The 72,089-nt window shown below is 42.7% G+C and overlaps 1 protein-coding gene, 2 long non-coding RNA genes and 2 pseudogenes across 5 annotated transcripts; 1 reads left to right on the top strand and 4 right to left on the bottom strand.

Moving 5' to 3' along the window:
• Window positions 1-16,559: 16,559 nt before the first annotated feature.
• LOC130203104 (5S ribosomal RNA) lies at window positions 16,560-16,678 on the bottom strand (annotated as a pseudogene).
• An 18,082-nt stretch (window positions 16,679-34,760) lies between these two features.
• LOC130203044 (gap junction alpha-10 protein-like) lies at window positions 34,761-44,624 on the top strand (annotated as a pseudogene).
• LOC130202320 (uncharacterized) lies at window positions 35,580-37,939 on the bottom strand. Of its 2 annotated transcripts, XR_008833327.1 has the most exons (5): window positions 37,638-37,903; window positions 37,472-37,558; window positions 37,199-37,235; window positions 36,895-37,054; window positions 35,580-36,774 (listed from the first exon to the last, which is right to left on the bottom strand). It is a non-coding gene; the product is annotated as an uncharacterized LOC130202320 (long non-coding RNA). The 2 variants fall into 2 exon arrangements; XR_008833328.1 differs by lacking the exons at window positions 37,472-37,558; window positions 37,638-37,903 and adding an exon at window positions 37,915-37,939.
• Window positions 37,967-39,318, bottom strand: LOC130202321 (uncharacterized). Of its 2 annotated transcripts, XR_008833330.1 has the most exons (4): window positions 39,095-39,318; window positions 38,422-38,612; window positions 38,135-38,241; window positions 37,967-37,985 (listed from the first exon to the last, which is right to left on the bottom strand). It is a non-coding gene; the product is annotated as an uncharacterized LOC130202321 (long non-coding RNA). The 2 variants fall into 2 exon arrangements; XR_008833329.1 differs by lacking the exon at window positions 37,967-37,985 and having other exon boundaries at window positions 38,077-38,241.
• A 6,458-nt stretch (window positions 44,625-51,082) lies between the features above and the next one.
• Window positions 51,083-70,165, bottom strand: LOC130202312 (transcription regulator protein BACH2-like). Its single transcript, XM_056427767.1, has 4 exons — window positions 69,899-70,165; window positions 62,030-63,436; window positions 52,186-52,392; window positions 51,083-51,484 (listed from the first exon to the last, which is right to left on the bottom strand). The coding sequence occupies exons 1-4, from the start codon at window positions 70,163-70,165 to the stop codon at window positions 51,083-51,085; spliced, it is 2,283 nt and encodes a 760-aa protein (XP_056283742.1).
• Between the last annotated feature and the right edge of the window lie 1,924 nt (window positions 70,166-72,089).

The raw sequence follows: 72,089 nt of genomic DNA, 5'->3' as shown, positions 1-72,089 counted from the left end.
TGCCTCAAAGCTGTATGTTCTTGTTATATGCGCTTAAACTGATTTCCAGCCTGCACAGAGACTAAAAGTGGATTTTCCTAAAGAAGACAGATTCTCTTGATTTTCCACCATATTATGTGTCTCAGGACACAGGAATTACAAGTTTCATGATATTTTCATGAATACCTGATGCTTTCATCACTTTACTGCCTCAAAGCTGTATGTTCTTGTTTTATGCGCTTAAACTGATTTCCAGCCTGCACAGAGACTAAAAGTGGATTTTCCTAAAGAAGACAGATTCTCTTGATTTTCCACCATATGTGTCTCAGGACACAGGAATTACAAGTTTCATGATATTTTCATGAATACCTGATGATGCTTTCATCACTTTACTGCCTCAAAGCTGTATGTTCTTGTTTTATGCGCTTAAACTGATTTCCAGCCTGCACAGAGACTAAAAGTGGATTTTCCTAAAGAAGACAGATTCTCTTGATTTTCCACCATATTATGTGTCTCAGGACACAGGAATTACAAGTTTCATGATATTTTCATGAATACCTGATGCTTTCATCACTTTACTGCCTCAAAGCTGTATGTTCTTGTTTTATGCGCTTAAACTGATTTCCAGCCTGCACAGAGACTAAAAGTGGATTTTCCTAAAGAAGACAGATTCTCTTGATTTTCCACCATATTATGTGTCTCAGGACACAGGAATTACAAGTTTCATGATATTTTCATGAATACCTGATGCTTTCATCACTTTACTGCCTCAAAGCTGTATGTTCTTGTTATATGCGCTTAAACTGATTTCCAGCCTGCACAGAGACTAAAAGTGGATTTTCCTAAAGAAGACAGATTCTCTTGATTTTCCACCATATTATGTGTCTCAGGACACAGGAATTACAAGTTTCATGATATTTTCATGAATACCTGATGCTTTCATCACTTTACTGCCTCAAAGCTGTATGTTCTTGTTTTTATGCGCTTAAACTGATTTCCAGCCTGCACAGAGACTAAAAGTGGATTTTCCTAAAGAAGACAGATTCTCTTGATTTTCCACCATATTATGTGTCTCAGGACACAGGAATTACAAGTTTCATGATATTTTCATGAATACCTGATGCTTTCATCACTTTACTGCCTCAAAGCTGTATGTTCTTGTTTTTATGCGCTTAAACTGATTTCCAGCCTGCACAGAGACTAAAAGTGGATTTTCCTAAAGAAGACAGATTCTCTTGATTTTCCACCATATTATGTGTCTCAGGACACAGGAATTACAAGTTTCATGATATTTTCATGAATACCTGATGCTTTCATCACTTTACTGCCTCAAAGCTGTATGTTCTTGTTTTTATGCGCTTAAACTGATTTCCAGCCTGCACAGAGACTAAAAGTGGATTTTCCTAAAGAAGACAGATTCTCTTGATTTTCCACCATATTATGTGTCTCAGGACACAGGAATTACAAGTTTCATGATATTTTCATGAATACCTGATGCTTTCATCACTTTACTGCCTCAAAGCTGTATGTTCTTGTTATATGCGCTTAAACTGATTTCCAGCCTGCACAGAGACTAAAAGTGGATTTTCCTAAAGAAGACAGATTCTCTTGATTTTCCACCATATTATGTGTCTCAGGACACAGGAATTACAAGTTTCATGATATTTTCATGAATACCTGATGCTTTCATCACTTTACTGCCTCAAAGCTGTATGTTCTTGTTATATGCGCTTAAACTTATTTCAGCCACAGAGAGAAAAAAAAAATTTTTTTAAAAAAAGAGAGATTCTCTTTTTTTTTCCCATATTATGTGTCTCAGGACACAGGAATTACAAGTTTCATGATATTTTCATGAATACCTGATGCTTTCATCACTTTACTGCCTCAAAGCTGTATGTTCTTGTTATATGCGCTTAAACTGATTTCCAGCCTGCACAGAGACTAAAAGTGGATTTTCCTAAAGAAGACAGATTCTCTTGATTTTCCACCATATTATGTGTCTCAGGACACAGGAATTACAAGTTTCATGATATTTTCATGAATACCTGATGCTTTCATCACTTTACTGCCTCAAAGCTGTATGTTCTTGTTTTTATGCGCTTAAACTGATTTCCAGCCTGCACAGAGACTAAAAGTGGATTTTCCTAAAGAAGACAGATTCTCTTGATTTTCCACCATATTATGTGTCTCAGGACACAGGAATTACAAGTTTCATGATATTTTCATGAATACCTGATGCTTTCATCACTTTACTGCCTCAAAGCTGTATGTTCTTGTTTTTATGCGCTTAAACTGATTTCCAGCCTGCACAGAGACTAAAAGTGGATTTTCCTAAAGAAGACAGATTCTCTTGATTTTCCACCATATTATGTGTCTCAGGACACAGGAATTACAAGTTTCATGATATTTTCATGAATACCTGATGCTTTCATCACTTTACTGCCTCAAAGCTGTATGTTCTTGTTTTTATGCGCTTAAACTGATTTCCAGCCTGCACAGAGACTAAAAGTGGATTTTCCTAAAGAAGACAGATTCTCTTGATTTTCCACCATATTATGTGTCTCAGGACACAGGAATTACAAGTTTCATGATATTTTCATGAATACCTGATGCTTTCATCACTTTACTGCCTCAAAGCTGTATGTTCTTGTTATATGCGCTTAAACTGATTTCCAGCCTGCACAGAGACTAAAAGTGGATTTTCCTAAAGAAGACAGATTCTCTTGATTTTCCACCATATTATGTGTCTCAGGACACAGGAATTACAAGTTTCATGATATTTTCATGAATACCTGATGCTTTCATCACTTTACTGCCTCAAAGCTGTATGTTCTTGTTTTTATGCGCTTAAACTGATTTCCAGCCTGCACAGAGACTAAAAGTGGATTTTCCTAAAGAAGACAGATTCTCTTGATTTTCCACCATATTATGTGTCTCAGGACACAGGAATTACAAGTTTCATGATATTTTCATGAATACCTGATGCTTTCATCACTTTACTGCCTCAAAGCTGTATGTTCTTGTTTTTATGCGCTTAAACTGATTTCCAGCCTGCACAGACTAAAAGTGGATTTTCCAAAAGAAGACAGATTCTCTTGATTTTCCACCATATTATGTGTCTCAGGACACAGGAATTACAAGTTTCATGATATTTTCATGAATACCTGATGCTTTTATCATTTGGTGCTTCTCAAGCAAACCCTGGGTCTCTCCGGAGAGAAAGACCCTCCTCAAGGAGAAGAAGAGGTTATTTAGATCTGGTAACAAGGAGAATTTGAGGACTGTGCAGAGGGAGCTCAATGATGAAGATCAAGGAGGGGTAAGATATCTACAGGGCGAAGATGGAGGACCAGCTGGAGCAGAATGATATCAGCGGTGTCTGGAAAGGCCTCCAGGCGATGTCTGGGTTCAAGGGGCCCAACCTCACCAACCGTCCACAGTATGTGAGGATACGGGGGTGTAAGTCAGACCAGGTCTCCTGCAGCAGAGGGGCTCCACAAGGAACCGTTCTGGCTCCATTCCTCTTCATCATCTACATTTTGGATTTCAAGCACAACTCTGAACACGTGTATCTGCAAAAGTTCTCTGACGACTCTGCAATCGTCGGCCTCATCTCTGCCGACGATGACAGGGAAGTACAGAGAACTAAACCAGGACTTTTTGAAATGATGCCAGCACCGTCTCCACATCAACTCCCGTAAAACCAAGGAGCCTTCTTTGTATCTCGTGGTCTTTTACTTTGGAAATGTACACTGTCCTATTGCTGCTGTGGGGCGGGCTTCTCGAGCATCAGCAGCAGCAGCATCCAGTGCAGCATCAGTGCCCAGCGACCCATACAACATCAGGAACAATGCTGTGACAGGCCAGACAGGAAATTTTTGGAGAGCTGATGAGTGCATGCAGACATGTAAGGATTCACACTGAGGGCACCAGAATACTGGAGGACTTCAACGACCGTCCCACTGAGCTCTCATTCAGCCAGGAGAGGAACAACCAGCATGCCATGGAGGTGAGTGGACTGATGGGTGGGATGAGGAACTGCCCAGTGGTCGGGTTGGACTGGAACTGTCAATTAGGCGGACATACAACAAACCCTGCTTTTCCGTGAGCCTTAAACCTCAGTAATAAACAGGTTTTAGTAGCTGGTGACATCGCTAAAAACAACATGAATGTAGTGAGAGATTATCAACAAAATGTCAGGTGTTCTGGGGGATCCCGAGGCATTCCCAGGCCAGTTGGGAGTTATAAACCCTCCAGCGTGTCCTGGATCTTCCCCGGGGTCTCCTCCTGTGCCTGGAAAACCTCTAAAGGGGCATCCAAATTAGATGCCCGAACCAGCTCAGCTGACTCCTTTCGACACAAAGGAGTAGTGGCTGGAATTCAAGCTCCCTCCTGATGTACGAGCTCCTTACTTTATCTATAAGGCTAAGCCTGACCACCCTACGGAGGAAACTGGCCGCATGTATCCGCAACCTCGTTCTTTCGGTCACGACCCAGAGTTTGTGACCATAGGTGGAGGGTTGGAATGTAGACCGACAAGTAAATTGAGAGCTTTGCGTTTCAGCTCAGTCTTCTTCACCAAGACAGTCCGGTGCAGCACCTGTTGTACTGCTGTAGCCACACCGATCCGCCTGTCAATCACCCGCTCCATCTTACCCTCACTCGTGAACAAGAACCCGAGATACTTGGAACATGAAAGGTTGAGAAGGTCGTGGGCAGATATAGTATATTACTCTTCAAACCGATCGGGGAGAAAAAAGGGGAGTATCCATACTCATACACAGACAAATTAATTTCACACAAACACTAGTACATAAAGACACAGAGGGGTTATATATCTTGGTTAATGGATAAATTGATGGCACAGAAGTATTCCAACGAAGAAAAGCGTAATCAGTGGACGAGACATATATACTGTACTCCCAGATCCAGTGCTTCGCTCTTTCTCTCTTCACCTCTGAGCTGTGAACATTATGTGGTAGCCTATGGTGCCTAAGTGTATAGGTAGCATGGGGGTGTGGGTTTATTGTGTTGGCCTTGGAAACCCTGACGCCTTTTTGCTTCTTCAACCTGGATAAAATAATTTCCAAATTTATCTAGCAAGAAAAATCATCCCAGAATTAGACTTAAAACATTTCAATCAGGAGAGACAGGTATTTAGAGTTTAACAATCGTGCAAAGTCTTTTTGGCGATTTGACTCCATCCTGAAGTAGGATAAACCAGGGGAAGAGATGCTGATATCTGCGCACGCAGAATCCCCCCACGGAGTACAGACACTAGTAGTGGTGTCGAAGAAGCGTTGCCGTAATGCCGATTGGAGGAGCCTGGGGTGGAGGAGGGTCGCAATGACGCGAGCTGAAACGACAACTGACAGCGGCAGAGAACACAATTTTAAAGTGTTACCAACGACGCTGTGATAGGCTTACCCAACTGGGCTGCCTCTAAATGGTTGGTTCATTCATTGGGCCTGCCCCCAATCAGCTAATGGAGTAATCGCTGCAAGACTGAGACTGCTTGTGAATGAACCAGCTGTACCGAATGTCTTCCTGTCTGAACTTTCGCTGAGCTACATTACAGCTATCTAAATTAAATGGAGGCCTTAAACTCCCAAACTTCAAATATTACTCATGGGCTGCACAAATGAAACCTCTGATAGTGCGGATTCAAAATGGCACATACACTCGCTGGCTTAATATTGACAAAAACGTATGTCCAGAGTCCTTAAAAATCTTGCCTTTTTTAGATGAGCTCATAAAAAAAGTGGCCGAGTGGACTAAGATTACTCTTAAAATCTGGAACAAAATACAGACAGCTTTTGGGCTTCCAAAGTGGATTTCATTATTAACAAGCATCGGATCTAACAGTCTAGGCTTCACCTGCACCAGCTATTTAATAATCAATAATAATAATAATAATTAATGCTGGAAGCAGCGTCGAACGGGTCCTCGCTCACCCGCGCCGGTCGGGGGAGCCGGCGCCGAGGAGCCGGCGCCGAGGACCCGGGCGCGCCGGTCGGACTCGACTCGGGCCGTGACTTGTAACGAGCGCGACAAGTTTGGGGCGGATTCGACAGTCCAGTTCAGCCACTAGGTGGCGCTTTAACTACGTGAACATATTCATGCGTCATGTGTCCCTACGTGAAGTATAGACCACGTCATGGAAGAGAGAGGAGAGAGAGAGAGAGAGAGAGAGAGAGAGAGAGAGAGAGAGAGAAGAGAGAGAGAGAAGAGAGAGAAAAAGAGAGAGAGGAGCGAGAGAGAAGAGAGAGAGAGAAAAAGAGAGAGAGAGAGAGAGTTCTTATTCCATTCTAAATAACGGGCTTGTCTAGGATTTGCGTGGCCAGACTGAAAAAAAAATCATAATGCCTCTCTGGTATTGTTCAGAGGGCCGGGCCAAATGTGGAGGCGGGCCTTAGTTTGAGGACCACTGCTCTTGGCTGTCTATCAATATAGCTCATTTTGAAAATGACGTAAGAGGGCAATACGGATCCGTATCAGACCAGCGAGGAGGGCAGTAGAGAGAGGGAGAGAGAGGAGAGAGGAGAGAGAAGAGAGAGGAGACAGAGAGAAGAGAAGGAAAAAGAGAGAGAGAGGAGAGAAAAAGAGATTTTTTTTTTGATTTTTGAAAAACACTTTATTTCACATTTTCTCAGCTTTTACATAGCTTCTTAAAAATGAAGTGCTTTAAAAAATTAGGTTGTTTAAAATTAAAATAAAAAAATTAAAATAAAAAACACCACAACCAAAAAACAAAACATTAAAAACAAATAAAACATGTTTTACCTCATAAAAAGTGGTGCAAACTTCAGCTCCTCTTCCACCACAGAGCAAACAATACCTTTAAAACACCAGCGTTGTTTAAAAGCATCCAGGTCTCCAATGTGTTTATAAAATCTGAACTCCAGCTAGAGTCTGGCTCTGATGTTGCAGAGCCACACTGCCCTGGCTTCCTGCCCCTCTCTGTTTTCCACCCGGACTTCCTGGTTAAATATATGGCCATTTTGGTCACGGATAAAAAATTAAGGAGCTGCCATTTTTCTTTTCCGTCTTTTGTAGGCAGCTCCATGATAAAAACCTTCTGTAAAAGCCACATTAAAAGACTAAAACCAATGTTAAAAGACAAGAAACTCAAAAGTCTCTTACACTCATTAAAAACATGGTAAATAGTCTCCCGGAGGTCACAGAAGGCACTGGCTCAGGACAGCGGATTAATGACTGAAATAAAAGCGTTGGACGCGACAGCACTGTGTAAAATCCGCCACTGGAGGTCAGCGGTCCTTTTCTTCAGGGAGGCTTGTATAGGACCCCCACTGCGGGCCAGGGCCTCCATGCCCAAGTCTCTGACCACACAGTGGGCGGTCTGTTGCACAGTCTGGACCTGTTGATACTCTTCACGAGGTTAAAATACAAAGTCTTCTTGTCTGCTTTGTTCAGTGTGCAGTTTTCTGGGTGGCTCGTTCTTAGCAGGGGCGGTGAGTCCCCTAGCCCCGGGCTGAGGAGATGTTTGGGAAGGGTCTGCAGGGTCCGGCTCTGCTCTCTGCTGGCTGTAGTCGTTGAGGAGGCCCAACCCGGGTCAGCTCCTGCCTCCACAGCTCCAGGAGCCTCCTCGCCACCCGGTCGGAATGCATCCCCAGCAGGCAGCCCAGGGCCGGGGTCGCTCAGCCGGCCCCACTGCATCCACCAACTGCTGCAGGCAAAGAGTCTTTGTTCGCAGCAGCCTGCTAGTCCAGGGGTGACGCTGCTGCTAATGTCCAGTTTTGCATTATAAATTAATGGTTCTCTCAACAACCAGAACAGAGAGTCAGACTGTGGACACCTTTCGTGCTTAAAAAGGGCCCACGACTTAAAAACACCCTGATAAAAAGGAGGCAGCCCACTTAACTTTAAAATGCTGGAGTCTATTAAAAACAGAGCAGTATCCAGCCCCAGGTTGTCAGCACGTCTGAGGATGCAGCTGGCCACGTCTCGCCACACTAAAAACCCCGGACTCGTTAAAAACTTCTGAACAAACTGTAATCTAAAAGTGGCTGTCTGGCTGGCCAGGTTGACAAGGCCCTGTCCCCCCTCCTCTCTGGCTAAAAACAGCACCCCCTGTGGCACCCAGTGTAGACCCTCCCAAAAGAAATCCACCATCTTCTTTTGTATGTTGGCTAAGAAGCCAGAGGGAGGGTCTAAAACGGTCAACCTGTGCCACAGTTGGGATGCAATAAGATTGTTTAAAACCAGTACTCTACCCTTAAAAGACATCTGGGGGAGCAGCCACTTCCATTTGAAAGTTTCCTCTATCTTCTCTGTGACGCCTCCCAGTTCTTCTGGACCATGCTCGGTTTCCCCAGGTATATTCCTAAATATTTAAAACCGTCCGCCTTCCATATGAGTTTTGTGGAAGAACCGGAGGCCGCCACGCCACTCCCCACAGCGAGGGCTTCGCTTTCTTCCAGTTCACCCTCGCTGATGATGCCATGCTAAAATCATGTACTATTTGATTTAAAAGGTTTACATCTTTTTGGCTTTTAATAAAAACAACGACGTCATCGGCATACGCCGATAAAATCATTCTTCCATTAAAACCAGGTAAAACTAAACCATGTAGGCTAGAGCGTATTTTAATGAGGAGGGGCTCGAGGGAGAGTGCGAGAGCATCCCGGACAGAGCACAGCCCTGCCGGACCCTCTACTCACTCTAAAAGGAGCACACAGCCTGCCGCTTATCTTCAGCACACTCTCAACATTACTGTACAACACCTGATCTTAGCTATGAAGCCAGCGCTGAACCCAAACTTCCCCAGAACTTTCCAGAGGAAGCCGTGTTCAACGCGGTCAAAAGCCTTTTCCTGATCTAGAGAAATCAGACCAGTATCCATACCCAATGAGCTGGAGACCTCCAAAACGTCCCGAATGAGGTGGGCGTTGTCCACCATGGACCTGCCGGGCACACAGTAGGTCTGGTCCCATAGCTCCCCTCAGCCTGGAGGCGAGGACCCTGGACAGAAGCTTGTAATCCACACACAGCAGAGACAGGGCGCCAGTTACCGATGTCCTGCGGGTTTCCTTTTGGCAGTAGCGTTAGTACTGCCCTCCGCAGGACATCGGCATGGAACCAGAGGCCAGACTCGTTGAAGGCGTCTAGGATGTCCCTCCGAGGACATCCCAGTATTTCTTGTAAAATTCAGCGGGAGGCCGTCGATGCAGGCGCGCCTCCCTGCATTCCCTGCAGGGCAGCTTTCAGCTCTTGGGGGTTATGGGTCTGTCGAGCTCCTCATTAGTCTCCTCGAGACCTGAGGCAGCTCCCACAGAGCCCTCCGTCGACTCTCCCTCCTCCCTATACTCAGTGGCATAAAGGGAGGAGTAAACCCCACCGCCGCTTCCGGATCTGGCTTTGGCTCCACAACCGCTGCCCTGCTTCCGCCAGCAGTGAGTGGATCACCGCCCTGCCCACTCCTCTTCTCCAGGCCGAAGAAGAAGCTAGAGGGAGTGTCCATCTCCGCGATGGTCTGGAATCGGGACCTGACCAGTGCGCCTTGTACTTTAACGTCGAACAGGTCGGCGAGAGCCGCCTTTTTACTTTTGAGGACTTCAATATGTCCTCGATCTCCCGTGGACTCGCTTAAACTTTCTAGGTCCACTATCTCAGTCTCCAGGTCCTTCATAGATCTGGTGACGTCTCTAGTGACGTTGAAAGTGTGCTGCTGACAAAGGAGCTTAATTTCGACCTTACCACGGTCCCACCACTGCCTAAGATTATTAAACTCACTCTTCCTCAGCCTAAAAATGCCCCAAAAATAAAACAACACCTCCCTAAAATTCCTATCGAAAGTTAAAACTGTATTAAAATGCCAATATGCTCGGGCCGCGACTTGTAACGAGCGCGACACGTTTGGGGCGGATTCGACAAAGTCCAGTTTCGCCACTAGGTGGCGCTTTAACTACATGAACATATTCATGCATCATGTGTCCCTATAAACAAAAACTCACGAAATCCGTGATTTAAAAGCCTCGTCCAGCTGTTTACTGACGTTAGTTATGTTAGAGTAGAGAGAGAGAGAGAGAGAGAGAGAGAGAGAGAGAAAAGAAAGAGAGGAGAGAGAGAGGAGAGAGAAAAAGAGAGAGAGAGAGAGAGAGTTCTTATTCCATTCTAAATAACGGGCTAGTCTAGGATTTGCGTGGCCAGACTGAAAAAAAAATCATAATGCCTCTCTGGTATTGTTCAGAGGGCCGGGCCAAATGTGGAGGCGGGCCTTAGTTTGAGGACCACTGCTCTTGGCTGTCTATCAATATAGCTCATTTTGAAAATGACGTAAGAGGGCAATACGGATCCGTATCAGACCAGCGAGGAGGGCAGTAGAGAGAGAAGAGAGAGGAGAGAGAAGAGAGAGGAGACAGAGAGAGGAGACAGAGAGAAGAGAGAGGAGAGAGAGAGAAGAGAAGGAAAAAGAGAGAGAGGAGAGAAAAGAGAGAGAGAGAGTTCTTATTCCATTCTAAATAACGGGCTAGTCAAACAAATTTGGGGCAGACTGAAGTAAGTCCAGTTGAGCCACTAGGTGGCGCTTTAACTACGTGAACATATTCATGCGTCGTGTGTCCCTACGTGAAGTAGAGATCACGTCATGTAAATTCAATGTTAAAAAAAAAAGTGATGAAAAAAACCTGCCTAGTCTTGGAATCGAACACGCATCTCCAGGTGTCCAGACCAACACTTATCATGGTGAGCTATGAGCCAGCTGGTTTACAGGCAGCCGTAGGAGCTCACATTATTTTGGGCAGAAAAATTTGGTTATTTTACTTCTCAATAGGTGATCAATAGGTGTTCCTGGAAGAAATGTGCTTGTTTCTTCATGTGAATGTGTTCAGGCCTTGACTGGCATCACACATGATTTTTCTGGGAAGTATTGGATGAGATTAAGCAATAGTTTTTAACATAAAGAAATCACAGAAAGTAAAAAATTATTGGCAGTAAAATCACGTAAATTTCCTACCGACGAAAAGTCCGTTTTTTTTCACAGTGTTCATTATTCAAGTCTTGAGATTCTATAAAACTGATTTTTAGCCGATTCTGTTGGCGTTTTGTGGGAGAAATAATCGATGGGGAAAAAGTGGAAAAGGGCCAATTCAAGCAAAAAACGCCAAAAAACGCCAAAAACGGCCAACTTTGGTGAATTATTGTAGCGCCCCCTACGGTTCAAATTGCACAAAATTTGCTGTGAATGTTCCAGGCTCCATTCTGCACATATCCTGAAAGTCTGTTATTTTTTCCCCCAATAGTGTTGAAGTTATGAGCATTACAAAACAGGACACGCCCCTAAAATGTTCGTTGGGCCATAGATCCTTACCACAATGATATATTTGAAAAAGATGATAGATCTTAGATGATATAGCTTCCATAATCATTATCTCCAATGGGTTTGGTATGAATTGGTCCCCGCATGTCGGAGCAAACGCCTCTGATGTGTTTTGAACAAAATAAAATATGGCGGAAAATTTAAGTAGGCGGAGCTTAGGGTTCTGAGAGGCTTTTTTGTAGAGCAGGTCCAAGTGGACTTGGAAAAAAATAAAGCTAGTCATTTGAACATACTGGGTGAGGGGCGTCGCCGATCAATTTTTTAGGTGGCGCTAGAGAGCAAGCCGAATTTCATTGTTCATCTGGTCTATTTTCACCAAGCCTGACAAGCTTGCCAAATTTGGTGAGTTTTGGGATATGATACATACCCCCAATATGCGCCCAATGTTCAAAAATAAAAAAGTGGAATAAGAATAATAATACCCCTAAAAATTACAATAGGTTCCTCTCGGTCAGACTCTGTCGCCGGACCCCCCTAAGTCAGACTTCGCCTGTCGCTGGACCCTAATAATTCCCCTAACAATAACAATAGGTTCCTCTCGGTCAGACTTCGTCTGTCGCTCGGACCCTAATAATAATACCCCTAACAATTTCAATAGGTTCCTCTCGGTCAGACTTCGTCTGTCGCTCGGACCCTAATAATAAGAACCCTAACAATTTCAATAGGTTCCTCTCGGTCAGACTTCGTCTGTCGCTCGGACCCTAATAATAAGAACCCTAACAATTTCAATAGGGTCCTCTCGGACAGACTTCGTCTGTCGCTCGGACCCTAATAATAAGAACCCTAACAATTTCAATAGGGTCCTCTAACGGACGGGGCATTACTAAATAGCATGCGCCGGCCCGTGCACTTCCTTGAGTCTCCATTCAACTGCTGAGCCTTGAGGCGACTGCGGGGAGATTCATGAGTATATTCATTGACCTAACAATTTCAATAGGGTCCTCTCGGACAGACTTCGTCTGTCGCTCGGACCCTAATAAGAACTCTAACAATTTCAATAGGGTCCTCTCGGACAGACTTCGTCTGTCGCTCGGACCCTAATAATAAGAACCCTAACAATTTCAATAGGGTCCTCTCGGACAGACTTCGTCTGTCGCTCGGACCCTAATAAGAACTCTAACAATTTCAATAGGGTCCTCTCGGACAGACTACGTCTGTCGCTCGGACCCTAATAATACCCCTAACAATTTCAATAGGGTCCTCTCGGACAGACTACGTCTGTCGCTCGGACCCTAATAATATCTGACATTCGAGCAGCTGAAAAAAGATTTTGATCTTCCCAAAACTCTATTCTCTCTAATTCACTCTAATTCTAAAGATAACTACAATTGAGAATTTTAAGACAGCAGCTCCACTGTAAGATGGTGTAGGCTGAAATAATTAATAACACCAGTCACCAGGATATCAATGATTTTGCAAAACCACTGGGTTTTAAGATTGTTTGTTCAATTTGGATTAATTTGAACCAAAATGTGTTCAGCATCGATACAATGTAAAACTGTGTCCTATTTGCTTTCCAGAAACCAGAATATTGGATAAGGGGCACATTCATGATTTATTATACATACTCAAACAAACAAACAAACAATACATATTATATTAACTAATAGCTTCTTCTGAGAAATTATTTAACCCAGTGGTGAAAGTCTGGTAATATCAGTGATTTGGTCAAACTAGTGCAATTGTAAACCTATGCTGTGACACATTATCACACACATAATCAGAGTCATCATAGTAGTCAAGTAGTTCACACATTTAATCTTTATGAGGAATTACATACCAATATACACATGAACAAAATGTTGACGAGTTCGATACAGTACAATTAAAAGAAAATGTAAAAAATTAATGTGGAAAAACATTCCATACTGAATCTACATGGACTGTCTGTTAAGAAAACGGAAGCTTTAGGAAACCTGTAATGCATAAAAGCTAACAATATTTGATTACTAAACCCTTGAATCTGATTACTAAACCCTTGAATCTCACTCCAAGTTATCTACAGATTAGCCACAACTCGGATTGTCTTAAAACATTACAGTGAGTCTCACCAAAACAGCATCAACATCCGTTTTAGGCAGGTCCTCATTTCCATAGAAGTGAGGACCAATACCTCATCCTTTGAAACTAGAAATAAATAGATGTACACTACCGTTCAAAAGTTTGGGGTCACTTAGAAATGTCTATATTTTTCAAAGAAAAGCACTGTTTTTTCAATAAAGCTAACATTAATCAAAAGTACACAACTATACATTGTTAATGTGGTAAATGACTATTCTAGGTGGAAACGTCTGGTTTCTAATGAAATATCTCCCTAGGTGTATAGAGGCCCATTTCCATCAACTATCACTTGAGTGTACATTGTGTTTGCTAATCACCTTAGAAGACTAATATCTGATTAGAAAACCCTTGTGCAATTATGTTAGCACAGCTGAAAACAGTTATGCTGGTGATATAAGCTATACAACTGGCCTTCCTTTGAGCTTGAAGTTTGAAGAACAAAATTAATACTTCAAATTTTAATCATTATTTCTAACCTTGTCAATGTCTTGACTATATTTTCGATTCAATTTTCAATTCATTTGAGAAATAAAAGTGAGTTTTCATGGAAGACAGGAAATTGTCTGGATGACCCCAAACTTTTGAACGGTAGTGTATATTAGTGTCAAGCATGTTTTAAGTTAAAAAAAGATCCAACAACTGGTGCCATCTTTCTGGCCCGGCTGCCACTTGATGTTAACCGTCCTTTCCAAGTCTGTTCCAGCGCATTTTGAAATACTGTCAGCAGGATGAAAGGAAAATAATTTTGGTTTACATTTGCACTTACACTATAGCTTTACTATTGTAGTGTGCACAACATTATATATTTCCCATAATCTAATAATAATATTACCCAAATCTGTGGCCAGCCTTTCTGGTGCCCTCAACTTCATTAGACCCTTGCAGAGGATCAACCACAATAATTAACAATGAGGGGAGGCAGAGTCACGACAGTAATTCACAGGTCTCTCCACAACTTATACTTATTTTCATATTCATATTCACATTCAGAATAAAGCCTTTTTTAGTGCAGATACATGAAAACGTAGTGCTGTTTTTCAAATGAATTCAAATGCTACAGCATGTACACAATGCATATGCATTTTTATACAAATATCAGGATCGTAAATGTGTCATTGTCTCTACATGTATTAATAAACATTACATTAACTTTTAGTAAAACTTGTATTTAACATTAATGTAGATGTAGTTGTATTTACTTGATTGTAGGTTCTTTAAAGCAATTGTAAGATTGATAACCTTAAAATACACAAAACATTGAGCCATACATAAATGCTGTGAAGGCACTTAGTGCCATATGAGCAGCTCAGGGACGTACGAGAGTTGAGGCAGCGACGAGTCGAGCCTCACCTCTGATTACGCAATCCATCACAAACTGGGTTGAGACATGCAATTGGCCCGTGCGGGTTGCCGTATCTCTGCATGTCGCCAATATAATGTTTGCAGATATGTTTATTTGCCCTGATTTTCCACAGTCTGGCTAAGGTCTTTAACCATTACATTTTAATGTTTGTAAGTGACATATTTAGTTTTGCTGATGGGAAATAAAACCGCAGCGAAAAGGCGCATGGTGAGGCAGATAATCCTCTGCCGCCCTGAAGGGGGCGCTCGTGAGCCAACGGGTACTTGCTGCTTCTTCTACGCTGAGGCGCCAGGCGAGTCAAGTCCGTTTGTTTTTGTATTTTGCTACACCAGACTGCCAACATGGAAGAGGTTTATATATCTGAGCTTAAAAATGTCTCAAAATTGGACTTTCAGTCAAAAGTGGACGTGATTAACACAGGTAGACCAACGCCGGAGCTAAAAGGTTAACTTGTTCTTACCTTTACGTATCTGTAATATGTACCGTGTGCGCGTGTGTGTTGTGTGAAGAATGCTGATGAGACACGAAATAACGAGTAGCCAATTGAATAAGCTACCCTTTTGGGTTTATATATTTGTAAATCTGACACTAAAGGAGTCAGTGCCTCACCAACCATGAACCTCACCGCACGTCACTGGAGCAGCTGCATACTCGCCACAAACTTCAACGGCATATTTTTCGTTTGGACAAATCCACTAGCTCCATCATAATCATCAAATGTGAGATGACAACATGCGTAAAAGTGGAAAAATGACCAATTTTGCTAAAAAACTCGAAAATTGAATGCATTATGTATTTTCCTCCAACAGAACAACCACAAAATCTAAAGCTGCTTTTTCAAATAGATTTTTTTTTTTACTTGATATTAAGAAATATAATAATACTAGAATGAATGACAAGAAGGAGGAATCTGAAGTCTGCTGACAAGACCCTTGCGTCTCTCGTGCCATAGAAAAGTATACCCATTGTATGTGATTCATGAGGTATAGTTGGCCAGCATTATCCAATACAATTTGTGTGTAATGATTCCTTCTGTACACATGGCATCTATTGCACCTGTCCATCCTGGAGAGGGATCCTCCACTGATGCTCTCCTGAAGGTTTCTTCCCCTTTTTCCCATGAAAGGGTTGTTTGGGAGTTTTTCCTGATCCGATGTGAGGTTCTGGGACAGGAATGTCTATAGGTACAGATTGTAAAGCACTCTAAGGTAAATTTGTAATTTGTGAGAATGGGCTATACAAATAAACTGAATTGAATTTAATTTAATTGAGGATGGCTCTAATGTAACATTTAATTACCTTTTGGAAAATGTATTTGGAAAATTTCTATCCAAAAATTGAAGTTAATGAAGTGGTTTAAATGAAGTAATATTTACTTCATGCAAGACTTTGATAGGTTTGTCAGACATCACAATCAGACCCTTTGGTCTATTGAATATTGTGGCCATAGAACAGGGATGCCAGGGTGAAATTGGACAGGGGGCCAGATTTTTTTCAAGTGAGATCTCAGGGGTCCGGAATACACTTTCGGACTGAAAAGGCCAAACACTGACTCAACACATGGATAGGTAGGCTATTTGAAATTATTCATGAAGGCCTACACATCATTAAGAAATTGCATTGGCACCAAAATTGCCTCACAATGAGGCCTACAATTACATAGCCTAAAGCAGGAGACAGTTACCCTCTAGAAACGTAACATTTTCCTATCCATGCAAGTAGCCTACATATATAAATTAGAAATGCACCAAAAAAGCCACAGGCTTCATTTAGTTACTAAATGTGGCTAGAAGTGGCTTTTTTGAAAGAGTGGGGAAAAGCTTACAGCACCAGGTATTCCCAGGCGGTCTCCCATCCAAGTACTGACCAGGCCCGACCCTGCTTAGCGACCGTGATCACACGAGGTCGGGCGTGTTCAGGGTGTTATGGCCGTAAGCAAAAAGTGAGTCTTCAAATGAGCCTTTTAAAGAATCGGAGACCCGATCTCCTTCTCTTTTTCTTTTTTACTCCATAAAATCCCTGTTAGGTTGACCACATTAACGGCTGTTTTACAACTCTTATTGGATTCTTAGCACTAATCTACACCTGTAAGTACGTCGACCTTACTTTTCATCACTTTGGGCAAAGACCTAAACCTTCCCGATCTCCCCTCCCCCCGTCGAAGAGAAAACACCTGGAAGCACTTTGCACCTTGCCCCCCATCCCCCGAAAAAGAAAAACACGGTAGTTGGGGATGTACCATCTACTAAATGAAGCCTGTGGCTTTTTTGAAAGAGTGGGAAAAAGCTTACTGCACCTGGTATTCCCAGGCGGTCTCCCATCCAAGTACTGACCAGGCCCGACCCTGCTTAGCTTCCAAGATCAGACGAGATCGGGCATGTTTTTCTTTCTTCTTTTTATTGAACTTTTTATACAAAAAGAAACACAAAATATATTTTTACACCATAAATTATTTACACAGTTGTATTTATGATATATACAGGAAAAAAAACAAAATACGTTCAAATATATATTTGCGAATGCTTTCAAATGCTTACATTTCTATAGCTCTGTAAACAGGGAAACAACACAAACATCTGGCCTTGAGAGAAAGGACACAACGGGTCAATAAATCTCACCTCACAGAACCTTAATCCTCCCGTTCCTCTTTAAACACAGCACAATCTCTCACGTGAATCAAAAAGAAAACACAATTCCATTTCCCTCATCTACCCAGAACAGTTTGTTTTCTTCACTTATAAAGTTCTCCATTAGATCCTTCTTATAAGCATACAGTGTCGTCCAATGTGCTTTTATGCTGTTTGCAAACAGCCTTTTGAGGTCCATAGTTTTGTTCTCAAACAGGGCATAGTTCCTCCTTATCAGGACTGCCTGTCTGGCAAAAGCCAGGCATGTATTGGGGAGGCCGGCCTCCTGGCCTACCATCCTTTTTGGTAATCCAAAGCACCAAGTCCAGTCCCACAAAACTCCTGTCATATCTTTTACTCCACATCCAACTGTTACCAGATCTTTGATATAAGCTCTGAAGACTCTGAGTGCGGAGCAGGACAGTATAAGGTGCTCGAAATCCTCTTCTTCCTTGCCACAAACGGCACACATTCGATTGAATTTGTCTTTGTGTATTTGGTGCAGTACAATGCTGGTGAATATTCTCCTGTGCCTTATTTTGAAATCGGAGTTGAAAATACCAGGGGGGATGAATTTGAATTCAATATTGGACCATATTCTGTTCAGTTGGTGACCAGGGAAAACCTTTGCCCATGATTTTTCAGCTGCTGGTTTACTTATCTCTTTTTTTATCAATATACTATAGAATATTTTTGTCTGTATTTGTTCTATGCTTTTGAGTTTGTCGTCGAGGCACAGAAAAAAACCCAAGGCCTTGTCCCGCACCACAGCCACACCCATTCTTCCAATCCATTCTTTTCTCATACAGTCATCAAATATTCCTTTGATAATTTTTAAACGTTGCATTCTGTACGTACGCCCCTCAACCCTTAGCCTTTTCTTCACACCCTCCAGATCAAACATTCCGTTCTTTCCGCACACGCTCCCCACAGCCGTAAGCCCCGCCTGACTGAGGTGACAGTTTATGAGAGGCCTCCCCTGCCCAACAAAACTGGGGTTTGACAGGAAAGGTAACCGCAGCACTTGTGCTTTCCCTTTCACATCAGGTCTGAGGTGGGGCAAAAGCTTGTCCCAGGCCTCCAGCACTTCCCTGTAGAACCCTGACAGGCCCGCTTTTATGTTCCCAGGGGTGAAAGCACACAGATTGTACACACCCCTCTCCCCATACTTTGTCAAGAGACCCGTCAGGAAATCTTTCCAGGGCAGCTGCCTTTCGGCATTTAAATATCTTCCCATTAATTTTAGCCTGAGTGCATCTCTTTTCACACTTATATCAATCAAAGCTAAGCCCCCCTCCCTTTTGTTAGCTATTAGCGTACGGCGGGCAATCAAATTCGCCTTTCCTTTCCAGAAAAAAGTGGAGATTGCTTTATTGAGCGAATTTAGTACCCGCGAATTTAGTACCCACGTGGGTAGCTCGCAGGACCCCAAAATATGATTAATTTTGGACAGTATCAGAGCATTTACTACGACTACTTTCCCTTTCAGGTTGAGGCCTCTCGCATACCAAAGGTTAAGTAGATTTTTTATTTTCCCCAAAACCTCTTTCCACGTTCTTTCCATTGCACTTTTTTCATCTTTCCCTATGAAAATTCCTAATATTTTCCTTTCAGTTTCTATTTTCTTTAGGCCCCAGGCATTGCTCGGGATGTCACACTGTTTAAAGACCATGAGTTCAGATTTTTCCTCATTTATTTTTGCTCCCGATGCCCTCCCATAATTTTTGATGTGTCCTAATGCCCTTTCGATGCACGTTCTCGTTTTTACACATATGTTAACATCGTCAGCATATTGTACAATCTTAATTATGTTTCCAACTGGGGTAGAAATTCCTTGTATTTCCGTATCATTATTTATGAGACAGGCCAGAGGTTCTGACACCAGGCTGTATAATAAAGCTGACAGCGGACAGCCCTGTCTTACTGACCTTTTGATTTCAAAACTGCCACTCAGGAGGCCATTGCATTTGACCCTGCTTGTTGCCTTCTCATACAACATTTTAATTCTTTGGATGAACAGAGGCCCAAAACCAAAGCGCTCCAGTACGGCCCACAGAAAGGGATGTTCCACTCTATCAAAGGCTTTTTCTAAATCCAATTCAATTCAATTCAGTTTATTTGTATAGCCCAATTTCACAAATTACAAATTTGTCTCGGAGTGCTTTACAATCTGTACACATAGACATCCCTGCCCCAAAACCTCACATCGGACCAGGAAAAACTCCCAAATAACCCTTCAGGGGGGAAAAAAAGGGAAGAAACCTGCAGGAGAGCAACAGAGGAGGATCCCTCTCCTAGGATGGACAGATGCAATAGATGTAATGTGTACAGAAGGACAGATTTAGAGTTAAAATACATTCAATGAATATGACAGAGTGTATGAATAGTTCATAGTAGGCATATTCCACGATGGAGACCTCCACGATCCATCAGGCAGATGGCGGTGGGGAGGAGGAGTGGGCGGAGTCTCAACAGGACAGTGGCGTAGTCATGAGCAGGAATTCCACGACCCAGACGATCCATCAGGCAGATAGGATCTATGCTGTCTCATAGGGTCCGATGACCCCATGAGACGTAAAGTCAAAAGGACTTCCGGGAGAAAGCAGAGTTAGTAACGTGTGATTGAGAGATGAAAATTCATCCTTAAGGAGAGAAAAAAAGAGGAGATAGGTACTCAGTGCATCCTAAAACGTCCCCGGCAGCTATAAGCCTATAGCAGCATATCAAGGGGCTGGACCAGGGCAAACCTGATTCAGCCCTAACTATAAGCTCTGTCAAAGAGGAAGGTCTTAAGTCTACTCTTAAACGAGGTGACTGTGTCTGCCTCCTGGACTGAAATTGGAAGCTGGTTCCATAAAAGAGGAGCTTGATAACTAAAGGCTCTGGCTCCCATTCTACTCAGGGTTTAAGACTCTAGGAACTACAAGTAGTCCCGCATTTAGTGAGCGTAGCTCTCTAGTGGGGCAATATGGTACGACAAGCTCCTTAAGATATGATGGAGCATCACCAATCAAGGCTTTGTAGGTTAAGAGAAGAATTTTAAAAGTGATTCTTGATTTTACTGGGAGCCAGTGCAGAGCAGCTAGTGCAGGAGTGATGTGATCTCTTTTCTTAGTTTTAGTGAGAACACGAGCTGCAGCATTCTGGATCAACTGGAGGGACCTAAGAGATTTATTAGAGCAGCCTGATAATAAGGAGTTGCAGTAATCCAGTCTCAAGTAACGAACGCTGAACCAATTTTTCTGCATCTTTTGAGACAAGATGTGCCTGATTTTGAAATATTACGTAGATGAAAGAATGCAGTCCTTGAGATTTGCTTTACGTGGGAGTTAAAGGACAAGTCCCGATCAAAGATAACGCCAAGATTCTTTACAGTGGTGTTGGATGCCAGGGCAATGCCGTCTACAGAATCCACATCACCAGATAATTGATCTCTGAGGTGCTCAGGGCCGATTAAAATTACTCGGTTTTGTCTGAGTTTAACATCAAGAAGTTGCAGGTCATCCATGTTTTTATGTCTTTAAGACATGCTTGAATTTTACAGAGTTGGTTGCTCTCCTCTGGTTTTATCGATAAATATAGTTGAGTGTCATCTGCATAACAATGAAAGTTTATGGAGTGTTTCCTGATAATATTGCCCAAAGGAAGCATGTATAAGGTAAATAAAATTGGTCCAAGCACAGAACCTTGTGGAACTCCGTGATTAACGTTGGTGGTTATCGAGGCGTCATCGTTTACAAATACAAACTGAGATCGATCTGATAAATAGGATTTAAACCAAATTAGTGCCGTGCCTGAAATGCCAATCGACTGCTCCAGTCTCTGTAACAGGATGTCATGGTCAATGGTGTCGAATGCAGCACTAAGGTCTAACAAGACCAGGACAGAGAGGAGTCCTTTATCTGCTGCCATTAAGAGGTCATTTGTAATTTTCACCAGTGCCGTCTCGGTGCTGTGGTGTTTTCTAAATCCTGATTGAAATTTCTCAAATAAACTATTATGATGTAGAAAGTCGCACAACTGATTTGCGACCACTTTCTCAAGGATCTTGGAGAGGAAGGGAGGTTAGAGATCGGTCTGTAGTTAGCCAATACCTCTGGATCCAGAGTGGGCTTCTTCAGGAGAGGTTTAATAACAGCCACCTTGAAGGAGTGTGGTACGTGGCCTGTTAGCAGAGACACATTGATAATATCTAATAGAGAGCCGCCAATTAAAGGCAAAACGTCTTTAAGCAGCCTCGCCGGGATGGGGTCCAAGAGACAGGTAGACGTGTTCAAGTAGAAACCGTTGAAAATAATTGGTCACGGTTGATAGGAGAAAATCCTCCAAATATACACCAGGGCATACAGCGGTTTCCAAGGCCATTCCACTTGAGGACAGATTGGCACTGGTTATGGGCAAGAGATTATTAATCTTGTCCCTAATAGTTAAAATCTTTTCATTAAAGAAGTTCATAAAGTCATTACCACTAAGGTTTATAGGAATGCTCGGCTCCACAGAGCTGTGACTCTCTGTCAGCCTGGCTACAGTGCTGAAGAGAAACCTGGGGTTGTGTTTATTTATTTTCTATTATTGATGAGTAATAGGCTGCTCTGGCATTACGGAGGGCCTTCTTATATGTTTTAAGACTATCTCGCCAAACTAAGCGGGATTCTTCGAGATTAGTTGAACGCCATATGCGTTCAAGCTTTCGTGACGTTTGCTTCAGTTTGCGGGTCTGAGGGTTATACCAGGGAGCAAACCTCCTCTTCCTCACTGTCTTCTTCTTCAGAGGCGCTATCGAGTCCAGTGTCATTCTCAGAGAGCCTATGGCACTGTCAACAAGATGATCAATCTGGGACGGACTAAAGTTAGACCAGGAGTCCTCTGTTATATTGAGACGTGGTATCGAATCAAATACAGAAGGAATCGCTTCTTTAAATTTAGCTACAGCACTATCAGTTAGACATCTAGTGTAGAAACTTTTGACTAACGGAGTACACTCCGGTAGTATAAATTCAAAAGTTATGAGGTTGTGGTCTGACAGAAGAGGATTCTGTGGGAAGACGTTCAAATGCTCAATGTCAACGCCATAAGTAAGAACAAGATCAAGCGTGTGGCCAAAGCTGTGAGTGGGTTTCTGTACTCTCTGACAGAAGCCAATCGAGTCCAACAAGGAGATGAATGCAGCACTAAGGCAATCATTATCAACATCCACATGGATATTAAAATCTCCAACAATAATAACTTTATCGGTTTTAAGAACCAAACTTGATATAAATTCTGAGAATTCAGATATAAACTCTGAATATGGACCTGGTGGCGGTACAGAATCACAAATCGAATTGGCTGTAGTGTTTTCCAGGTTGGATGTGAAAGACTAAGAACAAGGCTTTCAAATGAGGTGTAGTGTAATTTTGGTTGAGGATTAATTAATAGGCTCGATTCAAAGATGGCTGCTACTCCACCTCCTCGACCGGTGCCTCGAGGAATGTGAGTATTAATATGACTTGGAGGAGTCGATTCATTCAGGCAGACATATTATTCATGGCTCAGCCAGGTTTCAGTTAGGCAACATAAATCAATGTGATTATCTGATATTAAATCATTCAGTAACACAGCTTTAGATGACAGAGATCGAATATTTAGGAGACCACATTTAATAGACCTATTTTGTTGCACTGCTGAAATAATTGTGTTAACTTGTATAAGGTTATTGTGTACGACTCCTCTTCTGCTTACTTTTGATTTATTTAATTGAAGTGGCCGTGGGACAGACACAGTCTCTACTCTAAAGTCAAGGGTGGGTAACTGCTCGAATGGAAGAGCAGAGAAGGGTGTTAAACTACAACTCTGCTCCCGGTTCCTGATCTGAACCCTGGGTTGTCATAGATTAAGTCCGGTGATCAACTTGGTCATATTCTCAGAAATGAGACGCTCCGTCCAACGTGGGATGAATGCCGTCTCTCCTCATCAGATCAGGTTATTCCCAGAAAGTCTTCCAGTTGTCTACGTAGCCCACATTATTCGCTGGGCACCACCGACAGCCAGCGGTTGAAAGACGACATTCGGCTATACAATTCGTCTGTCTGCAAATTTGGGAGAGGGCCAGAGAAAATTACGGTGTCCGACAACGTCTTGGCATAAGCACACACCGATTCCACATTAATTTTAGTGACTTCCGACCGACGGGCTCGGGCGTCATTACCACCGGCGTGTATTACAATCTGACTGTATCTCCGCTTATCCTTAGCCAGCAGCTTCAAACAAGACTCCACGTCGCCCGCTCTGGCCCCCGGGAGGCACACGACTCTGGTCCGTGGCTTCGCTATTTTCACGTTCCTGACTATAGAGCTCCCGATAACCAGGGTGTGTTCCTCAGCGGGTGTGTCGCTGAGCAGGGAAAACTGGTTCGAAACGTGAAGTGGTTGGTGCACAGCGGGCTTCTGTGTAGACTTACTACTCCTGCGAACAGTTACCCAGCCATCCGGCTGCACGGTTACCGCCGGAGAACAGCTAACAGCTGACTGTAGCTCCGCGCCGACTACGGGAGAGGGCGGGCTAACTAGCATAGCTGTCTGAGCTTCGATAGCGCGGAGCCGTGCATCTAACCCACTTAGACCTGCCTCCAACCTAGCAAATAAACTACACTTGTTGCATGTATCGTTATCATTAAGGGAGGCAGGGGGATAACTATACATGAGACACACTGAGCAAGAGGGAGCGGGAGGGAGAGAAGAAGAAGTCATGCTCGCTGTTGAGCTGGCAACCAGAGCTTACCGGAAGAGTGAGATGATGCGTTCAGGAGCAGCTGGGAAAATCAGACTCACTGGGTCGAAGTGTTTAAAGAGTCAAGCCATGCCTTAAACCTGCATTATTTCAAAAAGCCAGCAGGGATATAGACATCTATGCTTCATGTGTTGAAGCTGCAATCCACTCCCAAAATGATCCCTCCTTCCTGGTTTAGAATACTCGCTGTGTCTCTGATGGTGTTTATGGTGTCTGAGATGTGCCTCCCTGGAATACTATACGCCTGTGTAGTTCCAATTATTGAGTTGATTACTGCTTTTGGTCTATTTGCCAAGGTTTTTGCAAAGATTTTATAGTCCGTATTCAATAAGCTGATTGGTCTGTAATTACTGAGTTTGGTCTTGTCTCCTTTGTTTTTATACAGTATAGTTACTATCCCCTCTGTGAACGGTACTGGGGCCTCCCTCTCCACGTCCATCTGGTTGAACATTTTGAGCAGGATCGGTCCCAGAGCCTCCTTAAATGTTTGAAAGAACTCTGCAGGCAGACCATCTGCGCCTGGGCTTTTGCTTTTATTCAGGCCATTTATTGCCTGCTCTACTTCCCCCAGAGAGAAAGGTGTATCACACCACTTCCTTTCCTCCTCGTTGAGTTTATTGCTTATTTTATTTGCTACCTCATTTATTGTGCTATTATCCCTTGCTTCACTCTGAAAAAGATTCTGGTAATAGGCCTGGATGGCCATCATTATCTCTTCATTTTTTTCTATTATTTCTCCGTTTGAATTTTCCAACCTGGAGAGGGAGGATTTGTTTTGGCTAACTTTTTCTAACCCCAGAAAAAAAGCTGTACATCTCTCTCCCTCAGTTATATATCTCGCTTTGCTTCTGATTATTGCGCCCCTACATCGTTTTTTTTCAATTTCATGTAACTTAGTTTTATATAGCTCATATGAGTCACTACTGTAGTTGGGATTGTCGTCGCATTTCTGCATCTCCTTTTGTAGAAGGGCATTTAAATCTTTTTCTTCTTGTTTCGCCTCACAGCTTTTATTCTTACTGAAACTGATACACATCTTTTTGATTTTTGCTTTTACTTTTCCCCAGTAGGCACATACGTCATCAACAAAACAAATGCTTTGTAGCACCATTTTTAGATATTTATTTATTTGTGTTTTAAACACCTCATCTTCTAGGTGGCTTATGTTTAAACACCATATTCTCCCACCCTTTTTGTTCCCTTGACCACCTACACCTACTGTCATAAAAGCGTGATCACTCCATGAATTAAAAGAATATGTACATGTTCTAATTTCTTTTAACACCCCAGAAGCACCTAAACAATAATCAATCCTGGATTGTTTTAGTTTCCCCTCAACTGCTTGTCTCCTGGAAAAACCTGAGCCGCTTCTATTGAGAACCCTCCACACATCTATAATATTGGATTTAAATATTATGTCCTTTAAGGTGGTTCTACTGCTATCATTCCTATACGCATTATTTTTTGAAAGGTCTTCTTCAGTGAGTACCACATTTAGGTCCCCAATTAAAAAGGTTTTTTCATCAATCCACTTCGCGAGATTTTGGAAAAAACATTTCCTTTTACTTTCATCATTGGGTGCATACACATTTATCAGACGGTAGCAGGTGTTAGCAAAACTGAAATCGATGACTTGTACTCTGCCTTCTCTGTCCTTGTGAATTTCTTTTATATTCTCAAAAAAATTGGATTTAAAGAGTACCGCCACGCCACATGAGGTGCAGGACCCTTCATTTGAAAATATTTCACCATCCCACTGCTGCTTCCAATATTTCACAGAGCTTATATCCCACCTTGTCTCCTGGACACATAATAAGTCGGGTCTTAATTGGTTCAATATTGAGCCCATTTTTGCATTATTGCGCAGCCCGTTTACATTTAGTGAATTTATCTGGAAACCTGTGAGGGCGCACATGATTATTGTCAGTAAATGTAAGGCCATCATTTATCGCTTTTAGCTTTATTCCTCTTGGTCAGAATCTTTTTCTGCCGCCCGCTGTGTTTTGCTCTTGTGACAGCTACATCCCCCAAGTCCATTTCCGAGTCAGACTCTTCTGCCGTCTGAGGAGCCTCGTTTGATGCTTTGCGGCGTCTATTTTCAGGCCTGGGAGGGAGCGCCGTGCCTAGCTCGGATGTGGGGCTTTTGCTTACTGAAGAGGCTGGTGGAGCGGCCTTGGCCGTTTTGATTTTTAAAGCAGCGGGTGGGACCAGCAGTATTGGCTTCTCTACGAGCACCGTCCCACCGCTTTTTCCTCCGCTTTCCCCACAGGCTCACACGCCTCCTCTCCATTCCCTCTGGAATTTTTACCCGGCACTGTGATCTGCACGCCTTCACCATCTGTAAGCACAGCCTCCGCAGGCTCCGACACGGCCTCCGACACGGCGTCCGCAAAAATCTCTTTACTGCTTTCTCCCAACACATCACTCGCCTCGCTTTCTCCACTCCCTTCCCCCATCTCCTCTTCCCCCTCACCCTCAGGCTCTGAGACTTCATTCTCTGTTTGTACATCTTCATTTTCACTCTTGTTACATATACATTCCTGAGTTTTATTTAAGCACAAACTGCATTTTGCTGCGCTTTTGCTGCATTCCCTTGCAAAATGCCCCTGGACTCCACATTTATGGCAGGAAAATTCAGGACATTCCCTCATGAGATGCCCCGGCTGAATACACATCCTGCATACTTTTATCTGTTTGTCATGTATTACTCTAAAATGCTCCGCACCCAGAGCCGTGTTAAACTTGGTTGAATAAGGCAGGGACTGGATCTGGTCATTGAACTTTACCTTGAGGAATCTGGTACCATCAGCAATCTTTGTGCCCGGCCACATCCGCCTTTTAATCGGGGAAACAGCCGATACTCCCCAGCCGTGGAGCTTCTCGAGGATCTCCCCGTCGTCAGTGTAGAAAGGCAGGTTGAGGAAGGACACCACCAGCTCATCGTTACACAGCTCCCGAGCATGGACCCTCGTCTCGCCCATCTTGAAGCCCTCCAGCAGTCTCTCCTTCCCTTTCGGATGGCTCATCGTCACTTCGTACTTCCCGGCTCCGATGAAGCGGCACGCCACCAGTCCTCCGCACAGCTCCCGCACACATCTCATCAGCTCCATGGCTGAAAAGGAATTCTCCCCCTCAAGCTCGACACTCAGGGTCAGGTTTCGATTTTTTCTTCCCTCATTTGTAATCCTCTCTTTTTTCTCTATTTCATTCATTCTTATGGCCAACTTTTTATGGTACTCTTCCGTCATTTTTGCTTGAGGATTCAGTGTCAGTTCAACATTTGGGTCCGTCATTTTGCAGGGAAAAATACTCCCCCCCCTTTAGAAAAAAAGGGGGAAAAGGTAGGGGAATTCCCCCCCAAACAGTGCAGCACTGCTGGGGGTTCAAAGATATGCGTTCCCAGTCCAACAGAACAGTATTCAGGGCATATGAAAAAATAAAAAGAATTGAGAAAAAAAGGTCTCCCCAAAAGAGCCGTGTGCCAAACAATTCACCTCTCTGCTCACTTCCTGCTTCCTGCTAGGGGCATGTTCAGGGTGGTATGGCCGTAAGCAAAAAGTGAGTCTGCAAATGAGCCTTTTAAAGAATCGGAGACAAAAATTGACGTACAGTCGGGCCGAGGCCGGCCCTAGGGCCGTAACCCTGGCACCACTGCCATAGAATATTCAAAATAATTTATAAGAATTCATAATAATAATTTTTTTAAACAACAGCTGTAGTAAAACAAGGGGGAGCCTATTGATGTAGGACATTAATTATTTCAACCTACACTTTATTACAGTGGAGCTATTGAATATTGTTTCCATAAAAATATGTTCAATAATTCATAATAATTATTCAAAATCTAATTTTCTTCAAAATAACAGCTATAGTACATCAATGGGGATCCCTTTGATGTAGGACATGAATTATTTCAACGAACACTTTATTACAGTAGAGATATTGAATATTGTTTCCATAAAATATGTTCAATAATTCATAATAATTATTCAAAATATTTGTTTTTCAAAATGAGAGCTGTAGTACAACAAAGATTTCAGCTTACACCATCTTACAGTGGAGCTATTGAATATTGTTTTCATAAAATGTACAAAATAATTCATAATAATTTTTCAAAATCCCATTTTTTCTAAATAAAAGCTGTAGTACAACAATGCGGAGACCATTAATGTAGGGAATTAATTATTTCACCGAAACTTTATTACAGTGAAGCTATTGAATTTTGTTTCCATAAAATATTCAAAATAATTGATTAAAGTTATTCAAAATCCAATTTTTTTCTATATAACAGCTGTAGTACAAGAAATAAGAGCCCATTGACGTATGTTATTAATTATTTCAGCCTACACCATCTTACAGTGGAGCTATTGAATATTGTTTCCATAAAATATTCTAAATAATTCATAATAATGATTTTAAATACAATTATTTTCAAAATACACTAATAATGTATGATATTAATGATGTCAACCTAGACCATCTTACAGTTGAGCTATTGAATATCTTTGGAGTATTTATTTTCCGGATTGCTTTTTGCAGACGGTCCCTGGGCTCAGGTCTCACAGCTGGCCGCACATTGAGACCAATGTCATTCGTCCAGCTCGGAGTCCGGACGGTTTTTGTAAAATGAAGATTGTAGCTTGTTGTCACATCACTACGGTCACAGAGAAATGTCGTTTGTGATTTAACTGTTTCGCGTGAGAGCTATTGAGCCGGGAAGGTCAGAATCTGTGAATATCTTTCCAACTTTACCGAACTAACCATCAGATGGTTAAAACCGGATCCCCCGACATACGACATATGGATCCAAAAAGTATGGGACATCTACCAAATGGAGCAAATCACATATTCATTAAGGCATCAGATGCCCATCTTTACTAAACGATGGGGTCCTGTGCAGCAATGACTGGGGGGGGGGGGGGGGGGTGCGCTGCGGGTGCAGACAGCATTTAACGGAGCGGAGCAGCGCGTGCGCTCTGATCGCTCTTTTAATGAAGTATCGATACTAAACATATGCTAAATCACATCGTTTTTAATGTACGGGTACTTTGTTAGTATCGCTAGACCGTGCAGCGTGACAGCAGTAGATGTCGCGGACTAACATTCAAGCTAACCTAACTTCCCAAACGCTGTCGACATCTGAACGCTGATTGGCCGAGACGCGACATGTCTCATCAAAGATGTTTTGTTGCGAAGAGCACCACTTCACATTTTCTCCGCGTCTCACTGCAATCTCAACGGCAGCGGGCCAGGTGAAAAAAATCATAAATCAGAACGCGTCTCGTATTGTTCAGGGGGCCGGTCCAAATGTGGAGGCGGGCCGGATCCGGCCCGCGGGCCGTAGTTTGGGGACCACTGACGTAGACCAATAGCCTCATATCTTCATCCACAGCTGCATCTGTAGATATATCGTAGAGCACAGTGGTGCCTAGCATTCACAATCTATCTGCTTCTATAGCATGGAGCTCTTCACTGATATTCTATTTATTACTATTTCAATGTTTTTGGGAGATTAACGTCATTTCAAATCTCCCAGTAAACAGTTCGCATGAAAAAATAAGGAGTGAGGACATCCTCATAAATTGTATCATAGATTTTACCTTATCATATTAATTTCATCAATTGTACAGTTTATGTTGCAGGGCACCAGAAGTGGACCCTATGAGAAACACCAGCCATAAACAAATATCAGTCCCTCAGTCAGAGAGACTGATATTGATGGCACTGGCTAGAGTTGGCACTGCTGGCATGGGACCAGGGAGGGGTCTGGGTGTGGGGACAATGTCCCTTGGGGAGGCGATCGATGCTCACATCCTGTGAAGCCTGCTTGTCACACGGGAAAGCACTCCAAACTCACAGAGGAGAGCAGAGGGATGTGGACTGGAAGTTGGGACCGGCCCAAGAGGATCATCAAACACCTCCATAGGGTAGCCATACGGACACAGTCTATATTCCGAAGATGCCTTTATAAACATGATGAGGTGCATCAAAAGGCAAAGAGGGAGCACATACCAGTGATATGTAAGTGCTGCTCAAATGGTTGATTCATAGATTAATTCGCTGTCATTACATGTTCCCAATTGTGCAACACATTGGTCCAGGAATGACTTGTGTAAGACGTTTGCTCAGATGGCCTGAATTATAATTGTAAATGTCATACTCGTATTTGATATTGTAAAAATTAAGTAAATGAGGAATTACTGGCCTTCTAACAGAGAAACCAGACTGGGTGCATTTCATTTTGCACATAGAAAATAGGAAATTCCACCATGAAATAGAACTTGCATGTTATTTTCTATGCACCGAATGCACTTCTGTTTAAATGCCGCTGTATCAGCATGGGTTGTATGTGGAATGCACACCAAAAAGTAGGTGCTGGTAATGGCATTTCATTTGATAAGAGGGTCACGGAGATAAAATCATTGTCATGAAGTCATGATCTTTTTAAAACAAGTGTCTCTGAAACTGAGACAATGACTTATGGAGCTGCAGACTGAATAATGAAACAAATGCTGGAGCTCTGAAGCAGCCATGATGGTTATATATAAACAGGTATAGTGTTAGCCATTTACAGATGCACAATAGAAAGCATCCTGACTGGGTGCATCACAGTGTGGTATGGGAGCTGCACAGCCAAGGACCGCAAGGCCTTACGCAGTGTGGTCAGGACTGCAGAGTTCATCATCGCTAGGGAGCTCCCAGCCCTGCAGGACACATACCGCACACGATGCCTCAGGAAAACTGGCAGGATCCTAAAGGACTACTATCATCCAGCCTTCAGACTGTTCACCCCGCTGCCTTCTGGAAGGCGGTACCGTAGCATCCGGTCTCGCACACACAGACTGGAGAACAGTTTCTTCCCGAGAGCCATCAGGCTGCTAAATGGACATTGACACACGATCGACACTTTTGCACTCGTCACTTTACATACACTGTCACTTTCCTTGTACTTACACTTACATACTGTCTCTTACACGACAAATACATATACTTATCAGAATGATTGCACTACCTGCTACTCCCATTTGTCTGTAGTTTAGTTTATTATATGTTACTATATGTGTATTATATGTTATATGTATATATGTTAGTATTAGTACTTGTACAGAGTGTATGTCATGTTATGTTATGTTTGCTATGTTATGCTATGGTAGTTGTTGTGTGGTGCCTTGTCCTAAGAATTTCAGTGCCCAGTCTGACCCTGTGTCATTCTGTGCATCTGACAATAAAAGACTTGTAACTTGTAACTTATGCAAATCAAAACCTTTTGATTGAATCTCTTAAATAAAAAGCCTCAAACATAACTAATTTACTTTCTTAGAGATTTCATTTTCATTTTCCAAGAAATTATCTTTCCACGTAATGAAGTTGCGTCACAATGCCAGACCACTTTTACTTCTCTCTTCTTCTCTTTGGTCCGACCAGACTTTTGCTCTGGACAGGGCTCATTTTTGTGTAGGTGTTTACAACACATGATTGACAGTTATCTCCTTTAGTCAGACATCAACATGGACCCTGCTCTCGCTGATTGGACAAGCTCACTACTTGCTAGGATGTCAGTGGCTGCTGCAATTTTAGAATGGGAAAATTCAAGTAACTCATTGGGATTGCTGTTTATGATCTTTGGAAGATTTGTGGAGTTTTACATGAACTCCTAAAGACTTCGCTCAGTTTTCTGATTGGTCCAGTATGTATCCCAATAGATGTGTTCCAATACATACTGGGCCAGTGGGGTTGATGTTGAGAACCATTGACAAGGTAGAGAAGTCAGAAAGTACTAAGTCTTTTAATTGGATTCTAAAAATATACAGTTACACCAACCTTATTCTTTGAACGATTGCTGGGGTTCTTTAACAAATTAAAATTTAAAATTTAAAATTAATATATATATATTTTTTTTCATTGATCTTGTCACTATCGTTATTACAAACATTGTACTCACCAAATCTATTCCTTTTCGTTCTTGGGACACCACAACATTGATGAACATAGGTGCAATAAATACAAGCAGTTAGACTATGCAAATAGTAAACATTTTAAAATTATAACCTAAACTGTCTGTTGTAAACATCCACAGCAGCTTACAACTCTTTGCTTGAATTTACAGAAGTTGTGCACACCTTCCTGTGGCATTACTGCTGAATCAACTTTTGGTTTTACCCCCAAAGGTACAAGCCTGCAATCTGTCACTTCCTTTGCAACCTATCTGATCCCCTGACTGCTGCTTTATTTATTTGTTGTGAGGTTGGCGTGTCCAGAGAACTTAGTCATCTCAATCAATAGCGCTTGTACAAAAATAAAACCTGTAAACTGCGGCTGTTCTTTAGAATTTCATAGTGAAAACATACTTAATATGTAATTTGTTTTTGTGTATGCTGTGTCTCCACAGTTTGAGGACATGTGTCAGTGAAGTGGAGAGACGCTGACCATGGGTGACTGGATTTCAATATCTAATCATTGGTTTCTATTTAAGTAACCGCGAATTGATTAATTAAGTTATCAAACACAAGCCTATCTACCTCAAAGGTCCCTGTTCGGGCGCCATGTTAAGACGTGCGTAAACGATTCGATCGCCTCGGGTGGAAGACGGAAAGAAAAGTCACGCCGCTTATTCTCGTGTATGGGAAACGGGAGAGGAAAGGAGAGGAGCGGGGAGGGGGGGGGAAGGAGACGGGAGAGGAGAGATGGAGAGGAGGGGGAAAGGTTTGAGGTGCGAGTCGGCTCACACCGTGTAACTTTATTGAGGGAAATAAGCGTGCTCTAAGGACAGAAGTGCAGAAAACTGTCGTAAAAGCACGTCGGCGACGCACAGGCGCAGCGCTTCACCTTGCGCTGACAACCTGTCGCTCCGGAGAGGACACGGGTCCACGGGTCACGATGCCCGGCCTCTCTCTGACGGTCACCCCGGTCCAGGGTATCTCGCCTTGCTCGCCGAGGGGGAAAGAGGAGCTCGAGCGAGGGCGAATACCGTGCTAAGGGGGAGGGAGGCGGAGATCAGGAACTCCCTCTATATGATTCTGCGACCGTTCGGGCCTGATGAGCGACGCGCGTGCACCTCGACAGTGGTAGCTGCTCGGCTCGGCGCGCGACACCCCGAGATGATGTCGGAACGATCTCCGCGGAGAGAAACGCTGGGTATTCAATTATCTGGTCTCACCCCAACACGCTCGAGGGTACAAGGCTCGTAGAGCGGCTGGCGGGACACTTATTAATATTCTATGTTTTAGGACAAACTCCGCGACGAGGACTCGAGGGGTACCTCTCTCGGTCCCGGAACCAACCACGGCTCGGCCGAGAGCCGGAGGTCTACCAGCTGCAGCAATATCTCTCGTCAGTACAAAATGTCAGTGGAGGTGTGTGAGGAATCAGTATGTGCCCTGGTTGCTGAGGTCAGTAGGTGTAGCCGTGCAGATGTAGCTCAGACTCACCTCGGGGGCTGCGGGGTCCGCTCTCGGGTCTCTTCGGGTGGGTCGACAGGTGAAGAAATTGGTCTCACAAAAAGTAGGTCCACAACCCGAGTTTAAAGTTTAAGACAGCAAGGCAGCAAGTATTTTATTCAAAAACAGGAAGAAGAAAAATAGACAAAGTACGTCAGGCGTCCGTGAGAGAACTCACGGACGCCTGACGCAAACCACAACATATGAAAAACCTTTTTTCTTCCCCTCTCTGTTCGTCACCTTTATACCCTCTGGCTCTTCCTACTTTTACCGGACCTCCGTTCCCCCCGGGGTGCTGATGGGGGATCATCCCCCACCCCCTCTCTTCCTGAGAGGTTCTGGGGGGACTCTCTGTCTCCCCATCAAAGAGGAGGACTATTGTCTTAGCTGGTTTAGATGAGCTTGGTCACCTCTGTGACCCGTCTCCGTGTGTCGCCTCTTATCTCTCAGGCACTTAGGGTATCCTCTTTACAGCTCCTTTCAGACTTGGTGAGACTTCCCGTGGGCAGTGACATCAAACACACTCTAACCGGGGGTCAGGATACAGAACATATGGGAGACATAGATTACATTATCATATCAAAGAACATTGATCTACAGGCAGGTTAACATACATGAATCCAGGCTTGTGTTTATTCACTCCACATATGGGCCCATATGGTGAGGCTATGGGCTCCGAGCACACAATCAAACCAGTCTTCATTTGAATATCACAAGAGGTGCAATGTTTACATCTGGTGTCGAGTGGGACCCCTGAGTGAGTTCAGTCAGAAGGTCACCGGTTGTAAACGCCTAAGATGACCACTCAGGACCCTTGTTCTTTCCGCACCTGGCCCTCTGCTTATCGTCCCAGCGATGGCCTCGACGCTTTTATTTGATCTTCCAGCCACTCTCCCCGTCGGCCTGATGGCTGCCTGGTTGCTTTCCTGTTGTTGTAGTCTAATTGACCTGGGGTCACCTTTGATCTGTTTTATTACTAACATTCCGCATTTGATACTTCCCGGCCTGGTCCACGGATCCCCTTCCTAATCCCAGAAAAATTAGCATTTATTTGTCCCACTTCTAACACCCTCTCTTGTGAATTTTGATAAACCAAGCCTCTTTAATATTCCAATTACTTTTATGCAAATGATACTTAATTTGTTTCCTTTATTATCAGTTATCTGTGTTAACCCGACTATTCCTCACACTGGAACCTTCTGGGCAGCATCCTAGAAGAGGTCCACATTTATTCCACTATCGTCGGCAAGATCTGGCTTACCTTACTCTTCATCTTCCGCATGCTGATCCTGGGGGCGGCCGCTGAGGACGTATGGGATGACGAGCAGTCCGAGTTTGTCTGCAACACTGACCATCCAGGCTGCAAGGCGGTCTGCTACGATCGTGCCTTCCATCTCCCTCATACGCTTCTGGGTCCTGCAGGTCATCTTTGTCTCTGCGCCGTCATTGGTCTACATGGGCCATGCCCTCTACTGCATGCGAGCACTGGAGAAGGAGCACCACCGTAGACGGGCCCAGCTGAAGGAGTAGCTAGACAAAGTTGAGTTGGCCTTGGACGAACATAAGCGCATGGAGAGGGAGCTGAGGAGGCTGGACGAGCAGAGGAGGGTGAAGAAGGCTCCTCTCAGAGGCTCTCTGTTGAGAACCTACATCATCCATATCCTTACACGCTCTATGGTGGAGGTCTGCTTCATCCTCAGCCAGTACATACATTATGGTGTCCCACATAGCAAACTGACTCTGTTCCAGATCCGCCCCAAATCCGCCGTAGACTCCGGGAAGGCTCCGCAAAACGGGTCCGGATCGGCGGCTAAATGCACACCGCGCCGGATCCGGAACAGATGCGCGCTGCGTAATATTGGCGGATACGGGGCGGATCCGCCCCGTATCCGCCAATATTACGCAGATATTCATAAAATATTGACCCTTCCATAAAGCGGCTCATTTGGCCCAGATCAAGCTAACAAATATGCATCAATGCAACAACAACAAAATGCAAAAGTAAATAATGTCAAACAGTTTTTTATTTGAAAGGACAAAATTATATACACACACATTTAAAAAAGATATATTTTAAGTCTGTTCAGTGTGGGGGACGTCTACAGTAGCACGCCTCCTGGAGCTACCCCGGTCTGCTGCCAGGTTGAACCACCGAATGGCGTGCTTAAGAACCTGGTCGTCAGTGGACGCATGTGTTGAGTGATTCTTTCTGACAGCATCTGTAATCACACAAGCAGATACAAAATCACATGAATACTCAGTGCAACATAAATCAGACATGCAGTCTAAAATCTAGTGGCTGTCTGGCACTTAAAGTGTGCTATGCTAAATATAGTCAAGTCAAGTCAAGTCAAGTCTTTTATTGTCAGATACACAGAATGACACAGGGTCAGACTGGGCACTGAAATTCTTAGGACAAGGCACCACACAACAACTATCAATAGCCGAACATAATATAACATGACATACACACTGTACAAGAACTCTGAACATAATACTAACATGTAATACACATAATAACTAAACTACAGACAAATGGGAGTAGCAGGTAGTGAAAGCAGGTAGTGCAATATAAAGTGTAAGTGTAAGTACAAGGCTGAAAGTGACAGTGTATGTAAAGTGACGAGTGTAAAGTGTCGAGTGCAAAAGTGTAGATCGTGTGTCAGTGTCCATTGAGCAGCCTGATGGCTCTCGGGAAGAAACTGTTCTCCAGTCTCTGTGTGCGAGACCGGATACTACGGTACCGCCTTCCAGAAGGCAGCGGGGTGAACAGGCTGAAGGCTGGATGATGGCAGTCCTTTAGGATCCTGCCAGTCTTCCTGAGGCATCGTGTGCGGTATGTGTCCTGCAGGGCTGGGAGCTCCCTACCGATGATGAACTCCGCAGTCCTGACCACACTACGTAGGGCCTTGCGGTCCTTGGCTGTGCAGCTCCCACACTGTGATGCACCCAGTCAGGATGCTTTCTATTGTGCATCTGTAGAAATTGGTGAGGATGACTGAATCCATGCCAAACTTCTTCAGTCTCCTCAGGAAGAAGAGGCGCTTCCGGGCGCTTTGACCACCTTGTCTGTGTGAGCAGACCAGGTGAGGTCGTTGCTGATGTTGACCCCGAGGAACCTGAAGCAGCTGACCATCTCCACTCCATAGAGCTAATATATCATATAACTATTATGTAAAGGTATAGTTGAGTAACATTCACCTAAATAGAGAATAAAGTTGCAATTCAAACATTTTATTTAGAAACATGGTTATTCGTAAGTTTGAACACAAAGACCTCCGGGTGAAATCAAATTGTTTTCATTATATATGAGTTACTTACGCAGGAGCAAAGTCTTGGACGTCATTAGATTGAAAGATTTTTTTCCATTAATCCCTTTCCAATTTATGGATTTGCCAACATCATCAGTGAACATGCGTGCGAGGATGTTCCACGTTGCACGTTTTACATCATGTCCTCCGATTGTTCCCAGGGAGGAAATCTAAAATGGATAGAAAAAGTACTATTAATATTTGATATTGTTTAAAAAAACATTACCATCAAACAGGGTATTATCTAGTGTTAATGACATACAATAGATTTTAATGAGCTTTGCGTGAGATTCTTAAAAAAAAAAAAAACTCACCACTCTTCTTCATTATAGCGTTGGCTGGATCTTTGAGCTGTTGCTCGTAAAAAAGGTAAGAAGGTAACGATTAAGAGATTTTACATCAAATATGGAAACATCAAGTGTTATACAACGCCATTAATCCAATCGTAATAATCATATTCACTTGGATTCAATGTGACAGTGTGTATTGCATGTCTCGTATCCAATTTACCATCGTTAACATTGTAAAAAGTGAAATGATTAAAAAGGTTCAATTTGAATCCCATAGCCGTTTGAGTTGTTGCTCACCACAGCAGGCAATGGTGTCTGAACCACACCTCGCCAGGTTGGTGTGTACCCTGCATGGCTTGTTCGCTGTCCTGCTGGTGATGAAGTCTGTGGTGGAGATGGGACAATAGTTGGAGGAGGGGCAACTGTTCCGCTAGTAGATTCTTAAAACAAAACAAAAACTCACCACACTCTTCTTCATTATAGCGTTGGCTGGATCTTTGAGCTGTTGCTCAAACAGGTCCACTTCCTCCATTGTGGTCAACGGAAACGGGTCTCTCCACTCCACTTCTTGACCAGACATTTGTATCACACTGGGGCGAACAAAGCTGTCAACTTTGCCAGTTAATTGATGGACCTGCTGTGTAAGCATCTCCAGCATGGCCAGGATTTAAACTTGAGCAGCTATAAAAAACATTAGAATAACATTTAAAAAAGGTAACGATTAAGAGATTTGACATCACCACAGCAGGCAATGGCGTCTGAACCACACTCGCCTCGCCAGGTTGGTGTGTACCCTGGCTTGTTCGCTGTCCTGCTGGTGATGAAGTCCGTGGTGGAGGAGGGGCAATAGTTGGAAGAGGGGCAAATATTATTTGTCATACTATAACATTGAATGACAGACACTTTATTTTATTAAGGTAAAAGAGTTCTAAAGAATAAAATGTATACACATTTACTCACACAGGCATTGGCTTTCTCCTTTTAGGAATTGCCTCCTCTTCTGAATGGAGATCGGATGTGTCACAGGACATACTTTTTTAACCATCGCCTTGCCACCAAGTAATCATCTAAAAATTAAGTCAAAACACAATGGAAAAAGTACAGAATTATGACCAGAACAATGTGATTAAAATGTTGTTTTCCCCCCCATATGTAACATAAGGTAAATGATTTTTTATATTTGTTTAATCTGCTAATTATTAGAATATTAATATAATTAGCATACCACATGATCTAATTATTCTTACATCATGTGTCTGCCAGTCAGGTTGAGGTTCTTCGGCACCTCGGACAGCCTTGTCCACCCTTTCGTCCCTCGGGTAATTTGGCCAAACGCAGAAACTACCACCGTACCAGCTTTGTGGCACGACTGCTACTGTAAAAAAATGTGTGCTTACCTGAATTGTAGAGATCGATCCTGATGAACACTTCTGTAAAACTGAGGATGACATTGCAAATTGTAAATTAAGTGCTGAGAATTCAATACATGGCGAATTAAATAAAAACAGGTTTGTGCTGGCCATCTTTATTAGCTCGCGAGCTAGCGCTCCTCGTTTTTAGCTCGCGAGCTAGCACTCCTCGTTATTAGCTTGTGAGCTAGAGCTTCTCGTTATTAGCTCGCGAGCTAGCGCTCCTCGTTTTTAGCTCGCGAGCTAGCGCTCCTCGTTATTAGCTCGCGAGCTAGCACTCCTCGTTATTAGCTTGTGAGCTAGAGCTTCTCATTATTAGCTCGCGAGCTAGCGCTAGCTCCTCGTTATTGCCCAGCTTCCATCGCGCACCCAATGTATACTTAAGCTCCAACATTGGGTGCGCTGAATTTTCAGTGGTTATAACCACTTGCTGCAGAAGATAGCTAACCCTAACCGAGATAGTTCGAAAACTAGCCATAATTCGACAGTAGCAACACAATTCAACACTTACCTAAGTAGTACGTCTGGCGCGAAGAGCTGCAGGTTTGAAAATACCAGTTTGGAAAGTCGAGGCGCAGAAGTAGGAGGAGCACGATTTGGAACATCCGCCTGGGGCAAAGTTAACACCGCTGCGTGATCCAGATGCTGTTTGATCCGGATCCGGGGCGGATCCGGATCACATGAGCAAACCGAGTGCGACAGTAGGGCGGATCTAGCGACCTGAGGGCGGATCCGCCCCGGAATCAGCTGCTATCTGGGGTCCAACTGGAGCCTCTCTATCGGTGTGAGAGGCTACCTTGCACCAACAGTGTAGACTGTTACATCTCCAGGCCCACAGAGAAGACCATCTTCATGGTTTTCATGATCGCGATAGGTGCTGTGTCACTGATCCTCAACATTCTGGAAATATCCCACCTGGGTATCAGGAAAATCAAACAGACACTGTATGGAGAGAGATAAAAAAAAGTCCTTCTTTGACTCAGACCTTCAAAGTGATTCCAGAGGCAGATATGAAGCCTCCATATTACAACACTGGGCTCAAAGCCAACCAGGATGCATCGAGACACAACAGCTTGGCCTATCTGGGACACAGTCAGACCAGCTATATCTGTCCCGAACCTAGAATTCCACCCAGGTCTCGCCAGAACTTTGCAATGCAAGCCCCCCAAACACATGAAGGTCCAGAAGTCCGCAAAACTATGGTAGGCCATCACCTTGCCTGGGCTTCTGTTGTGTCAAATGTGGATGGAAGTGCAACAAGCCATCATGCAGATCCCCATGATGGAGAGCGTCCTCACCCAAGCCATTTGGAAGCTCTACTGTCCACGAGAACCTTAAGGCCCGGCGCTCTCAGAGACCTGGATGAAGTCGACCGAAGGGAGTCAATGGAGAGCGAAATCCTGATATCCAACCCCAGAAAGACCAGCTTCATGATCAGGCCAACATCTGAGAGCTTTTCCTCCATCAGTGGCTCCAATAGCCCTTCCTTACATACCTCAGAGGAGTCAGATGAACTGGGCTCCCTGCAGGGGGACATGCCCATGATGCCGCCTGCCGGGGGCCGAAGAATGTCAATGGCAAGTAAAGAGCAGAGATTTTATCTCCGAATATGGTTACATCTGCCTTTGATGCCGAGAGAGTCGATAACTGTTGTATGTATGAATCCTGGAGCTTCTGCCATTGTACTATTAAATAAGTCACTTGCTCACTGGTAGAGTTTTGAAGATAATTCAATTCAATTCAGTTTATTTGTATAGCCCAATTTCACAAATTACAAATTTGTCTCGGAGTGCTTTACAATCTGTACACATAGATATCCCTGCCCCGAAACCTCGCATCGGACGAGGAAAAACTCCCAAATAACCCTTCAGGGGGAAAAAAAGGGAAGAAACCTTCAGGAGAGTAACAGAGGATGGACAGGTGCAATAGATGTAATGTGTACAGAAGGACAGATTTAGAGTTTAAATACATTCAATGAATGTGACAGAGTGTATGAATAGTTCATAGTAGGCATATTCCACGATGGAGACCTCCACGATCCATCAGGCAGATGGCGGTAGAGAGGAGGAGTGGGCGGAGTCTCAACAGGACAGTGGCGTAGTCAGGAGCAGGAATTCCACGAGCCAGACCTCGATGATCCATCAGGCAGATATGATGCCGTCTCATAGGGTCCGATGACCCCATGAGACGTGAAGTCAAAAGGACTCCGGGGAGAAAGCAGAGTTAGTAACGTGTGATTGAGAGATGAAAATTCATCCTTGAGGAGAGAAAAAAGAGGAGATAGGTACTCAGTGCATCCTAAAACGTCCCCTGGCAGCATATCAAGGGGCTGGACCAGGGCAAACCTGATTCAGCCCTAACTATAAGCTCTGTCAAAGAGGAAAGTCTTAAGTCGACTCTTAAATGAGGTGACTGTGTCTGCCTCCCGGACTGAAGGTGGAAGCTGGTTCCATAGAAGAGGAGCTTGATAACTAAAGGCTCTGGCTCCCATTCTACTTTTTAAGACTCTAGGAACTACAAGTAGTCCCGCATTTAGTGAGCGCAGCTCTCTAGTGGGGCAATATGGTACTACAAGCTCCTTAAGATATGATGGTGCATCACCAATCAAGGCTTTGTAGGTTAAGAGAAGAATTTTAAAAGTGATTCTTGATTTTATGGGTAGCCAGTGCAGAGCAGCTAGTGCAGGAGTGATGTGATCTCTTTTCTTAGTTTTAGTGAGAACACGAGCTGCAGTACTGGATCAACTGGAGGGAACTAAGAGACTTATTAGAGCAGCCTGATAATAAGGAGTTGCAGTAATCCAGTCTCGAAGTAACGAACGCGTGAACCAATTTTTCTGCATCTTTTTGAGACAAGATGTGCCTGATTTTTGAAATATTACGTCGATGAAAGAATGCAGTCCTTGAGATTTGCTTTACGTGGGAGTTAAAGGACAAGTCCCGATCAAAGATAACGCCAAGATTCTTTACAGTGGTGTTGGATGCCAGGGCAATGCCGTCTACAGAAACCACATCACCAGATAATTGATCTCTGAGGTGCTCAGGGCCGATTAAAATTACTTCGGTTTTGTCTGAGTTTAACATCAAGAGGTTGCAGGTCATCCATGTTTTTATGTCTTTAAGACATGCTTGCATTTTACCGAGTTGGTTGCTCTCCTCTGGTTTTATCGATAGATATAGTTGAGTATCATCTGCATAACAATGAAAGTTTATGGAGTGTTTCCTGATAATATTGCCCAAAGGAAACATGTATAAGGTAAATAAAATTGGTCCAAGCACAGAACCTTGTGGAACTCCGTAATTAACGTTGGTGGTTATCGAGGCGTCATCGTTTACAAATACAAATTGTGATCGATCTGATAAATAGGATTTAAACCAAATTAGTGCCGTGCCTGAAATGCCAATTGACTGCTCCAGTCTCTGTAATAGGATGTCATGGTCAATGGTGTCGAATGCAGCACTAAGGTCTAACAAGACCAGTACAGAGAGGAGTCCTTTATCTGCTGCCATTAAGAGGTCATTTGTAATTTTCACCAGTGCTGTCTCGGTGCTGTGGTGTTTTCTAAATCCTGATTGAAATTTCTCAAATAAACTATTATGATGTAGAAAGTCGCACAACTGATTTGCGACCACTTTCTCAAGGATCTTGGAGAGGAAAGGGAGGTTAGAGATCGGTCTGTAGTTAGCCAACACCTCTGGATCCAGAGTGGGCTTCTTCAGGAGAGGTTTAATAACAGCCACTTTGAAGGAGTGTGGTACGTGGCCTGTTAGCAGAGACACATTGATACTATCTAATAGAGAGCTGCCAATTAAAGGCAAAACGTCTTTAAGTAGCCTCGTCGGGATGGGGTCCAAGAGACAGGTAGACGTGTTCGAAGTAGAAACCGTTGAAGATAATTGGTGACGGTTGATGGGAGAAAAGCCCTCCAAATATACACCAGGGCATACAGCGGTTTCCAAGGCCATTCCACTTGAGGACAGATTGGCACTGGTTAAGGGCAAGAGATTATTAATCTTGTACCTAATAGTTAAAATCTTTTCATTAAAGAAGTTCATGAAGTCATTACCACTGAGGTCTATAGGAATACTCGGCTCCACAGAGCTGTGACTCTCTGTCAGCCTGGCTACAGTGCTGAAGAGAAACCTGGGGTTGTTCTTATTTTTCTCTATTACTTATGAGTAATAGGCTGCTCTGGCATTACGGAGGGCCTTCTTATAAGTTTTAAGACTATCTCGCCAAACCAAGCGGGATTCTTCCAGATTAGTTGAACACCATATGCTTTCAAGCTTTCGTGACGTTTGCTTTAGTTTGCGGGTCTGAGGGTTATACCAGGGAGCAAACCTCCTCTTCCTCACTGTCTTCTTCTTCAGAGGGGCTATCGAGTCCAGTGTCATTCTCAGAGAGCCTGTGGCACTGTCAACAAGATGATCAATCTGGGACGGACTAAAGTTAGACCAGGAGTCCTCTGTTATATTGAGACGTGGTATCGAATCAAATGCAGAAGGAATCGCTTCTTTAAATTTAGCTACAGCACTGTCAGTTAGACATCTGGTAGTATAAATTCAAAAGTTATGAGGTTGTGGTCTGACAGAAGAGGATTCTGTGGGAAGACCTTCAAATGCTCAATGTCAACGCCATAGGTAAGAACAAGATCAAGCGTGTGGCCAAAGCTGTGAGTGGGTTTCTGTACTCTCTGGCAGAAGCCAATCGAGTCCAACAATGAGATGAATGCAGCACCTAGGTAATCATTATCAACATCCACATGGATATTAAGCATTTCATCTATTAAAGCAACTAATTTGTCCAGAATATGAAACATGAAAATATTGTATAAACAGTCACTAAGGAAGAGAAGTCAAAGATAAAGTGGCAGCAGAAGATATTAATCAGTGTTTTGGTGGGGGGAAAGAGGGAAAAAATAATGTCTGTTGATTTGGGCACATTGTCCTTCAATGTTCTCATTCGGAGTAATGGGACAAAATCAAACTGCAAAACAGCCACAACAATAGTCCGGAGGCAATTGTATTCATACTGGAATTATAGACAGAACTTACGATACTGAATTTAAATGAATAAAGTTTATTGTATAAAATGAGATTAAAATAAAAAAATTGATATAAATTAACAATTAATAATAATAACACAAATAATACTGAAATGTCATCCAAATGTCTTCCATGTAGAAATACAATTATTTTATTCCAAAGTTTGAACTTGTTTAAGTTGAATTAATAAACAGTGTTAAACACGTTTAACACTTAAATGGTGTTACGTTAACATATTAATGATAATGCACCTAATTGCTTTCACTTTTTTTTCTTCTTATTCATGACCTTTGCTGGGCTTCATGGATTTCTTATAGTTGCCACATTTATTGTTCCATCATCAAACATGTTTTTACAGAATATGTATACTTCTGCAGTGTTTTTTCTTTCATTTAGGAATGAGTAACAATGGATGTATTCATCATTCTTTGTTCCCAGATGAGAATAGTTTACACCAATGTTACCTTGAAAAACATTGGGTGTACTGAAAATTTCTAGAGTTGATAATGTTGAGAAACCTAGCAAGAGTACAATGCAATGAAAGTAGCTAGTAGCACTGTAGCTCCACATCACTGAAAACCCTTCAGGCTTCCTCCAAACCTACATGGCTGTAGCAGCTTGTGGAAAAGGAGGAATGAGGCATGGACAGAGTGCAGGCAGATAGGCAGGTATAGTCAACAGGTAGGTAGACAGACAGACAGCTCGCCCGTCCAATCATTACATTCAGGCTGAATGAAATGATTGGATGATTTGTTACAGCTGCAGGTGTATTTGATTAATTGATTTATGTTGGAATGTGATGACATTTTCAACAATATGAGAAGATTAGTAGCCCCAGCTCTAAGCGGTGATACTGGACAGCTGCTGGCAGATGCTAGACACGCTGCACAGAAGGTATCATGTGTGTTGTGTGTTCAGCTCCAGTCTAAGTCCAAGCTGTCCTCTTGTCTTTCTCAGAGCATGTTTCTGGATATCTCCTCTATCATGAAGAAGTGAGGCAGCAGTGTTCCAGCACTGTGTTCCACAAACTTTATCCGTGTATCCTGCCTTCAACATTGATTCAGAAGTCACACAGGGCCCAAAGCTGTGAGAGTCGGCCTGACGAGACCGCGGACTCGGTGCCAAAGCCCAGAATGTTTGGGAATAGAAGCACCTTAAAACGCCTACATGTGGGAACTGGGAGGATGAAAGGATTGTACCTTCTTTTTTCATTTGGACATCTTTCTATGTGATGAGTGTACGGAAACAACACGGTGGATTATGGAGCAACTTCCTCAGAGCATCCGTTTGTAACAGACTTTGTGCGCCTAAAATACGTTTTCTAAATTGAAGACTTGGTTCAAATCTGTGTTCATCTGTTTATAGTCATTTATATACGGCCAGTTCATGGGAACTTATGATACTTTATATTGTATTTAGATTAAAATTCTTCTTAACAAAACAGAGATTATTATGTCACCAGATATTGAACCAGAACACACACACACACACATACACACACAAACACACACACAAACACAGTATAATTATCATGCTTTTAGTTTTATTACTCAAGAGAAAAAATGCCTAGACAAAATGTGTTTTTCTTCTTCTTTAAAACCATTTTCATATCAAATAAACACAACATGACGTGTTGCACAATATTTACAAAGTAATCAAAACAAAACACAAGTCATTTGAACATTCAAAGATTTTTAAAAAAGGAAATGGAAAATGCATAATCTGCATTTAACAGTCATGTTGCAGGTTATGAAAATTTAAAAAGGAACATGTCAAAATGGCTCACCAAAATCTACAAATACAATGAAGTAACCACTGTAGAAAGTTTGAAACAACGCCAAAGAAACTGTCTACATGTCTATCATACAGTCCTTACCCATAAGACGAGGTATGCTGAATTATCCAGGTAGATAAGTGCTTACAGTCTGTTCGACTGAGATTTAAAAAAGAAATCACAATCTGAGATTTAAGATTAACGCATTCTGTAAACAGATTGGATTAAATAAGTACTTCTGCCACCATGTATTGTTATTTCAAAATACTTAATGGAAAAGGTCTTCCCTGATAACCACTGGTCATGGTTCAAAAAATAAATGCCTACATTGGAGCTGCATTCAAGAGACGTTGAAAAGTCAGAAATGAAAGGAAAAATTACAGCGACGTGATTGACTATTCTGTCCCACGTTTGTTGACACGTGTGATATAACCATGTCACGTCATGTCAGCATATTGTGGTAAATTGCACCACTGCAGGTCTTCCTTCCAGTGTAAACATGTCGTTCAGGCAGCTCTTTGTTTTTCATCTATTTCAGTCCAGCTGCAGATGCTTCAAACTGTTGTTAAAGTTGGGTTTTCTTAGCCAACACATCTGCATCGCACTACTGCACAATATTACAGTATATGACTAATGCAAGGCCAAACAAGGTCTTGTTTGTACCATACTGAAGCATAATTCAGAGATTAGGAGTATGCTTTATGGCAGGCAGTAATAGAAAGTAAAACAAATTAAATATATTTAAACAGGGAACAAAGGAACTATTGGTATGTTCCTTTAGATTCTATTTTCACCATATATTTTGCTCTTGTGTCATTGTTACTAACATGTCATATATTTATGCTAGATACTGAGACAGTATGGTAATGGAAGAGGATAAAGGACAATAAGTTCTGCGATTAATTCATTAATAAGTAATTGTATTAATATTAATGTCAGACTTCTGATGAGATATCTGTTCCTCAAACTCAGACGTTTTCCTTAAAATGACAACATGTGACTACACTTCAGAATTCTAAATGTTTTCTCCACGAATCATGTTCCATACATGAGGAATATTGTTCTTCACCTCCTCAGCTTGAAACATCAGATTGATCACATCTCTGAAATGCAGCCTTCAATGAGCCCATTAAATACATTTTATTCTTTAAAACGGTTGGTCCTCTATTGCGGTTTATTCCATGGTGACACCTACAAGAGACAATGGAGACCCACAGTGGTCAATATTAAATAAATAAACACCATGTATCCGTGCAAATATTCATATGAATAAATATGTGCAAATGTATAATATAGCCAGGAAATTGTAAAATAATCCAAACCTGTTCATACATTTAAAATCTCTTTTTCCATTTTGTTTTTACTATTACGTGAAAATTCTTCTACGCAATACTGTATATAATTATTTCATGGCAATATTAGAAATTCTGTCTGTATTTATTAATATGATTATGTATTTAATTTGTTTATTGACATATTGAACTGTTGGGTCTCCATATTTCCAGAGGGGTGGGGGTGGGGGGTGTACTAGGCTGGTCTCACTATTGGTCACAAAGGGGAGCGTATTGAATACCCATCCATCCCCTAGGGTTGCCAGTCAGCGCGCTTCACTCTGGACACACAGACAGAGACCAGTCTGTCTGTGTTTTTGTTGACTGGACCGCTTTATGGACCGCTTTATGAACCACTTTATGAACCGCTTTATGAACCGTAAAACAAAGAGGGTTTATAGAAGGTCCACCTTGCATCACTGTCCCATCATTCCCTCACCAGATAGTTTGGTCTCTGGAACCTCTAAGGCAATAATTTGTAGCTGCACTTTTCTCACAAATTCATCAAGACTTTTTAATGTAAATGTAAAAACAAATTTAAAAAAAAGCTTTATTAGCTGTTCTATTCAACTTAATTCTCGGTCCTTAGTTATATTTTTACAAAAACAAAAAAGTAATACACAAAAATTGTAAACATACGCACACCTCTTAAAGTTGAAATGAACTAAAACAAGTACATGTGACTTGTAAATGTAGACTTATTTTCAAATGAAAATTGGCAACAATAAAAAACAAAATTACAACCATTAACAAACTCTAAAAAAGGGTTTCAACCTACATCTAACATCTATGCAATTTCCTCTACACCCGACCCCCCAAACAAGAGTCCAAATAAATAAATGAACAAGTTCACATTGAGGAATGAAAGTGGATGAAAGTCAGCTGACTCGGAGCATTTAGCGCATTCTAATGAGATCATGGTTGGCGAGCACAATCACAAGCTGCCATTACATACCGATCCACATGGAATATATTCCACTGATTTTCAAAACCAGGAGTTCACAAAATAACACATTTCTGAACAAATTCAAGTGCAATGAGATATTGCCGATTGCTTGTTTTTGTTTGTAGTTTAACCTTCCTGTGCTGACAGTGACCCCTCCCACTTGACCCTGGCGGACAAAAGAAGCCTGAACACATCCGGCGCTACGGCGCCGCGGACATGCAGCACTGCGAGGCCAGCAGCAGCACTCACCGCTGCCACGTGCCTCGCCATCGACTTGTACACAGCAGATGAGTTTGGCATCTCCCTAAATCAAGACGGTGCCAGAGTGTTCCACAGCAAACTCTATTAAGGAAACTGGTTTGGAAGTAGAGATTGATCCTTTTGCTTCGGGTTGAAACATATTCACATACCATGTGTCTTGCACCGACATACAGTACCAAATACTTTTAGTGGGGATATTTGTCTCAAAGAACAGTGCAGCTAAATACATAATTACCATAAGAACAAACACTAAATTCTAACGACTTTTAAGACAATAAATTAACAGGACAAAAAGAGCACTAATGATTTGTTTAAGCTGTTCTTTAAATGACCGCACAGGTGGGTTTAAACTGGAGCCCATTTAACATGGTGCTTCACATGACAACCACCCATTTTCTACAACATGAAATCTTTCTATACTAATCCATAATGTACAAATAAACTAGGAGGCTGCGTGAGATAAGAAAACATCAGAGTGAATATTATGTGTTGTTATTTGGATCATAGTCCCAATGTGAGAACGATTTCAGGTAACACTTAATTTAGCGGGTCCCGTATTTCTTTTATAATAGATAGAAAAAAAGAATTTCTCTGGAGGAATTAGAGATAATGTTGTTAGGGCAAATACCGTAGACTGCATATTAAGATGGTTAATACGTTTCCTCCCACTGTAACAAAAAAGAAGCCAGATTATCCCACATATGGAGCCTGCCCTCTTGAGATTATTATGGGGTCTGGCGACAGAGTCTGCATAGTATTGAATGGGGGGGCTGCGGGGGGGCGGGGGGCTGGACCAAGGTATTGGGGTACAGCCCACAAACTCACTTGAGCCAATAGAGAGACAAGTATCTTACCCCCTTTTTATTACAACAAACAACTCATCAAAATCAAACCTTTAAAAAAAACGAACACTGGGGCATCAGCGTGGTGAGAACTAAATAACAGACACCCTCTTTTGGAAAAATTAATTTGCAGTGTACTTAGATTTTTGGTGGGGGTTTGGCCCAATGAGGAGAGAGGGGCAGGGTTTACGACCTGTACTGCAGTAAGCCACCAGGGGGCGATCCAGATATTTTGGGCTTCACTTTTTCACAGCTGTCATGTCGTCCATCTTTACATTCAGTCTATGACAAATCCTCATTTATTTAATGTTTAAAGAACAAGGAAAAGATGTCTGTAACACAGTTTGGTTTTTCATTTCCCAGAGACATTTCCTTGATGGACCTGCTAGAATCACAATGACTGAAAAATGACCAGAGATCAGTTTAAACAAAACACCGTAAATCAGTTTGTTGAAACCACATGTCTATATTTGTCTGTGCTTTGGTGAAGGACGTTACACAACTAAATAAGTGAAATTGAATGTGTACCAATTGAACAACAGTTCTTTGGTTGGAAATTATTGGGAAACTAGGAACCCGTAAAATAAAGCAGTTTGATAAACTGAAACAAAAGCAGAAATGACGGAATGATCAGGCAGGTTTCCACTTGTCTGCATGTTGATTGGTCATGAATTAAAATGAACTACAAACACGACAGCATGCTCTGGAAAACGGGTAGCAGAAATGTGAAACTACCACCGGTATGGTCATTTAATCTATTTATACACCCAGTGACGGGCTCGTCATGATGCGTTTGCTCGATGCTCGCTGTTGCCTCTTGGAGGTGCCGGGCAGTGCTTCAACTTTGTAATGTCCTTCTGTCTCTTACCGCAGATATGGAAAAAAAAGGCAGAGAGAGAATTTTGTAGAAATGTCCATCTGAGTACAAGAAAAAGTACAAGTAAAGTTTGACAAAAGAAACTTTGCATAAGGAGTTCATTTGACCATTTCATCTAATGTAAAATATTAAAAATTCACACCTTTGGTAACATTTTACTTTAAAGTCCTGTGTCTCTTAACAACGACGAGATGTTAAGTGACAAAAGGTACGCTGTTTGATGGAGTACCATATGGTTAATAATCTAAAGGAATAGTTTAACACTATATAAAATATAGACCCATTTACTTTAATTCTGAGAGTGAGGTAAAAAGAATGGATATTGATCTTGTTTCCGTGTGAAGTACAGAGGAGGAGTTGGGACGTGGTTAGCCGAGATACCTTTAGAGTTGGCAAACAACAGGGCAGTGACAGCTTCTCAAGTCTCGTGCCACATGCACAGCAGTTGTGGAAATAACTACAGTCATGAAAGAACTACAGTCATGGAAATAACTACAGTTGTAGAAAGAACGACAGTCGTGAAAGAACTACTGTCATGATACAGTCGTGGAAAGAATTACAGTTGTGAAAGATCTACAATTGTGGAAATAAATACAGTCGTGAAAGAACTACAGTCGTGAAATAACTACAGTCTACAGTCGTGGAAAGAACTACAGTCGTGTCAGCAGTAAATATGGCTGCAAAGCTGGAAGTTACATCCAATAATTATATCACGACTAGGACTCGCTAATCACGCCAGGGTTTTATCGAACCGAAGTACCAAGTGTACTCTGGTAGCTCTCGCTCTATGTATATATATATACTTACATATACATATATATATTGTTTGTTTCCCTTTAGAGGGAGCCAGACTAGCTGTTTCGCCTAGCTTCCATGTGTTATGCTAATCTAGGCTAACCATGTCCTGTCTCCACCCTCGTCCTAAATACACAGACCCGAGATTGAAAACCATCACATTTCACTCTCAGAAAGAAAGAAAGGAAATAAATATATTTACCTACACTTTTGACCACTGCTTTAGTGAACTTCAAACGGTCAAACATAAATTATTAGAATGATTTGACCAATTATATTTACTTCAAATCAATCATAAGAACCGCAGTAATTATCAAGGTTTCACAGGACTGTAAAGCAAAGTGCATGTACATGTTAACGGGGACATTACTGAACATTCTGAGGGATTCCTGAGTTTAACCTCCCATGATGCACGAGAGAGGGCGAGAAGGTGACAGGAAGAAAAGTCAGGATGAGACACAGAAAGAAAGAAAGCTGCCAGTGCTTCTGTTTTATCTCCAGTCCAAAAATACCTGTTGAACAGTATTGCTGTTAAGACAACGCTTGTGTCATCAATTACAAAAAAAAAGAAGATAAAAATGACTTGAAATATCAAGTGAAGTATGACCAAGCGGTCTGCCACCAGACTCTAAGTACAGTTGTGTCTCTTCTGTTCCTCCGTTGTACATTTCTCAGTCATTTCCTGACAGAAATCCACTGTTACGGTTGGGCTACATACCTCCTCTGTGGATCCAAGCACCAGTGGACACTCGGGGTTCTCCTGTCCGAGCCCTGACTCCTCCAGGCCCGCCTGACCGCCGGGAACCCCGTTGGTCAGACGCACCGCATCACCTTGTGACAACCTGGGTGACCTCGAGCCCTCGTCAGAAAAAGGTGACGGAGGGTTGGACGTGAGGTCGATGCTGGCGGAGACGGGAGGTGTCCCGTCCCGACACACTTTCTGGGAGAGGAAGGAGAGGTTCTGCCACAGCTCCGACATGCACACCTTCAGCTGGTTGCGCTCGCTCAGCAGCTTCTCCTTCTCGCACACCTGTGAGTGCATAAGACAATCAGCCGGGCTCCTCCAGTGAGTACCGAGACCAGCACGACAAGAGCATCAGTAGTTTGCTCCAAGGCCAGATGTCTGAGTCGTGGAGTCGACACTGGACGTTCACACACATTCTTGTGCGATTACTTTGCAATATGAACAACCTGAACCTATTACTACTTTTTAACTTCAGTCGTCTTGACGAAATAGCAGTTTCTCAAATGGGACTTCCTCAGGGACACACCCATCCAATACGCATATACAGTTAGTCAGGGTATTGGTGATAAATCGGACCGATCCATTTCACTGAATTCTGCTCCTACCACAACGACGTGTTAATGTTTATGACACATAATGCTAACCTGTTTATACTTATAGTTGGCCAGTTGACATTTCTGGCAGTACACATTTGGTTTTGCACCTTATTGATAGTCTTTTATATAATAACTGCTTTGTGACATTTTCCTTCAAAACAATGATGTGGAACTTAACAGCAATCCCTTCTTGCTCAACGATGGGATTGAGGAGTTGGCCAAAATGTGCTACATCTCCCAAAAAGCATTCGACTGTATATTACAACCAAAGCTACAACACACTGGACCGTTCAGACCTGTTGCATCAACCATGTCGTCTGATATGCAGCTTTGAGACCCAGTGGATTTCTGTTGTGTTTGATTGGAATGGCGTGTGTGTGCGGCTCTTACCAGTTTGCGGATCTCGCCCTCCAGGTTCTGGATGCAGTCCAGCTTCCTCTTGCGACAGCGCTGGGCGGCGATGCGGTTTTTGCTGCGTCGGCGTATGTCGTGGATGAACTCCAGCTGCTCCGAGTTCAGCTTGTGCATCTTGATGAGGATCTGGAAGTCGTTGCGTGGCAGGTTGGTGATGTGGTTCACGGGGAAGGGTAGCTTCACCTTAAAGAAAGGACCAGAGAGTTTTCATTACATTTTACCTGATTATTTCTCAATCTAAATATAGTGCTGTCAAACTTAAGTCATGTGATGAGAGATGAGTCAACTCCATGACAACAGGGAAAACTGTGATGAAGACCAGGGCCGATGGCTGAAAGCTCCAGAAAGGCTAAGCTACACAACACAACACACGCAACACAACACACAAGGGGAGCAACCGCAGACCACGTGGGACCACACCAGACCAGGTGCATCTGAGGGATTGTGTTGTGTTAGGAACCTGCCCTTCCAGAGTGGACACAACTGGGTAACAATCCTGCTGTTTAGGTCTCACAGTCAGTTTTCAGGTTGCCACGGCAACCATTTTGGGACATTTATTTTCAAAATAAAAACTAAGACAGCTCAAAGCAAACTAAAAAGGGTTTCTTTGGTCACATTTTCATTATTAAGATCTTGATTTAAAGTGAATAAAAATAGCAATAATATTTTGAGTGTGGCAACCAAAAGCTGATGCCTGGGAACTGATGTGGCCACCACATTTAAAAGTTATTGTTGGGCTCCGTTTGATGTCAGGTGGATGGATTAATGGATTATTTTGGCAAAGTGCTCACTAACATGGATTTACACAGATTTGTAAGACATTAGCCTTTTGTGAGCATCGAAAAAAAAAGTCTTTGATTTTTTATTGCATTTGTACTTTTGCTAAGTAAGTAGTATTATACATCATCCAACCGTGTAGTATGTATATCTAATGTATTCATATAAATAAGCATATTTTTTTTAATATCACAAATAAAGCTATGACTTTGGACCAGTCGCTTACTCATTAATCAGTAATAATAATCCAGTAATATCATAATGTATATCGAGTCACTCTGCTGCATACATTTTTTTGTTTGCTGGAGATTTTTGTTTGTTTGTTGCTACTTTAAGTACATTTGACTGATATTACTTCTGTGCTTCAGGGCTTCTACTTGTGGTGGAACAGTTCTTAATTGTTACTTTTTTATTCAGTAAATTATCTGAATGCATCTTCAATAACTGGAATGCAGTTCCATAAGAAGGATTCAACATTAGCCAGCCGGCCAAATGAAGGTCGATGCCATTAGGTGGCAGTATGCTGCTGTGTAGTGATGCCAGCAAGCACAACGAGAGCTCAGGGGGAGCTCTTTGTTCCTCAGCCAGTAGCTCATCTTGGTCCTAATTGAGTATGAAGACTTTATTATTTATTATTTGGGCTCTTACAGAGTCCACCTGACGGATCAGAACATTTAATTTGTTCTTTCTGTACGTATCAGATCATGTTGTCAGCCACTAATTCCTTCTCAACGCTGTCACATCTGTGCATTCCTCTTCCCCTCTGTATCTTTCTCTGTGTCCTCTCATTCATTCACGGGTTGGTTGCCATAGCTGTGGCCATGTACAGCGGGATTCTCCCTTTTAAAATCTCGTTTATGTGATCTGTACTTTGTGTTCGCTCCTTATTACTTCGCAGTAGTTAGTGAACATCGGAGCATTCGGCTCAAGACGTCAATACAATGACATCATCCACGGCTGTGACAACAGAGGAAAGGGAAAATAGAGTCAAGTGTGTGCGTGCGTTTAGGTGCCGCCCTGTCCTATAGACATCTATATATAGCTGCACGACTCTCAGCAGTCACATAATAAGGTTGGAATGACAAAGTGCTCTCTCTCTCTCTCTTTGTAAAGAGATTGTAAAGCCCTCTGAGGCAAATTTGTAATTTGTGATATTGGGCTATACAAAATAAACTGAATTGAATTAATACTAAATGTAAAAATAACGATTGTTATATCGACACTAATACAGTACACATACACCCACAGAAGAGGATTAGGGCCGCATGATGTTCTCAGATCAATCAATGAGTGCATTTGCATCTGCGCTAGACTCCTAGGAATCAGTCATATCCTATAGTTGGTCATATTCGGGATGTCAACACATTTCCACCCCCAACTCCTCCCATGCTGACGTTTGGTCAGTAGCCTTTAGGCTTTAGAATCTGTCACTGCAGGCTCAATAGTTGTGAGGAAGACTTACTCACTACTTAAATAATGAGGGAAAAAGCAAAGTCGTGGAAAGGGTCTTAATCAGCTGGCCTAATTGGAAAGGGCAGATCTAGGGTCAGGAGTAGCAGATGGTGGAGGGAACATGGCCAGGACACCTTCCACCTGCCTGCAGGGCACCCAAGGGTGTGTGTATGTCTGCTCTATGGGCGAGACAACTGGGTCAGAGTAAAGAAGTGGGACACACACATATAAACTAAAAGTACTACACAAAATTATATTTGGAGCTCCACATGATCCTAGTGTGCTTATAGAGGCAAGTTCAATATAGCACAAGTATAACTGTGTGTTTTTGTTCCACTGCTACAATTTCAGGTGACGAGGTCAAACGTGGTGACTGTTTCATGTATTTAGGTCCTTTTGTCAATACAGTAGCCAGTTTAATAAGTCCACCTAGCTGAAGCTAATGCAACGCATCTTCCCTTTATGAAAGTTACAATGTCAAACATCTGTTGAATCAGCACTTCGCAAAGAGTTTCAACAAAAAGTTAACATTTGAACTTGATCATGAAGGGAGGAATGTTTATAGGGCCGTGTGATTAGGCTGCATAAGCTGCAGCCAGCTGGACTGCAAATTCACACTGAGGGTTGAATCACAAAGAATGGATTATGGCCACCGATACCAATATCTGCCCTGTCACCGCTTCACTAGAGATGTTGAGCTAATGATACTTGTTCAGCTCAGTAGATTATGAGTCAGAGGTCCAGTGAGGATGAGCTGGCCTCTTCCATCCAAGCCTCCAGAAGGCATATTTTCCTCAAAGGGAATAATGGGGGAACATCTTTTTTTTTTATGTCGACATCCACCAAGACAATAGTTTGCTAACAGGTCTCTGTGTCGATTGCCTTTGTTTTGTAGTAATGTAACTACAGCCAGTCAGCCCAGTTAGGATATAGTCACATGCCAATATGAATAAATGCAGCATTATGAAGATGTTAGATGTTAGGTTGTGGTGGATTTTATGTACCCTTGCACATGTAAATAAGGAAGTCTTATGTTTTAAATAATGCATATAGAAAGATAATTTACAGGGGCTTCCGGTTTGAGTATGTAGCGAGCAGACGCGTGCGGAGAAGCTCCCGACTACTTTTTGTATTTGACCTCCAAGACCTTCTTTGTGTCACACGTTTTACCATACGACAAGTTTCCAAACCTTCTAAAAGACAACCAGACGAAAAAATGCCACCGAAACACAAACAACAACAAAGCTCGCAAAGCCAAGCAACTCATGCTACTCCTTCGCTAGCTGGAAAGCTAGCGCTCGCTAAAATGGCTGCGAGCGAATCCCCAGGTGGGGAAACCCACTCAGCCCCCGAGAGCGTGGGGGAGCCCGTCACGATGCGGCAGTTGTCGTCCCTCCTGGAAACCCACCGTACCGGTATGAAGGAAGACATGACAGCGCTGATACAGACTTCAACTCAGTCACTCCGGGTCTCGATGGACGCGCTACGAGGGGATGTGATTTCATTTAATAAGCGTCTCACCGACACGGAGACGATAGTGGGTACGAACTTTGAACGGCTCGCTTCGGTCGAGGCGACCATTAAAGCCATGCAGGCCCGGAATAAACTGCTCCACGACCATGTGGAGGACCTGGAAAACAGGTCCCGAAGGTCCAACCTCCGTATTATCAACGTACCAGAGGGCAGCGAAACTGGCAGGGACCCGAAGCAGTTTATGGCGGACCTGCTAATGGAGACGGCGGGGCGGGAGGTGTTCGCTTCACCTCCGCTGATTGACCGCGCACATCGCACCGGACCGGTACCAGAACGAGGCTCCACCAAGTCCAGGTCTTTTATTGTGTGCTTTCATAGCTATTCTGATAAGGACAACATGTTAAGATGGGCCATGAAACACGAACTAAAGTTCCGCAATGTGTCTTTGAGAGTGTACCAGGACATGAGCGCTTCACTTGCCAAACAGAGAGCGGCATTCAATGACATTAAGCAAGAACTGTACAGAAAAGGCGTCCGCTTCGGACTGCTACACCCGGCCCGCCTGCGCGTCACCTTTGAAGGAGAAACCGTCTACTTTGACACCCCGGACGAAGCAAGAGCCTTCTACGACCGACGGATAGCCGGCTAAAGGGCACGATCACGGTCATATAAACAGGTACACGGGGTGGTTATATGTACAGGCTCTGCTCCTGATAAGAGGATTATTTTATTTTTCAGTTTATCACCGGTGGTTATTTATTATACCCGCTCCTATTATTGATACGGTGTGAGCCACTCTTTTCTTTTGCTTTCTAAAATACTCACTACCCCGTGTAGTACAAGCTTACGGTTTGATACGTTTCCACATGTACTTGTTGTGTGTAATTATACTTTACTCTTTATTGTGATGTCACAAAGTTGGTCTTGCACACTAATTTAATGTGTTGGGAGAATCTCCCAGTTAGGAGAAATTAAGGAAGACCTTACCGGAAGTACCAAGTTAAGGGAGTCCTGCGGCTAGCCCCTGTTAGGGAGTCCAGCATAGGAATGGTGTTTTATGTTCAAGATGTTGTAGTTTTTAGTGTTTTATATTGTTCAATGTTGTACGGCAATCGCACTGCCCCCATGTCAAAACTAACCTTTAACCGTAAGCACTGGGTGCTTCTGCTTGGGGATAAGACATTTTGTGAATTGATCAACAAAGTAATTGATGACTTTATTCTAAATAATCAAAAAGATGACGTATCCCCTTCTCTTCTATGGGAGACTCTTAAAGCGGTCTTGAGGGGAGAGATCATAGCCTTCTCATCATTTCAAAATAAATTGCGTAGAGAGAAACAAGATCAACTCATCAAATCAATCAGAGACCTAGATTTACAAAACTCAACAACACCTTCCCCTGAACTTACAAAGCAAAGATTTACCTTGCAAAAGGAGTATGACCTACTGTCGACAGGCAAAGTAGAAAAACAACTATTACAGGCTCGTGGATTTCAATACGAACATGGTGAGAAAGCAGGAAGATTGCTAGCACACCAACTTAAAGCTAAATCTACCTCTCAGCAAATATCACACATTAAAAATGTATCTGATGATATGACAGTGATCCCATCTGAAATTAATGATACCTTCAGGGATTATTACTCTAATTTATATAAATCAGAAAGCCCAACCAACAACACAGACATGGAAAAGTTCCTTGATGGTCTTATATTCCCAAATATTGACAATGGCCAGGAAAGGAGACTAGACCAACCATTGAATGCAAGTGAAATACTGGGATCAATTAAAGCTATACAGAGCGGCAAAGCACCTGGGCCGGATGGTTTCCCCACTGAATTTTTCAAGGAATTCTCAGATAAACTATTAACACTTTTGCTTGATATGTTCAACGACTCTTTAACCCGAGGGACTCTGCCACAAACCCTGACAAATGCATCAATTACTCTGTTGTTAAACCCTGGGAAAGATGCAAATGAATGTGGATCCTACCGACCAATTTCCCTTCTGAATGCAGACTATAAGATTCTGGCAAAAGCCCTAGCTATTCGTCTGGAAACAACAATTCATAAAGTAATTTCTGAAGACCAAACTGGCTTCATAAGAAATCGCCATTCCTTCAGTAATATCCGCCGCCTTTTCAACGTCATCGACTCCCCTGTGTCTTCTGAGACCCCAGAGATGGTTATCTCTCTCGACGGAGAAAAAGCATTTGATCGGGTGGAATGGCCATACCTCTTCAGGATTTTGGAAAAGTTTGGTTTTGGTCCTAAATTTGTGGCATGGGTAAGACTCCTCTACTCCTCGCCGAGCGCCTCTGTTGTCACCAATAGATCAAACTCAGAATTTTTCAATTTATACCGAGGTACCCGCCAAGGCTGCCCCTTAAGTCCTTTATTATTTGCCTTAGCTATCGAACCATTATCCATTGCTCTTAAAGCATCCCCAAACATTAAAGGAATTCACAGATGGGGCACTGAGCACAGGGTCTCGCTATATGCTGATGACTTATTAGTTTATATTTCGGACCCCGTGGAATCTGTCCCCGCACTAATTGAAGTCCTGAAGCAATTTGGGACATTCTCAGGCTATAAATTAAATTTCTCCAAAAGTGAATGCTTCCCTTTAAACAACTTGACAATAAAGACTCCGGGAATGCAACTGCCTTTCCACAGTTGTGATTCTGAATTCAAATATCTTGGCATCTATATCACCCGTAAATTTGAGAGCTTGTATAATAGGAATTTCTCTCCATTAATCACCAAAATTAAGACTGACTTTGACAGATGGAAAACCATCTATTCTTCATTAACAGGGAGAGTTAATTCTGTCAAGATGATTGTGCTACCACGCTTCTTATATCTGTTTCAATGTCTGCCAGTGTTCCTGCCTAAACTCTTTTTTACCACCTTAGAGAAGCATATTACAGGTTTCCTATGGGATAACAAACATCCGCGGATAAGTCAAGTGATGCTACAAAGACATCGGTCTCAAGGTGGACTCTCTCTTCCCAATTTCAGATATTACTACTGGGTAGCAAATATACAGAAAATAATATACTGGATCAAGCTCCCTCAAGTTAGTTGGTGCCTAAATGAAGCTAAATCTTGCCCATCATCTTCTCTTCTAGCATTGGTAACCTCTAGACTACCATTCTCCCCCAAAAAATACTCATCCAACCCGATAGTAATCACAACATTAAAAATTCTGGCACTGTTTCGTACAAAATTTGGCTTCACAGATCTATCTACTGTAACCCCTATTCATGATAATCACCTCTTCCCCCCAGCCAGACTGGACTATGCATTCTCGCTTTGGCATAACAATGGCATTTTCAACATGGGTCAATTATACATTAATGGGGTGTTTGGAAGCTCTGAAGATAAATTTAAGAAATATAATATCCCTCACTACCATCTGTTTTGCTATTTTCAAGTGCGAAACTTTGCTAAATCCAACAACCCCAATTTTCCTGGTCCTCCGCTAGACTCCGTGTATGAGGATATTCTGAACACACCACCAGAGGCAAAAGGATTTATATCCCGGATATATCAAACTATCAATTCAATTACTGAGACTAACATCGTCAAAATCAAAGTAGATTGGGAAAAAGAACTTGCCATGAACATACCAGACTCACTTTGGAACCAGGCCCTAATTAGAGTCAACAACAGCTCTTCATGTGCACGATTAAATGTACTGCAATTCAAGGTACTGCATCGCCTACACTACTCTAACTTTAAACTTTCAAAAATGTACAATAATGTTAAAGATAGCTGCAATAGATGTCACAACTCACCAGCAGATCTTACTCACATGTTCTGGTCCTGCCCCCAACTGGCAAATTACTGGGAGACAATATTTCAAGTCCTGTCAAAGTCACTTAATCTAAATATTTTACCCAGCACCTGGATGTGCATCTTTGGTGTTCAGGGGAGTGGAGCGCAGACTCTGATGAAGAAACACAAAAATATAATTGCTTTCTCAACCCTCTTGGCACGAAGGAGAATCCTACTGGACTGGAAGTCACCTCGCCCTCCCAGTTCCTCCTTGTGGCTCAAGGATCTAGTGTTCTTCTTAAAATTGGAGAAAATCAAGTTCTCGTTGCGGCGACAGCCGGAGAAATTTCAATCTACTTGGGGTCCGATTATCCAATACTTTAATAAATTGAAGACTCTCTCATTAGACTCATAAATCATTTCTGTTATCTTTGATGTTTCTTTTTTCTTAAAAAAAAATAATAAAATAATTTACAAAAAGGGGGGAGGGGAAGCTATTTAAGTTATCTTGAAGCTTTTGTAGGAACTTATAATTAGCAATAATTTACAATGTCTCAAACTCATTTCTGGTTTCTGTTTGACTGTATTGCCTCCTACACTATTTTCACTTTTGTGTAATAATTGAACAATTCAAGCAGTGCGATGTGTTCGATTTGTTCTGTGTTGGGATGGGGGGGGGGGGGGGAAATGAAAAATGACAAGTTCAATGTATAACTGTATACTCTGCTTTTTAGAATAAACACAATTTACCAAAAAAAAGAAAGATAATTTACATCGTGGATATTGGGGAGGAATATTCCGATTAATGTATTAAGACCGAGGCATAGACAAGTATGATCACTGTATTATATTTGTAATTATAATGTTGATTTTATGAGGTTTATTGTTATCATAACTGCAGGATGTGGATAGTATGAATGAGATTGGTTTTATTATGGTAGAGGTGCGTTTCCCTTGAGATCTTAGCTGGTTTCCTGTTTAGGCTCTTATTCTGAAGTCTAAAACCGGGGGTAGGGCTCTAAACCAGAAGCGGAAAGCAGCTGTTACCTCCCTTGGCGAGAAGCTTGGTCTCTTTTGAAATGCTTAGCAGGGAAGAGCATGCCATCGGGGCGGTGAGTGAGAACAACACACTAACTGGGAGCTTTAAGCTCACTAAATGGAGACTATATGTACTAATCTTATTTGCGAGACGTTAGATTGGCTGTCTGATTATTGGAGGTGGACAGAAACTGTTGGAGGCAGACTGTGGGCAGAAGATATGAGGAGACGTCTGAATGATGGCCACCGCTGGGTTTTAAAGCAACCAGAAATGAATGTCAAATAAATACTCTTAAATGTATCCCTAGTGTTGAGACTTCTTCCACAGAACACCTAGCTCCATCCAGACTCTTTTGAACACTTTACTCTTTTATAGAACAGCAGAGATATGTAAAGTAAGCAGCCATACCCCACAGTACACCATACATGTTTGGTGTCTGCAGTTGTGATCCTATAAAATCTGACTGAGTATGTCTTTGCAGAATGGCCGAGCACCTCAAACTCTCCAAATCCTATTCATGACTCATCCATGGGCCAGAGGCCCCTACCAATACAATATAATGAAGCTAAGCTGTGTGTACGTATGTGTGTGCGTATGTTTATGTGTGTGTGTGAGATAGAGACTCATCTCATATATTGCATTACCATGGCAACCATACGGCTCTTTTAACTGCAATGTGTTTGAAGTGTTTGTGTAATTTCTCCTGAGAGAAAAAAACTGTCTAAGAATAGTCCCAGCTGTAAATCCCACTTTGAATATGCTTGGTAAAAAAGGTTCTTGCAGGAATATGTGCTCGTAGCCAACAATGTGGCTCTTATTGCGTGGTCGATATTTTGGTAAAATAATATATTCTCTCGCCATTTCTAAGCAGCACTGGGATGTATTTAGAGTCATAATGGCAACTTCTTGGCAACACATGGCACCAGAAGTTGGGATACAATGTCATCACCTGACAGAGTGGTACGTCACCATTCTAGTTTGTCACCTAAATGGATAGACACAACAGGTATTTCACACACTGGTAAACAGGATATGCTGTTATCCTGAAGTCAGTGAGTTACATTAGGCATTGTTTTTTCGTACACTAAATTGTAGCTGCATGCATAATCTGTCCTGTTTGAGATCCTATTCCACTCCCAGTTAGGTCCATAATGTCCTCAAGCAACTGACTCATGAGAATCTTTAGAAATGAAGGGAGATTCGTTGCCATTGTGATTTGGTGGTAGGTGGCGACTGTTCAGCAAAAGTGCAAACAAAAGAGAACCAGTGGCCAGAAAGTGCAATGAAGGATGACACTAACCTCTGGGCCGGAGATTCTGGAGATGCCGCTTTCGCTGTCTCCCTCTGAGAAGGAGCCCGATTCATCGCTGGAGTTGCCACCACTGGCCCCAAACCCCTGTTCACTTTTGATATTGGTGCAACCCTGAGAGAAGACCAGCTCACCGCTGAGGGGGTTCCTCTGCTCCATTACCCCGGCCAGGCAGTGAGGGAGTCCAGATGTGGAGCCTGAGTGCGGCGATGAGGAGAAGTCAAACTGGGGAAGGTTGAAAGGCGAGCTGCCGCTGCCTGCGTCCTCTGGGTAAGAGAAGGAGGAGCGGGAGCTGGAGGTCTGTGTTCGGGGCTCGGAAGGGGAAGGGGAGTGGGCTGATGTCTTGATGGGAACAGGGCAGCTGGTGGTGAGGCATGACCGATCAGAAGAAGGAACTTCCACCTGCATCAAGGTAGTGACCTCTTCTCTGAACGTATCATCCATGTAAGAATGGGCCAACATTTGTTGCTCGCCAGCTGCTGAGGAGAAAATGACACTGGCTCTGTCAAGCTCCCAGGACGGTTTGGACACTGGCCTTTCCATGTTCTTGCCAGTAAGCTCTGTTGGCGTGACATCTGCAATGCCGGTCTTGAGGGCCACTCGACCCAGAGATTCCCTCTTATCCCTCTGCCGGTCTTTGACCAGCTCCTTGTAGTGGCTGAGGGACAGTCTGTTGGTGAGTAGCTGCTGGATGGTGGGGCTGGGCATGCCGCTGAGATCTAGGCCGCCTCTCTGCAGATAGGAGTGCAGGCAGGAAGAGGGTGACCCTCGGCTCGGAGAGTGCTCGGCTGCTACTGGAACCCCTTCTACCTCAAGCTCCATCTCCAGTACATCCTCGGTACACAATTCTTGGTTGCAACCACTCCTTTCATCTCCTTCTTCCTCGAACACAAATGGTTCCTCTTTGATCCGAGAGGGTGTAAGAAGAGTTTGTGGGGCACCGCTGCTGCCTCTGAGCTGTGAGCTCACAGGGCTGACTGAGTTATGGTTGGCCAAGATGACATAATCACTGCCATGATGGTCTTCTCCCTTGTGCTTGTCATCGCAGATCTGATACTTCCTGTATTTAGAACACTGAGCAACATCAGTGGGAAGCGACGCAGTGCTTGGTACGTGATTGGTCTGCTGCCTCGATTCTGTAGAGTCGTCCGAAGATATCGTCTCAGAAAAGCTGGCATCCTCCGCCGTGATGTCATCGTCATATTCCTGCTTGCCATTACTGGCGTGCTGGCTGTCGTTCTGTAACTGGGCTTGAAGGAACCGGAAGCAAGAGTCCTCTAAATTGTAAACGCCCAGGAAGTCAGCGCACAGGACGACCTCGTGGATGTTCTCCCGACTTAAAACCAGCTTGGCTGTGTAGGCAAACTGGAGCAGGGGAGCAAACCCCTTAGCCGTCACCTGTAGAGCACAGAAGAGGGAAGGGTGTTTTACTGTTATTGGCTTATGTATCTCACTCTACCGCAAGGAATCTAGGTGTGTGATTGAGTGTGTTCTTCGCATATCTCGAGAAACGTTCTTTTGCTCTACTTCACACTTAGCGGGTGTATTGCTGGGGACCCAAGGATGTGCAGTATCCACGTTGCTGCAATTTGGACCAGCAACACGTCCAATATTAATAAACTTTGAATACACATAAATAGCACTTTGGTGGATGTGGCTTCCGGCTGAGGTCAGTTGGTGTAAGACAGCAATCTCACTAGGGCTGCAACAACGAATCTCTAAAATCGATAAAAATCGATTATTAAAATAGTTGGCAAAGAATCTCATTATCGATTCGTTGTGTCGCGCGATTATTACGGCACTCAATAAGTCGCGGAGTATAAAAAACGTTGAGTTGAGCGCAGAGCGGCGCAGGAGAAACAATAGCGGAGCGGAGGGAGAGGACAGAACGCTGCGTTGTGAGAGTCAATCAGCGCTGAGCTGCTCCTCCGTTAGTGAATCTAATTGGCTGCTGCTGCTCTCGTGGCGCTGGAAGCGGAAGTCATTCACGTAGTTGTAGTGACATTCACGGAGCTGTGTGCACCTACGGGTGAACCCAGACAACAGGGCGCTAGATGTTACGACGTCTGTGACATTTCCACAAGAAGTATAACGTAGAAAAAGTGGTTATTTATTCCGTGGCAGATGGCAGAAAATATTTTTCCACGGAGAAAGGCAACAGAGATAAGCCACGCCCCCTCACCGACACGTATGACGCGGTTAACCCACAAATAGTCGGAGTAAACTCAGGCGAGTAAAGCGCTGTCAGTTCTGTTTGTGACAGGGTTCATACAAAATGCTGACCAGTGGATCTCCAGGACCTTTCCAGGACTTTAAACCAAATTTCCATGATTAAATATTTTGTGAAAACTCGGTGTATACATGAACAAGTGAGTAGATGTAGTATTTAAACTAACAATGAGAATTCCAAAGCATACAGTATATATTCCGTGTAAATTAACCTTTGAATATAACAAATCTTTTCACTTTTCCACTTTAAAAAAAATACTTTTCTAGGCCTGGAAATAGCCATTTAAAAACTCCATGACTTTTCCAGGTGTTCCATGACCGTACAAACCCTGTTTTGAATAAAGGGTTGAAATTTACAGTTTTTTGTTTTTTTATCCGATTAATCAATTAATCTAAAAAATAATCAACAGATTAATCGATTATCAAAATAATCGTTAGTTGCAAGCCCTAAGTCTCACACAGTTGGTGTGAGACAGCTGTCTCGGCCTGATTTAACTTGCTCATTGGGCCAAATGGATTCAAACAAGGGTTAAGTAGTCTCACTACCTTAAAAACAACTGGTGGTGGTCAAGCTGCACCTGATGCAAAGATATGAAGAACCCTTCCGTGTAAATGTTCACAGACAACAGCCTCAATTCTTTTAGAATGCCTGGTTTGAAACCGACCCGTCACATGTGAAAGGAGAGTTCTTTGGGAAGCCTTAACTATGGCTATTCAAGAGGGTTCACATAGTAGATTTGGTATCATGTACATTCCCTTAGCATTGATTCCATGAGTACAACAACAAAGTAATGTCATAATAATAATATGTGTCTCTTTATTAACAAAATTCATGTTTTCATTATAAAGTCCTTTCTTCTTTGTCATATCTCTGACAAAACAGTTTTTTTTAATTTTCATATAAAAAGCTCACCTCCAAAGATTTCATTTTTAAATGATGGAGGAAGTTACATTCACGTTAGCCAAGCTGGGTTCCAAGTAAAAAGGCAAAGAAAACTCCTACCATCACTCTTACTATACTGATGGAGTTATACTGAATTCATTAGGTGAACATGAGTTTGCTTTAACTGGAGAACAGGGGAGAACCATGGATTTATTTTCGGTTATGGAGGATTTTAATTTGTTTTAACTCCATAACTCCACATGGTCTAGCCAATAAAACCAGGGACACTGGTTTCAGTCTCTAGAGTTGAACGAAGCATTTAAAGAATGACTTGTGAGTCAAGAATACAATATGTAATTGACAATTTATGACACAAACGATCATCATCGCCACTGTTCCTGCCAAAACTGAGCAAATAGATTTACCTCTCTCTGATGTAATTTGACACAATTAAATCAATATATATATATGTATATGTATATACATATATATATACATTAGGGCTGTCAGCGTTAACGCGTTAATCTATGCGATTAATTTGGCCGCGTTAACGCACTAAAATATTTTAACGCAATTAATGCAACTTTGTTTACTTCCGGTGTTCGTTGAAGTTTTTACACTCAAACCGAGTGTCAAACCGCGGCAGTACGGTTTAACACTGTTTCCGTTTTTAAAACAATTATTTCTCCGCGAAAATAAGGAGCAGAAATCAGTTTAAACTCGTGGATGAATCAGTCGGGTTTCCTCCTGCGCCTCCTTCCTCCCGTCTCCCCCTCTGATACACAGAGGAACGGAGGGGCGACGTGTCGGGTGACGCTGCGCGGAAATAACTCGTCACACGAAACCTTCACCGTGATTGGTCAATCCGTTTGTCTGTCAACATTTTGGGGAAAAAACAACCAATGAACACTCAGTAAATCACAAAGGACCTCCCACCTCACAGGTGAGGCTCTATAGCAGCCTGTCAGTCAGAGAGCAGAGAACACTGCACCAGGACAACTGAGCCTCATTGAATAGAGCTGAGATTGTTCTGGAATGTTTGATGTATAACACGTGGGTATGTGTCATATGCAAACGCCTTTAAAAGGTGAATTTTTGTGTGTGTGTAAAATGTATAAAATGAGCCCAGCCTCCAGAGGGTGAACGTGACATATTTGAATGTCAGTCAGTTATCAAGGCCACTGGTTCTGCTGTTGTTCAGTGTTAAGGATGACAGGACCAATGGTGTCTCAATATACTTCTTTTTTTTACTAATCTGATGTTTCACTGAAGAAACAATTTATCATCCACAATATTAAATACCTCACTGGCACTTTATAGGTAGGAGCCTCTTTGAAAACACAGCTCTGTGTGAAGTTTGGTCTTTAAAAAGAATGAACTTTTAACTTTTAACTTTTAATTGCGATTAATCGCGATTAATCGCGATTAATGAATTTCAAAATGTGCGATTAATGAGTTAATTTTTTTAATCGATTGACAGCCCTAATATATATTAATATATATATATATATATTAATTACCGTCGCATTGAAAATGCGGAAGGTTATGTTTTGATCGCCGTGTATTTATTTATTTGTATGCGTGTTACTCTCATAACTCAAAAAGTATTAAACCGAATCGCATGAAATTTGGTGGGATGATTGTTTATTATCCGGGGACCATTTGATTAGATTTTGGGATCGATCGGGTCAAAGGTCAAGGTCATGAAAAGGTCAAAATCTTCTTGAATCGCATGAAATTTGGTGGGATGATTGGTTATTATCCGGGGACCATTTGATTCGATTTTGGGATCGATCGGGTCAAAGGTCAAGGTCATGAAAAGGTCAAGATCTTCTTTTTACCATAGCACGGTCAATTTTTATCCAATTGGCATGCAACTAATGCCAACATTTTCATAAATCAATGCCCAATCTTGTGATATGCGAAGGTATGCGCTCTACCGAGTGCCCATTCTAGTTAACTATGTTTTAAAACCAAAGAAGCCAAGGAAACTACATTCAATATGTGTGAAGAAATACACAGATATTGGATTTATTTTGATTTCACACCATGGCCAAGATGGATCGCTTTTAATCCCAGGGTTGAAGTAAATCCATCAAACCAAATGTTAAAGAGTTACCAATAAGCACAGCAGGTACAGCTGTTTGCCAATTAGCCCTGTGAGCCACTTAGAGGTGGGACAAGAACCTAGAATCGGCATCTGGTTGCAGCTCTGTCTTACAATGGTCGTAAAGAATTAATCGATTTATTGACTCACACTGATGGATGCACATGATCATGAACATGTGAGGCGGATACCGCCCTGATAGTGTATTCTTTACTGCCATGTTACCAGAGTATAGCAGTGTCAACAACTCTAAAGTCCAAACCCAAACTGTTTCTATGCCACACTAGAAAATGCATTTCCTGCTGAAAATGTGTTGGAATGCTAACATCTGAAAGCTGCTATAGGCTTATAGATGTCTGAAAATAGCTGAAAATGTCTGAAAATAGCTGAACATGTGTGAAAACGACTGAAAATAGCTGAAATATGAAAAGAAGAGCTGAAGATCTCTAGAAATAGCTGAAAATGTCTGAAATTAGCTGCAATATTTAAAAAATAGCTGAAAATAGCTGCTAACAGCTGAAATAGGCTTAATACAGCTGAACATATCAAAAAGGGAAACTTCCTGCCTGTGTTGAAGCACAGAAATATTGAGTGGAAATGTATAACTGGAAAAGATAAGCAAAACTTTATCATCTCAATATTCAATGATATAAATCACAATCCAATAAATGAGAGAGAGGGGGGAAAAGTCAGACATGAGAACAAGAGAGAGAAAGAAATTGAGAGTCAGAAGGAGAAAGATTTTTTTTAAATAGAGGGAGAAACAAGGGTGAAGGATAGGCAAGATCTAAACACTGAGTGGATTTTCTACAAAAGCATTTGTTAAACCATGTCAAAAAAACATGATCAAATCACCAAAATAGTAGAATCATATGTTTGTTATGTGTGTGGCTTAAATGTGACCTGAGAAACTCTGAAGCTGCTTCTCCTCTGATATCTCTCCATTTAAAGACACACACGCGCACAAGGGGCCGTACACGCTCGCACGTTGGACTGTGTGTGTGTGGCTAAACAAGTGTGTGTGAGTAATGTAGTAGTAGTGTACTAGTGTGTAAAATGGTGTCTGTAGCTAAACATACGCCGACATTGTAAGCTTTTAAAGTTGAATAAGTTTAAGCGGATTTGAAGCTTTGCTCCATAGGAAACCATTCATTATTTATTCCATAAAAATATTAATCATTTGATAATGTGGAAAGATAAAAAATATCTGAAAATATACAGTAAAAGTTGAAGGTTATGTCAACATAAAAAAAGAAGATTGAATTAGCTGAAAGTACGAAGATCTTAGAAGCTTTTAAAGTTGAAGACTTTCTCCATTGTGATCCGATTCAAATTAGTAACCATAAAATATGTATAATATGAACAGTTGAAGAGTTAAAAATATGAAAAGTCATAGCAATCAACAGCTGAATAAGCTGAATATTTTAATATTTGAACAGTTTCTGTAGCTTAATATATGAAGGAGGAGAAAGGGTCCAAAATATGTACGGAAGAAAAAGAAGAAGAAGTTTCTTAAAGATTACAAGAACAATAGTTGGACTGCTGAAGCAATCCAACTAAATAAGTTTAATAGATATTACAAGTCATTCCACTCTATTGCTGAAGAAGCTGAATTGTTTAATATTTGAATGGTTTACATAGCTGAACATATGAAGGACTAGAAAAGGGACAAAAAAGGTACGGAAGAAATAGAATAATAAGTTTAAGTAAAGATTACAAGAACAATAGTTGGACTGCTGAAGCATTCCAACTAATAAAGAAGACAAGAACAATAGTTGGACTGCTGAAGCATTCCAACTAACTAGTTTCAGTAATGTATGCGAGGAGTGAGCGGACACCAGAGGGATGGTGGAAAATAAGGCCACCCTTCATATCGCTAGGGGGAGGAGTTTGAAGTGGTGGAGTCCTGTGCGAATGATCACTGTAAAGTGGAGTTAGGTGGACATATTAATCAATAAGACAGATCTGGGGCGATATATATGGTAACGTAAGCCGCTGGGAGCGACTAATAAAAGCCCTTTTTCAGCCTGTTCAAGGCTGCGCCGTTGTACCACCTCGCCATTCCGTATCAAAAGGTACAAACACGGAACGGGGTGGACAGACTTCTTGCCCCATTAATTGGCAATGGAGGTAGTAACGGAGTAGTAACTTGCGTCCTTGGAAACCCGGCAAAACACAAGCCAAGTGCGAAGTAGATCCAATGAAGGGTTCTCGAAGGTATGTGAAGGACACACAAGCACACTTAGAGACAAAGATTCATATTGGTCACGCTGAAAACAAACTCGGCAGCGTGGCTTGTCGTGTGTTGCAGGTAAGAAAACATGTTTGCGTTACCACGGGAGCCACAGGACTCGTTACAGATTGTCTGTGGATACTTTCTGGCCGCAATTCGACGTAAAAAGTGAAACCATTCCAAAGGTTTCAGTTTGACATTACTTCAGACATTCCGTAGACATGGCTGACTCAACGCTAGAGGGTAAGGGAGCGTAATGTGGTGAATTCCGCTTTGAATCACATCTACTTCTGTGACACAGCTTTCTGTGATTATTTGTTGTTTCCCCATCTCAAACTGAGATAACACGAAGGACTTTATCAGGGTCCTCTTTGGAACTCCAATAGTGTTTCCGGGTTGGCCCTTTACCTTGTCTGGCAGGTTAATGATGGGCTCAGTTTCGACTGGCAACCCGTTGTGACCCAGCAGGGCTTGCAGGAAGTAGCGGCTGCTGGCGGCGAGGACGGCCCTGTGTGCACGCACCTCCCTGCCCTCCACCAGCACGGTCACATCGCACAGGATGCCCTGCCGTCGCTGCTCCTCCAGGTTCAACAGCACGTTGGCACAGTGGACCTTGGACTCGTACACGTATACAGGCGCTGACGCCTCACCATCCCGCTCCTCGCCTGCCGACATCACTCTCTCTGGCACCCTGCACAGAGGAAATAAAAAAGTCAGGACACTGTAGCATAGAGGTGGCAATGTACAGCAGTGTTTTAAAAGGGACAAATGGTCTTGAGTGAAGTTGTCGTGAACGAAAGGAAAACATCTCCAGTATTAGTGTGTAAGATTTGCACTTCAAATCCAGGTTCCCATTTTAGAATCAATCCCAATGAGACACCGTGACATGATTTGCATACACTGAGGATCCCTTACCAGTCAACAATGAAAAACACAAACAAAAGTAATGCCTGCATTCTGGAAAAGAGAGATATGAAGATATCTTTGACAGCAGCCAGGGCGTCAGTTATCAGTATGAAGGAGGGTTATCCCTTTAGCATCTTCAGACACGGTATTGCCCACAAGTCTGACCGGGTTCCGATTGAATTATGCAGTCAACATAGACATAAAAATGACATGTGCTTGACAACCTGTACTCCATGTTTTGGGAACCAAACGCCTATCCCAGGTTTCTGTTGATGCAGAAAGCACTAGCGATTGAAACCCAAGGACTTTGCAGTCAAGTGAGACACATTGGGCTTCCAAATGGCAATGAAGGCAGGAGGGGTTGTATCGGCATGCAAGCACCTCTGCAATTCATCGGCCACCACTTAATACCGTAGGACCAACAGCAAGTTGTGCATGTTGTAGGCAAGACATTCGAGTTCACAAGCACAACGTTGTGCGGGATGCAGTCTCTGAGAGCCCAGTCCCAGGTGGTGCAGTGTTGAGGAGGAGGCTTGGGATGGGGGTGTTTCTGCTACAGGTTACCCTCCATCTGTGTTTCAGCACCATGACGCCAGACAGCGACAGTGCAGCGTTGTGACTCGGCACTGAAGTGGACGAACACTGACAGCCGAGAGGACACTTAGAAGTCTAATTTTTACAGCTGATTGTAAAAGAATAAAACTAATTTACAGCCTAAAAACTGCAAATCTAAAAAATGTCCATCTCCCACTATGGTAGGTCTATCAGGAGTCTGCGAGGTTCGTCTTTGCTGAAGGACTAACAGCTGGAATACGTGTCGGGTTTTGGGGCAATATCCCATCCCTCGCCGGCAGATTAGTCAGGATGTGAAAATGCATGTGCTGGTAGGCTGATTATTATTATTATTGTTGTGGAAACAAAGCCTCTGTTGTGACCACATTACACCTACTCTCCATTTTTTTCTTCATGAAACCCAACCTTAAAGAAAACTGCAAGGCCTTGTGAAGACACATCGGCTCTCTTTTCACCTCAACGGGCTTCTATTTAGCTATTCAATGCACAGTTATTGGACTGAATCTTAATAAAACGGTAAGATGTGTGTATACAAGTGCAACAGACCATTTCTATTTCTGTGTATCTAGAAGTAAATATAGATAGATATAAAGCAGCCCATTGTTTGCAGGCAGTTCTATCCATTGTGTTTAATTTCAATGCTGAAGTATAAATACCCGACACAGACAGCTGAGCATGCAGTCTGTCTGTCTCATCAGCTCTGGGTGTGTGTGTGTGTGTCAGCAGGTATAGAGAGGGCTGTTTTCTGCCGACTCATGGCTTTTTAATAGGCAGAGCCCAGCATTGGGGGCTTGCTGAAACTGTGTCCTGGCTTTTGTCCCTGTGGTCTTTCTCAGCACTGTGGATCAGCTCCTGCTCCCCTGATGGAACACTTTGGACTCTGTTGCTTTTCATGATGCACATGCACATTGTTCTCTCCCACTTTTTACGCACTGCTCTACACTCTGTTCATTCATCTGCCTGCTACTGAAAAGAAGAAAAGAAAAAGGGGCCAAGGCCTTCGCTAACATTGCTCTTTGTGTCTCGTCATCAAGCTCCTCAGACTGTGACTGTATCGTACTCTGCAGTTGACCAGTGGTGCAACGGATCTTGAAACTCACGGATCGGATCATGGATCAGA

The sequence above is a fragment of the Pseudoliparis swirei genome, chromosome 12 (assembly GCF_029220125.1).
Source record: "Pseudoliparis swirei isolate HS2019 ecotype Mariana Trench chromosome 12, NWPU_hadal_v1, whole genome shotgun sequence".
In the NCBI taxonomy this organism is placed as follows: Eukaryota; Metazoa; Chordata; class Actinopteri; order Perciformes; family Liparidae; genus Pseudoliparis; species Pseudoliparis swirei.
This window is presented reverse-complemented; position numbering and strand designations above follow the sequence as displayed.

What these genes read in the sequence shown, in the direction of transcription:
- LOC130202312 (XM_056427767.1), bottom strand. Translation starts at nt 70,165, where the DNA reads ATGTCGGCAGGCGAGGAGCGGGATGGTGAGGCGTCAGCGCCTGTATAC. An exon ending in CCAGAATCTCCGGCCCAGAG is followed by an intron (nt 52,393 to 62,029) that starts GTTAGTGTCATC and finishes CCTTTCTTTAAG; the next exon opens with GTGAAGCTACCCTTCCCCGT. An exon ending in AGGGCGAGATCCGCAAACTG is followed by an intron (nt 51,485 to 52,185) that starts GTAAGAGCCGCA and finishes ATGCACTCACAG; the next exon opens with GTGTGCGAGAAGGAGAAGCT.